Source organism: Aphelocoma coerulescens, assembly GCF_041296385.1.
Source record: "Aphelocoma coerulescens isolate FSJ_1873_10779 chromosome W unlocalized genomic scaffold, UR_Acoe_1.0 ChrW_unloc_scaf_1, whole genome shotgun sequence".
In the NCBI taxonomy this organism is placed as follows: Eukaryota; Metazoa; Chordata; class Aves; order Passeriformes; family Corvidae; genus Aphelocoma; species Aphelocoma coerulescens.
This window is the reverse complement of record NW_027184080.1, coordinates 975507-1047142: the sequence shown is the minus strand read 5'-3', so window position 1 is coordinate 1047142 and position 71636 is coordinate 975507. Positions and strand designations below refer to the sequence as shown.

At 48.4% G+C, this 71636-nt stretch overlaps 1 protein-coding gene across 1 annotated transcript; it reads left to right on the top strand.

Annotated features, from left to right (window-relative positions):
- The first annotated feature begins 49671 nt into the window (after positions 1–49671).
- On the top strand, positions 49672–57416 carry LOC138102782 (uncharacterized). The gene is made up of 3 exons (XM_069000530.1): positions 49672–49874; positions 52091–52145; positions 55488–57416. Exon 3 carries the CDS (start codon positions 55515–55517, stop codon positions 56943–56945), a length of 1431 nt encoding a protein of 476 aa, XP_068856631.1. The 5' UTR covers positions 49672–49874; positions 52091–52145; positions 55488–55514; the 3' UTR covers positions 56946–57416.
- Positions 57417–71636: the final 14220 nt, after the last annotated feature.

Here is a 71636-nt window from a genome sequence, read left to right as displayed (position 1 = left end):
TGCCTCAGGCCATCAGGGCAGAGATGCCACCTATAAGTGGGCACGAGATCAAGGGGTGGATCTGACCATGGACAGTATCTCCCAGGTCATCCATGACTGTGAGACATGCGCTGCGATCAAGCAGGCCAAGCGGGTGAAGCCCCGGTGGTATGGTGGGCGGTGGTCCAAATACAAGTATGGGGAGGCCTGGCAGATTGATTACATCACACTGCCTCAAACACGCCAAGGCAAGCGCTATGCGCTCACAATGGTAGAAGCCACCACAGGATGGCTGGAGACCTACCCTGTGCCTCACGCTACTGCCCGGAACACCATCCTGGGCCTCGAAAAGCAAGTCCTTTGGAGGCACGGTACCCCTGAGATAATTGAATCTGACAATGGGACTCATTTTAAGAACAGCCTTATTAACACCTGGGCTAGAGAACATGGCATTGAGTGGGTGTACCACATCCCTTACCATGCACCAGCTGCAGGCAAAGTGGAACGGTGCAATGGATTGTTGAAAACCACTTTGAAGGCACTAGGTGGGGGAACTTTCAAAAATTGGGAACAGCATCTAGCAAAGGCCACCTGGTTAGTTAACACCCGAGGTTCCACCAATAGAGCTGGTCCAGCCCAATCTGAATCCCTCCATACAACAGATGGAGATAAGGTCCCAGTAGTGCATGTCAGAGGTCTGTTAGGAAAGACTGTGTGGATAAATTCTGCCTGAGTGCAGACAAACCCACCCGTGGGGTTGTCTTTGCTCAGGGACCTGGTTGCACATGGTGGGTAATGCAGAAAGACGGAACAACACGTTGTGTACCACAGGGAGATCTGATTGTGGTGTGAAATGCTTGTATACCCCTGCTTGCTGATTGTCACTGTAACTGTTCGTATATAGCTGTGTATATATATATATGTATTAATGTGTGTGTAGAATTAGAATATCTTAGTTTGGGCATTGAGCCAACAATATGGGATAAGGGGTGGAATGTCTTGGGGTGACGTTATGATGTGTATCCCATATCGCTGCCTATGCCCAAAATTAATTTTTGTGCCTTTCTGTGCCTCTAAACTGAGCCTGAGAGGGGGAAGGAAAAAACTGAGCAAAACTTTTTCAGGGCAGTTTGCAGCTTGTTCAAGGTCACACAGAGATAGCAGGTTTTTTTTTCCCAGCTGCAGGAGGAGAGCGAGGAAGCACCCGGCTTGCTGCTTTCCAGTCAGCTTTTGGCCAGTTGTTTCAGCTTCTTGTTCTCCGGAGAGAGAGACTGAGAGTTGGACTTTGTTTTTCCTTCTCTGGAATTCCGGATTTTCTCCCTTTTATACTGGATTGTTTTTTTCAACCTCAGAGCACATCGGGAGGACTTTCCACCGGGCACAGAGGGCCTGGCCCTGGCCCAAGCCCCAGCGCCGAGGAGACCAAAGGGAGGACTCTTAACACTTTCCCAGGTTTTTTTCCTCCACAGTGAAACATTTTATTATTTAGTCTTATTTTCCTTTTCCCGTGTGTTTGGTAAATAAATAGTTTTATTTCTTCACTTTCCTTCGAGGAAAATTTATTTTTTCCCGAACCTGGGGGGGGAAGGGGTAGTTGTGCCTTCTCTCAGAGGATATATTTCTAAATTTGGCCAAACCGGAACACCTTTTTAATAAATACAGAAGGGGGAGTTGTGGGATATGCCCAGCCCTTGCCCTGGAGGGATCTCTGCTGAGACAAGAGATTTTCCAATTGCCCAGCAGGACTCCCTGAAAAGGCAGCCACTTCTTGGGTCATGGCGAGGAAAAGTGGACCCACAATCCTTTGAGAGGCACTATGCAGATCTTTCTGTAACCCATTGGTCTGTCCCAGACCCTCTGTAACCCATTGGTCCCCTACTGATTCCCTGTATCCCTATAAAAGGAAGCCCCCTGGCTCTGTGGGGAGAGAGAGCTCGTCCCTGGCTTTCCACTTCGCCGGAGGGGACCAACAATAAAGCTACCTCTGTGCGGAACCAGCTACACGGGCCTTCTCGTCTCTCTCTGGTCTGGCTTGGCCTGGAGGCTGTCCTGCAGAGCTGAGGTGGAATCACGAGCTGACAATCACTAAAGAGCTGACAGCCTCTGCAGGGGCTCCTCTGCCAGCAGCTAAGGGAAGACACTGGGCCTCGGGAAGGCGATCCCTTTCGGGACCATCTCTCCGGACCAGTCACCTCTTCCTGGGTCAGAGCCACCGACCCCACCACCAGCTGTAATATATAACTACTTAATTGAGAAAATTATCGCCAGAAACTTATACAAAACTGTTATGCATGTAACTCGACAGTGCAACCTTTGCCTCCAGACTAATCCCAAAAATACCCCCAAACCAAAAATGGGCCAGATTGGGAGAGGCCATGGGCCAGGACAGCAGTGGCAAATTGATTTCACAGAACTTCCAAGAAAAGGGGGGTATCGATATTTATTAGTGCTAACAGATACTTTTTCAGGATGGCCAGAAGCCTTTCCTACTAGGACTGCTAAGGCTCGAGAAGTAACCAAGGTGTTACTACAAGAAATAATACCGCGCTTCAGAGTTCCAGCCACAATATCCTCAGATAGGGGACCACATTTTACTTCAAGGGTGGTACAACAAACTAGCCGACATTTAGGCATAGACTGGGAACTCCACACTCCATACCATCCCCAGTCGAGTGGCCAAGTAGAGAAAATGAACCATTTGATTAAACAGCAAACTGTGACATTAGGGCAAGAAGCTAACCTCCCCTGGCCCCAATCTCTTCCACTTGCATTGTTACGAATTCGGACCAAGCCCAGAATTAAGGAAAAGTTAAGTCCCTTTGAAATACTTTCTGGGAGACCATATGGGGTACAGAAAGGAATATCTACCCAAATAGGGGAAGAGACACTAACAACCTACATGATTGCTTTAGATAAACAGCTTAGAGAAATTGAAAAACATGTGGCTGGAACTCGAAGTCGCAGCTTGGACGGTCCTGTACATGGCATTCAGCCTGGAGATAATGTATATGTTAAGTCTCTTACAGAAAAGACTCTGGAACCACAGTGGGAAGGACCATTCCAGGTGCTCCTCACCACTTACACCGCGATTAAGATCAGAGAACAGAGGGCCTGGATTCACCATACCTGAGTAGAGAAGGCTTCAGAGACCCCTTGGAAAGTGACCCCTGGGGATGATGAACTGAAATTGAAGTTTACCCGAACACAATGAAAATATAAAGGGTGGCACGCAAGTATAACCCAGAAAATTGTTTTTCTCACAGTTATAATTGTAACCTTCAGCTGGGAAGTTATTCATAGGAGAAAAGACATATGGTCCCAAGCCTTTATGCGGGTTACCGGACTCATGGGGAAATATTCTGATTTAAAAAATTTAAACCAGTTGACTGTAGTCGTGCACAGAAACCAAGTGTATACAAAGCAAGAATGGGAAAAACAAAGAACTTGGCAGCTCCAGGGGACTGTAGGAGAAAAAATCAAGATTGGATGCCGAATGATTAACGGGACTACTCACAGAAAAGCAACCCAAATCAGTGTCTCAACTACTCCTACAGACAAACACCGTGAAATCTGTAGTTATTCAAGTGAAGCAGATTGTTGGTATAATTTTACATTAGTACAGACTGTTGAAGTGGTTTGTCTTTGGGGCCAAGGCAATAATGGACTCTCATTCACATTCCAGATAAATGCCATGGCTAGGCCTACTACGACCTACTCTGGCAATCAGATCCAAACCCAGGTCACACCACTTAAATCTGAGCCAAAGGTTTATGAGATTGGCCCTGATGTAGTAAGGGACACAGGCCAACAATTACTGCTGTTTAACCCAGAATGGTCTCTTAAGTGTGTAGAACTACTAATGCAAATTAACATTTCTGAAATCCAACCAGCCTGCTCCCCTTTAATTCAAACATCCCTTGAAGGGTGGACAGCCTGGCTGCAGAAGCAAACACCCCTCAAAGGCAGAATGCGGAGAGACCTGACTGGCATGCTAGGAACAAGACTGGGAGTTATAAATGAGATTGATTCAGAGATACTGATGAATAAATTGGCCACAGCGACCAGTGACCTGACCAAATTAAAACAACCCCTACAATCTTCCCTATTAGCATTAGGAAACAGCCAGTGGCAAGTCTCAAAAATACTCCCAGACCTCGCGAAAATCAGCAACCTAGACCACGAACTGATATTAAACACACTTGGCACAGCTCAGGACAATGTCTCATTAGCCCTTAGCTGCATACAAGCTCAATTATAGATGCAGTCCACAGCTTCCTTAATCATAAGAGAAGGTAATGAAGGTGTATTTCCTATTGAAATCTGAGAGGCTGTTTGGAACAATGCTACTAAATTAGAAAGAAAGCTCCAATCCTGGTGGACCTTGGTAAATTTCACCTATGACCCAATGACTAACATAGCTACTGCCTTTGTCCTTACGATAAGGAATGCCACAGTTTATGTAATTCATCCTATTGTCGCATTGGGATTAAACCATAAAGGGACAGTTTTCTACCCCTCTGAACATAGAGTATGGGCTCGGTTGGTAGGAGAAAAATGGCAAACGGTGAATCTAGAATCTTGCATTACACGGGAACAACAAGGATTTATCTGTGAAAGTAATACACTTGATGCCAGAGACATATGTCTTGATACAGAACAAAGCATATGTCACTTTGAGATCCACCCAGACACTTCACCAAAAACTGTACTTGTATATATTGGTCAAGGCTGTGTGTGCTTAAGAACTACCTGCACTTCTATGATGATAGATAACAATGTTATAAATGTAACTGCCAGGAATCACTCTAATTTTTGTATTTGTAATTTTGCCAGGATTGTTGGGTGTGACTTTTCGTATTTAGCACCAGTCATATCTCATCAATTAATAAGGTCTAACTATACCATTTACCATAAATTGCTCCCCCCACCTATTGGGATGGACCTAACATTAGTAAAGCAATTAGTGAAACATCAGGACCTCATGGAGATTTTGAGAGAAATCCAAAGAAACGGGGAAAAGACCTTAGTCACCGTCCATTATGACACACAAGAAATCAGCAGAATCTTGCAAAGAGTAAAACAAGACGCAAGCCATAACTGGTGGGACTCACTTTTCGGGTGGTCACGTACCACAACTGGTATCCTAAATACGTTATGTCACCCCATCATTGTCTTATTAACCTTGGTTAGTACCTGCCTCGCGCTGTCTATCACGTTACTTATTTGGAACTATAGAGTACTAAAAAGGCTATCAGTTCTAACTACTTTGTCAAACGCAAACGGAAAAACATTAAGAGATGCCTACCAAAAAATTCATTAGGAAAAGATTTTAAGTATTAGTAAAAGAACTTACTAACTCTTTAGAAAAGGGGGGACTGAATCAGGGGGATGGGGAGCAAAAGAATTCGTTTGTCAGGAACAATGCATCTAGCTTGGTCAGCATACCAGAGCAGGAAGAAAAGATAAGAGACCACTGATAAAACCAGCGGGAGTCTCAGACAGACATCCTGCCTCATCCCAAAACTAGCTCAAACCAGTGCCAAAGCTTAAACCCAGGCCAAAGGTATAAAAGAGCATGCGCAGGAAAGAAAGGTGAAAAGTTCAGGACGAGGAAGACTCCCCAGACTTAATCAAAAGACCCTCGGAAGACCCCTACCACAACCACCAAACAACACTGCGCAAGCGCTACGCGGATGTAAATGACTTTTGAGTTCATTATAATACGAAGAGAGGCTGGGTGGGGCTAGGTGATGAATATGTATAAGTTTGCTAGGAAACTTAATGAATATGGAACTTGTAACCCGATAAATACCGAGCTGATTGCAACTGTCCGCTGAAACATCTTGCAAGAATCCGTCCATATATATTTCTTTTCCACGGGACTCCTGGTTTGATATATGCGTGTTGCAGTATCCCCGCTGTAACATATGGTGGAAGATTGCGAGCAGAACGATCCCTGCGACTGATTTGTGTGAGTAAACCCTGGAAACTTTGGATTCCTCTTCTTGGTTTTGTTTTGCTATTGCATATCTGGACTATGGAAGATTCGTGGGAAATGGGGCTCTCTGAGCCACAGAAAAAAATGTATCTAGAAGTAAAAGGAATCCTTGAACAACAAAACAAAAAAGTATTTGAACCGGGAGATCTTGAACACTTCTTTATGTGGCTTTTCAAAGAGTTCCCCTATATTTCCTGAGACTTACTTTTTGATATCAAACCTTCTGGATATCATCAGGAGTGTTTCTGGAACGAGATCTGCGATAAGCTAAGGGATGGACGAGCGATAGAAGCTGTCCGTGGATCCTTTATAATCACTGACGCTCTTGAGGAGCATTTGTATGGTCCCATTACCCCTAAAGCAGAAGATCATACCTCTCCCGTGGCCGAGACCGCGCGGCCGCCATCCTGGGAGCGTATGACTGCAGCTGTGCCGATGGAGGTGCCTGTGCTGGATGTGCCCGGCCCCCTCGGGAGCGCGCGCCTTACCGCGGACCCCATCCCTGTCTCGGGGTCCCCGGCCACCCAGCCGCGAGTGAGGGAGCGACGCCGCAGGCCCCATGGGTGCCGTGGGCCACGAGCAGCCAGGAAGCGGAGGTCAGCGTGGAAGCCCGCTCTGTGCATACGGCTCAGAGAGCCCTATGCAGGGAGAAGCGGCGGTTTCCACAGCGACACGAGAAGCCGCGCAGCCCAGCGCCGAGCCGGAACGGGGCCGCTCTCAAAGCAGCGTGGAGTTTGCGGAGCGGAACCACTCACAGGCCACGGAGCCAGCGGCGATGGCAGCGCGGGGCCGTGCAGAGCCCAGACACGCACCGGAGCAGTGTCGTGCAGAGAGCGCAGAGCGGCCCCGGCGCGGGGGCCTGACCGAGACCTCGGAGTCAGCGAGGCGGCCACGCGGGACCGGCACCCACGACAGACACGCAAGCACGTGATAGGAGACGTTCTAGCAACGAAAGTCACAGGAACTGTGAAATGGTACAATGTAAAAAACAACTATGGATTTATAACACGAGATGATACAGGGGAAGATTTATTCATCCATAGAACTGCCATTAAAAGGAATAACCCTAAAAATTACCTGCAAAGTGTAGGAGATGGGGAAGTTGTTCAATTTGATATAGTGCAAGGAAAGAAGGGTTTACAAGCAGCGAATGTTACTGGGCCTGGAGGTATTCCCGTCAAAGGCAGCCGTTATGCACAAAATTATAAACAATATCCATTCCAGCAATTTCCCTACCCACAGCCTAATTTCCCCTTTTACCCTATACCCAATATGAACCCTTTCCTAAGTTTACCCTATCCCCAGTTTATTCCCAATCCGTTTTTTCATCCATGGTTTCCCTCACAAAACCCTGCCTTTGCCAATTGTTTCCCCTACAATTCCTCTCCGATGCCGATGGGGGGATGAAAAAGGGGAGGGAAGAGATTGAACCCTCTCCTGCCTCAGTTTCCCCACAGGCATGTCCAGAGAGTTCTGTCTCCCTTCTGTCAGCCCTAAGATGTTCCGCAGAATCTGTTTGGACATTTAAAGACTCAGGAGGGTGGCTTGTTTTGTTTTGAAACTGTTCTTGTTATGTTTATCCAGTTGTCTTCATTCTCCTTTTATTAAAATAAAACGGGTGAGATGTTGGGGTCCCTCCCCCGCGCCCTGTAGCCCTGAGAGAGGGGCCCTGGGGGGGAGGCACAGGGTTTCCCTGCCCCTGCTCAGCCTCGTTCCCCATTGGTTGGTTTGTGTTCCCCTGCGCGGGCAAAGCAGCTCGGGTCCGGTGACTGTAGCAGAGTCCCTCAGCAGAGCCCGGCCATGCGGCTGGGGAAATAAACATCTCTGCTGGGGTGGGACGCGGTGGGGTGGGGGGGGTCAGAGGGTGGTGTCGTGCGGGAAGGGTTGCGACATACCAGGGGCACAGGGAGATGGGGCTGGGGGGGGCTCAGAGCCATCCATCCCGGGGAGGGGGGATGGGTCTGGGGTAGGTCCCGCGTGCGCTGCCTGGGGGGGCGAGCGGGGGGGTTTGGGTATGGGAGGACTGCCGGAAATAGGGGATCAGGGTAGGGAAGTGGGGTGGCCAGCGCCCCAGCCGGGCCAGGGCCAGGGTGGCAGGCGGGGTCCCCGCTCTGGCTGGCCATTGCCAGAGGCGGAGAGGGGGAGTGGGAGTAGGGGAGGGCAGAGAACAGGTTTGTCTGGGGGGGGGGGGTTGTCGCATGACACATTTTAACCAATAAATGAAATAAAGGAATGAATTTGGAAACAGAGAGGTTTCCCGTGGCTTGAGAGGAATAGAGTGTCTTCCCCACTCTGTCACAGAACGGATCAGAAAGAACAGAGTCTGTGGTAGCGTCAGGAAAATTTCGAGATATCCAATTAGTGAAAGATTTGAGAGTTTTCTTAGAAAGAGCACCTTTAGAGAATTTAAAGTCAGATTTTAAGAGAAGGGTTAGGAGAAAGGGGTATAGGTCTCTCTCAGATGGGGAAAGGCTGGGTTTAGCTTGCCTATGTCCCATCTTAGTTCCTCCCTCAGCAGAAAAAGAGAGAAAAACCCCAAAAATTACTTAAGTTGCGCACAAGAAAGAGGAGGAGAGCCCCAAGTTTAAACTTACAAATCCTGATTTCTGGTGAGGCTGGCTCCTAGAAAGGTCTGCTGGGGGGATGGTCTGGCAGTTCAATCGTCAGGGACTTCAGTCCTAGGTGGGAGGCGAGGGTCTCGAACTGTCCCCATCCAAAAGGCCTGCTAAAACATAGGTCTATCTTCAGAGGATCAGCACACGAACGGCTGGTTCTGTCTTGGCGAGGTCAAGACGCAGCTCAGGCCAGGTCTGGGGTCCAAGGCTGTTCGGGCACGAGTTATTACAGCTGGTGATGAGGTCAGTAGCTCTGACCCAGGAAGAGGTGACCGGTCCGGAGAGGTGGTCCCGAAAGGAATCACCTTCCTGAGGCCCGGTGTCTTCCCTCAGCTGCTGGCCAGGAGGCCCCGTGCAGAGACTGTCCGCTCTTTAGTGATTATCAGCTCGTGATTTCAACTCAGCTCTGCAGGGCAGCCTCCAGGCCAGACCAGACCAGAGAGAGACACGAGAGGCTTGTGTGGCTGGTTCCGCACAGAAGGTAGCTTTATTGTCAGTCCGTACTCCGGCAAAGGGGAAAGCCAGGGACAAGAGCTCTGTCTCACACAGGCAGAGGCCTTAGCTTTTATAGGGATACAGGGGATGGGTGAAGGCCAAGGGGTTACAAGGGATCTGCATAGGGTCTCCTAAAGGATTGTGGGTCTGTCTTTTCTCTCCGTGACCAAAGAAGTGGTTGCCTTTCCAGGGAGTCCTGCTGGGCGATTACGAAATCTCTGATCTCAGCAGAGATCCCTCCAGGGCAGGGGCTGGGCATACCCCACAGGTGCTCTCTTTAACATCCAGGGACGACTGAACACTCTCAAAAGATAACCTATCAAATTTAAAGGGAAGGGAAACCCCGTCTCCTCCTCCTCTAACAATGTGGGTGCAGCTCCTAATAAATTCCCAAAACAGGCTACCGAAGCTAGGACTGGAGTTAGGACCGAGAAATCATTTATCATACACACTTCGAACAGCTGCCTGTACCTCTGTCAACTTCTTATAAATCATTATCACTGAGCACAGCAAGATAGAAATCCTGATTCGTCTCCCTTCTCTGTAAAATTTACATATCAGGGACAAGATTGGAGCAAGTTGTGGATAGGCAAACAACCCTAGAGACCAAAAAAGCACTAGTACCTCAATGAAGCCTAAGGACCAAAAAGACATGAGTACATCAAGCCAGAGAGACATTATGAACTCAACCACCATGGTGACTTTACTCCAACACAGAATAAGTAAATTCAAACCAAAATGTAATTAGCACAGGTTTTTTCACTTTCCTTTCTGCCACGCAGTTGGGCGCCACTAAATTTGTTCCTGTTTGGCCAAATTTAGAAATATATCCTCTGAGAGAAGGCACAACCACCCCTTCCCCCACCAGCTTCGGGGAAAAAATAAATTTTCCTCGAAGGAAAGTGAAGGAGATAAAACTATTTATTTACCAAACACACGGGAAAAGGAAAATAATGCTAAATGATAAAATCTCTTGCTGTGGAGAAAAAACCTGGGAAAAAGTGCTAAGAGTCCTCCCTTTGGTCTCCTCGGAGCTGGGGCTTGGCCCAAGGCCAGGTCCTCTGCTCCCGGTGGAAAGTCTTCCTGATGTGCTCTGTGGTTGAAAGCAGTCCAGTAGAAAAGGAAGAAAATCCGAAATTCCAGGCAAGGAAAAGCAAAGTTCAACTCTCAGTCTCTCTCCGGAGAAAAGGAAACTGAAAAAACTGGCCAAAAGCTGACTGAAAAGCAGCAAGCTGGGCGTTTCCTCGCTCGCCTGCAGCAGCTGGAAAAAACTGCTATCTCTGTGTGACCTTGAACAAGCTGCAAACTGCTTTGAAAAAGTTTTGTTCAGTTTTTTCTTCCCCCTCTCAGGCTTAGTTTAGAGGCATAGAAAGGCACAAAGTTAATTTCTGGGCATAGGCAGCGACATGGGATACACATCATAAAGTCACCCCAGGACAAACAGCACTTAATGCTCTTGCTGTAAGCAATCCTCGAGCAATGCCACAAGTTCATACAGCTAAGGGACCTCACCAACCTGGACTTCCTTCCCTCTCTATGATCCCAAGAGATTGGTCATTAGTTATCATTGTTTTAAAGGACTGTTTTTCAACATTCCACTTCAACCAGAAGATGCGATTAAGTAAAGCCTTATATGTTTATAACTTTTTGAATAGCTCTTCTGCAGAGCCTGATCCTCCAATATTTAGGCATTTCTCTAATAGCACACATGCAAGATTAAAGAAAATCCTTTGGTTCTGATTAGAAATCTAGAAACAGGAGAAATAGAAGGTCCCTTCCTGATGCCTTTTCCTGGTCTTAAAATCAAGAGTCATACACAGTTAGAAGGGGAAAAGGGATTTTATGTTGGTATTTATTTTAAGGATCCTTAGGTGTACACATCCAGGTCATATGCATCTAGATGCACCCCACCATGTGTCTCTGTGTCCCCCCTCCCCCCCCAACATTGGGTATAACATTATAGGTTTTACTAATTAGCATATCTATCAAAGATTCCCCAGTGAGAGGCTCAAGTGAGCCCCCCCTCCCCAAGGAACCTTCTCCTGGATGGTTCTATCTTGGTTTACAGAATGTGTTCTGGAGAGAACCTTGGAGTCTGGGGCACACTGATCCCTAGCTACGAAGCTTCTAAAATGTTTAGTCTCTTAGCTTGACAAACAAGTCCAAGAATGCAGGCAAAAAGCACTAAGAATACAGAAGTTGTAAAAAGGTATAACAGGGGTATAAAAGAAAAGGCAAAAATCTTCATGGCATCATTCCCACTAATAACCTGGGGCAAAGGGTTTGCTTGTGTCTCTACAGGTACGGGACCTAGGTGGCTTCCTGCACGCAGAAAGAAGCTGACAACTCCACAAGTAGAGAAGAGAGTACGCAGACGTGAACTTCACCAAGACGACAACCCATACCTGCAATCTTATTTTTACTGTTGAAATTGTGAACTTTGGGTTTTATGTCAATATAAAAACTGTGAGAAGAAAAATATTGTAAAGCTCTTTTGGCAAATAATCCTTATTTCTCTATTTAAAGAAGGCACAAAGTATCTTTGGGCCTCATTAAGTGAAAGTAAAACAAAATTGGAAAAATACAAAAAATATTCTTAAAAATTCATTTAGAGATTGAAATTTGAGAAGGGAGTCTTTTGCCAAGAGAACTTTCAAGAAACATGAAATTTAATTAAATATTAAGTTTGTTTTTTGCTTTGTTTTGTTTGTTTTTAATAGTGTATCTTTGCCAGTTGATCAACCTAAGACCAATGTTTGGGTGACTTTAGCTAATGCTTTAGGGTTGGATACTTTATGTTTATCTACCACAACTCCAGAAAATCCATTTTCAACTTGTTTAGTCAATGTTCCAATAGAGAATTGGCCAATACCAGAAAAAATTGACAGAGCCCTACCTTTGCAGGATCAAAAGTTTGGGAATACTATACCCCAGTAAACACATGGGAATGGTGGACTAGCTATCTTCCTAAAATCTCTGATGTACCCCAATTAGAAATCCTTGGTTCTGTAAAAGTAAAATTGTGTTGAGTTCCATTCTACAAACACTAATTAATCAATGATGAGAGATGTTTCTCCACATCACCCTGTATATAAAAACCACTCCTTTTGGTGCAATAGTACTTATATAGTTTCATCTGCATCTAGCTCTATTCCTCTGCAATTACCAAGAGGAATGTTTTTTGTATGTGGAGACAGAGCATGGCCAGCTATCCCTTCAAACATTAAAGGAGGTCCGTTTACTTTGGGAGAGCTTACACTACTTACTCCTAATATGAAGACAATTGCCAACATGAGATACAGACAAAAAAGATCCACTCTGCATCAATATGGACCAGAATGCAAAGATGATTTTACCCCATGTGGCTATGGAAAAAGGCTTGTAACATCTCTTCTTATGCCACCAGTTGCCTCAGTAGTTGCGTTAAAGCAGTTGGATTGGTTGGGATGTTGGCTGAGTAAACAATCTAATGCCACATCCCTCACATTAAGTGGCCTTTTAGCAGATGTCAAAGATGTGAGGCATGCAACTTTACAAAATAGAGCAGCCATTGATTTTCTTCTGTTGGACCATGGACATGGATGCAAAGACTTTGAAGAGATGTGCTGTATTAATCTGTCTGACCATTCGGAGTCTATTCATAAGAGCATGCAACAACTTAAAGAGGGTGTGTCAAAAATAAGAATCAATGATGGAACTTGGCTGGACAATTTGTTTAGTGGATGGGGCTTAGCACCGTGGATAAAGTGTCTTACAACAGGCCTATACATTTTGGCAGTCATAGTAATAGATCTCATAATGGAATCCTTGTTTGTTCCAATGTGTACAACGGATGATTGATAAGTCTATTAATGGAATTTATTTTGTGCAGAAAGGAGGGGGAGATGTAGGGAACAGAGGAGTAGAAACTCCTGCAATTAAGGGAGGATTTGATTTAAAACCCTGGAAGAGATTAGGTCTGGCATAATTGACAGAGATTTATAGACCTTAAGTAAGAAAACTACAAACCTGTGTTTCTATAGTTTATAAGTAAAAATATGCACTGGGTGTTTTGGTGAAGGGTTTTAAATATAATAATGTGATTTTATATAGTTTAAGTTGAAAATTTAGATGGTATAATAGAAGCATTTGTGTGTACGTGACATGAGAAATTATTGGTCAAGACACGGCTGCATTGCAGTGACAGAGTATTCAAATGTGATAGATCATAAAGTCAAAACAAAGTTTCATTTTAAGTGCCTATTGGATTAGAAAGTTATAAATTGCTGTGTAGCCCTTTGTCTTGTGACTATTTCTTGTTATGGCAACTTATTACTAAATCTCACGCCTCTGGGACTGATGCTTGTTTGTTATTTTAAGTCATAAATCATGTATAACTGTGATAGTCCCATCTCTTTAATAAGAACTCTGACGATGATGAAGTGGCACCAAATTAGGCACTAATACCTGCTCTCAATCTCTGCCCACCGTATGGATGGTGTTTTGTGGCACCGTGGGAACTCTTGGGGGAGAAGATTGGCCTATGCAATAGGTGTCCCTTTGTTCAAGAACCATAGTGGGTTGTTACAGGAAACGGTGACAGTAACTGTACCGTTTATGTTCACAGTCTGAACCTCAGTAAGGATAAAAAGTTCACGTGGTCCACGCACAGGATCTCCCCTGATCAGAATGTCTGTAGTCCTGTCCAAAAATCCAATCTGTCCCACAGTTATTGTGTGCGGTGTATTGCCCTCAAAGTGAAAAGAAAGCTCACTCATCAAGAGATTATGAGTCTCTGCTCGCTTACAGTTCTGAGGTCCATCCTTCAGGCTGGAAGCATGGTGGAGTGAAACAGCTTGATGCTTGGTGTCCTTGCGTGGGACCGTTCTGCGCTCTAATGCCCGTTTCCCAAATGTTTCTGGTGATGGTGTTTGCATGTGGGACAGTCTGGGGGGACAGACCTGGAATCCTTGTTATTATCCTTTGGTTCAGGGCAATTTTTAACTAGGTGTTTAAAGCTTCCACAATTGAAGCATCTTGGCTTCTCTCTCTGTATCTTATTTGAAACTGCCAGTGCTTCCACCACCCCTTTTGAAACTGCTTGGGTGATAGTCGCCTCAGGGTAGATGAATTTGGTGCAGGCCATGATCATTTGGTCAGTGGTAGGAGCTGGATCCAAAGGAAAACCCCAGGGGATTTTTTTACAACTCTCATTTGCATTTGCAATGGCCGATACACACATCAATTCTTACTGGGCTTCCAAATTCTCAACTTGCTTTTCGACTGACTCGTTAAGTCTGTCAATGAATTTTATAAAAGATTCATCGACCGCCTGCTTTATGGTGGAAAAATTATGAGAGGGGGTGGAGTCACTAGGCATCAGAAACAAAGCTCTTTCAGCTAGCCATTTAACATCTCCCAGGACTCCTCCAGTAAGCTGCTGTGCCTGATCCTGGGGCCGTTCCAGAATCCCCTCACCTCAAAGCAGGTCGAATGCCAAATTCGGTCTGTTGGGATCCCTCTAATAGCTTTGGAGGAGGTCCTGTAAAAGCTTTTTCCAAGTCCTCTCCCATAGCATGTATTCTGCAGGGGTGAGAAGGCACGACAAAATGTTTTTTATGTCATGTGGGACCAGGATGTTTGCAGCAAAGGTAGCCTGGATCAAATTTTTAAAATAAGGGAAATCCCGCCCAAAACCTTTTCCCGCTTTACACAACTGTCATAGGTTAGCAAGCATAGTCCCGGAAGGGATATCCTTGCTAAGGGGTGCTTACAGCTTCCTCTGGGACCTGATAGAACCTATCAGCTGGCCAGTTTGAATATGGACAATTCTTTAAGCCACTTAAAGTTGTGACCGCCTCTGTGATACACACTTAAGAATAGACAAACTCCCCCCCCAAGCTCTCTCTCGTTTCCGGCGCTGGGACAGGTGGCTGCAGGCCCCGCATGGGGGCCAGCAGGCCCGGCCAGGCCCTGCTTGGGCCAGGCCGGGCTGGGCCACGGCCAGCCTGGAGCCATGGGCCTGTTCCAGCCATGGAACCCCCCCCCCACTGCCTTGCCGTGGGCGGCCAGAGAGGCTCGGAACCCCCCCTCTCCACTGCGGCCGAGATTCAGCAAAGCGGCACCGCTGTCCGGCAGAGGTCAGGTGACCAACAGCGATAAGCCACATTCCAGCTGCAAGGCCGAGGTGAGATTAACCCTTTTATTGCTGTGAAGAGCTGAAAACCTGAGGGAAGAGAGAGAGGAGAGGCTTAAAGCTGAAAGTCTGTTGTGAAGCTATGATATATCAGAGTATCCCCTTGTAATTTCATGAAGATATGGGGGGTGGAGTGTTCAACTCGTAAGCAATAGGCAGATGCTGCCGCAGCTGTAATTTCATGAGAAGTTTGGACAGAGAGAGATGAACCAGATGAACCAGATGAGGACTTTTGCTCCAAAGAGGAAAGGAGAAAAACCTCAATTCCTAGAGATGCTCCCAGAGATAGTCTTAAAGATGAAGATGACCCTTTGCTCCCAGGGAAGGAGAAGGGCCTCTGTTTTTTTTGTTTCTGAACAGCTCAACCTTAAAATTGTACCCCAGAAAACTTTCAAGAGTGGACCCTCGAAAGCAGTTGCGGGAAAAGCTGCAAGTCGGGGGAAGGGACTCACATCGCAAGCAGAGAGACTCCTCTTCCTAAATGGACTGAACAATATTTGGAAGTGGGTGGCTGTCTCGGTGTGATACTGTTTTCATAGCACGAGCAAAAAGAGACTTCTCTTTCTAAATGGACTGAACAAGGTTATTATGGATGTGGTAAACAGACTGAACATCTTAAGGGTTGTCTTTACATTGTCAGTGGGGGGAAGGGAGGAAGGTGGGGGGAGGAGGAGAGTTCTGAAGGTGGTATAATTTTTTTTTCTTTTCTTCTTTTAGGTCTGTTAATAAACTTCTTTATATTCATTCAAGTTGGTGCCTGCTTTGCATTTCTCCTAATTCTTATCTCACAGAAGATAAACAGTAATGAGTATTTTAGCCCAAACCACTACACTAAATTGGTGTTTCCGCCCGGTTACAAACCCAACCGGCGACAACAACTCTTTTAACTGCTCATAGAGAAGTGCCTCCCATCTCAGGTTCCCCCCTCCTCTGTTGTGGCTGATCATCATCATCATCATCTTCTTCTTCTTCTTCTTCCTCTTCTTCTTCTTCTTCTTCTCAAATCGGGACAAAGGTGTGAAAAACAAGGTTCACTCTTTGTAAAATTAAAAAAAACATTTAATAAAAGGGACAATTAGGAGATAGTAGCAAAAAGGGTATTATGGCCAGGTGCTTTGGCAGAGAGCCAAAGGCACACCTCTACGTCCAAAAGATTGTATTTAAAAGTACATCTCTTATTGCATATTCATCACAATCATACATGATTCATAAATTCTTTGGAGTTTCTATGTATCATCCCATCAGCCTTATCTTCCTCCTTGGCTCCATTATGTCTCTGCTCCCTCCATAAATTCTCCTCTCTGGTTTTGGGTTTTCTTCTTTCTCTGATAAGATACTCCAGGAATGTGAAGACTTTCTCTGCCTATCTTTTCTAAATTGACTACATAAACAATAGACATTCTATATCATGTATTACATTACAGAACCTTGGTAAAGTTTTTCTAACATTATGTAACATGTGAAAAGCCAACATCACAATATATTCATAACAATACCTCCCTTTTCCTTTTTTAACAGATCATTTGGCTTGAGCAGTATCCCTTGTTTTCTAGCCTTTATTATTTGTTCATTTTTTTCACAAATCAATCTTTCTTCTTCAAAGGGGTCTTTGATATCATTTTGCTTCTTCAACACCATGATCTTTTGTGTCGTTCCAGATGTAGCCAATTTTGGTTCCACAGGCATTGGTGCTATTTGCATGCCTTGGACCACAGTAGACATTAATCGAATAAAACAGGGGATAAGGCAAGGGAGAAATATCAAGCCTACAGTGGCACATAAAAGGAAGAAACCTAGCTTCTTCCACCATTCTATTCCCAATACATTATCCCGCCAGCTAAGTTTTAGTGCGGATTCCCACTTTTGGACTGGTACATGGGCTATTTTTCTGATATTTTTGGCTATATCTAGGACGGCATCCCCATGGTCATCTATCCTCAAACAACAATCTGATGTATTAAATTTTCCACAAACACCTCCTTCTTCAGCCAATAGATAGTCTAAAGCCAACCTCTTCTGATACACCGTAGCTCTTGTTTGGCTTTGTTGGCTAGCTAGTAATTCCAATGCCTGACCACTTTGGTTCATTATTATTTCTAAAACTGCTTGGAGTCTTATAATTTGATTCATCATGTAAATTGGGGTTTGATATCCCCAACTCCCATCTTGTGCCCAGGTGGCTGGCCCATACGTTTCAATTATGAGCTCAGCGGGCTGTTCCTCATCTCCCCATTTTTGAGATGCTTCAATCAATTCTCTTTTATTTCTTTTTAGATCCTCATACACTGGTATTCCTAGTTGATCCCCATCCAGCTCTGGTAAAAGAAAGAATCCTGGGTGTATGATTCCCAGGGTACAACTCCCTTTCCACTGAGAGGGGAGCTTTGCATATGCCCTTTTTCCACATATCCAAAATAGGCCATCTGGTGCCTTCCAGTAATCAAATTTTTGTTGATTTATATTTTCCCAAAATTCTGAAATGTCTGGGATCCCAAAATAAGGATTTTTGTTTGTATCATTGCATTGAAAGAGTTCGATCTTATTATTGTACTTACAATTCTCTTCCTTTGTTTTTTCCTGAGTCCAATACAGAGCTGGCTTCTTGGGAACCCACTATGTAAAAGTTCTATTACTGACCTTATATCTCTTACAGGGAGTATTTCCTACTTTGTTAAGGAAATTGTTCCAGGTACACCAGAGACACTCCTCTCCTATCACTGTTGATCTTAGTACCCACCCTTCTGGTCTGTTTTCTCCCCTTATCTTTGTCCGATTCCACTTAAGGAGTTCTATTGGGCTTAAGCTACTGCCTTTCCATGGCCATTCCTCTGTCGTCAGAGGCCCTCCACAGACCCAGCAGTTGGTTACATTAAGCTCCTTACGTATCCTTTTCCCTAATTCCGCAAACAGGTTTTTTCTAAATTTTGAGATTTCCTTTTCATTTTCTAATTGTTGTTTGAGTTTCACATACATGTCTTGAATTGGGGTCGATATAGAGTTAGATTGCTGTGCTAGCTTAGCCTTCTTCTTTACTAGTTGTTCTTTTACTAAGCCTGAGACTTTACTCCCAACAATATATGTGAAACAAACCCATCTTTCCCCTTTTGGACATTTACTTCCCTACCTGCTACCACTTGTTCCTAAATTTTCTACAATCCAGTATTTTTTCCCATTCTGTATACAGTTTCCTAATTTGGATGGGTTATAACAGTGACTGTTGACATGGGTATGCGCAATGAAAAAGGAACCTCGGTGTTTTTCCATATACAGCTTTGGGTAATGCTTATGGCATGGCTTTGTCAGTATCCCCAGAGGGAAGAGACAAAAAAGGAGTGACAGATAAAGGAATAACAGAGGTCCGATATGGCTTATACCTCCACCTCCCATGCCTATGGGGTTGCTACCCACAGCAGGGGTATATGATCTTCTTGGTGGCAAGTACAGTGGTCAATTCAGTCTTGCCCTCTATTTCCTCGTCACTTCCTTTTCGCTAATTTCCAGGCAAATTGCTTTTGACATTTCTTAATTGTAGCTTCCCACCGTTCCTCAGGTAGCTCCCATTCAACAGGCACTAGTAATTCCCATCCACAAAGCAAGGTTACTATTTCAGCTGTTCTTTGCTCTACCTGGATGGGGAATAGATTTGGCATTTGACGCTTCATGCAATGAGTGTCGTTTTAGTGAACTACAATACCAATATTTTTTACAGTCTAGACGTTTACATTTAACCCAGCTAGCATGTCTAGTATTGGAATGAATCAGACAGGGTATATGGTATGGCACTGTTGGAAGTGACAATGCCTCCTCCTTTGTAAATAAGTCACAGGCTAAGGCCAGAATATGAGAACTCTCTGATTGAAATTATCCTGATCCTCCTGTTTGGAGTGGAAGTACTCCTCCCCAAGGAGGGTATCGGAGGTGTCTCAGGACTTGTCCAGGCAACACTTGAAACCACTGATATAAGCTTGGCTTTATTTCCCAATCAGGTGTGATTCTTGGTGCATCCCTTGGATCATTTGGGTCTCCACAGTGCATTACAACCCAGTTCCCGCTTAAGAGTCAACTTGGTATCACCAGACTTAGATGTTGTAGTCCACTCATTAGGTTCTTCCACGGGTCCTTTAATTCTGCTGGCGTGGATCCACCCTCGCTCCTTGGTCCGGATCGCTGCCTCGGTTGTCAGTAGCACCTGAAAAGGACCTTCCCCTTGTGGAGTTAAAGATTGCTCTTTCCATGTTTTTATTAGTACCCACTCCCCTGGATGGATATTGTGGATTTTAAAGTCTAAAGGTGTGGTTTGAGGGATTATCCCTTTCAACCGCAAATCTTCAAGGGTCCTTGCAATTGTGGTGACATATCCTTTAACACTCATTTCCCCTAATTCATAGGTAGCAGTTTCATGTTGGGTGGCCAGAAAGGGTAACCCAAACATCATTTCGTAAGGTGACACTCCCAGGTCTGACCTGGGTTGTGTCCGAAACCTCAATAAAGCCAGAGGTAAGCATTTTACCCACAATATTTGAGTTTCCATTATTAATTTAGTTAAGGTTCTCTTTAAAGTTTGGTTCATCCTTTCTACCCATCCTGAACTCGGTGGGTGCCTGTAGTGGTTTGGTCTAAAATACTCATTACTGTTTATCTTCTGTGAGATAAGAATTAGGAGAAATGCAAAGCAGCCACCAAACTTGAAAGAATATAAAGAAGTTTATTAACAGACCTAAAAGAAGGAAAAAAGAAAAAAAATTATACCACCTTTAGAACTCTCCTCCTCCCCCCACCTTCCTCCCTTCTCCCACTGACAATGTAAAAAGACAACCCTTAAGATATTCAGTCTGTTTACCACTTCCATAATAACCTTGTTCAGTTCATTTAGAAAGAGAAGTCTCTTCTTGTTCGTGCTATGAAAACAGTATCACACCAAGACAGCCACCCACTTCCAAATATTGTTCAGTCCATTTAGGAAGAGGAGTCTCTCTGCTTGCGATGTGAGTCCCTTCCCCCGACTTGCAGCTTTTCCCGCAACTGCTTTCGAGGGTCCACTCTTGAAGTTTTGTGGGGTACAATTTTAAGGTTGAGCCGTTCAGAAACAAAAAAAAAAACAGAGGCCCTTCTCCTTCCCTGGGAGCAAAGGGTCTTCCTCATCTTCATCTTTAAGACTATCTCTAGGAGCATCTCTAGGAACTGAGGTTTTCTCCTTTCCTCTTTGGAGCAAAAGTCCTCATCTGGTTCATCTCTCTCTGTCCAAACTTCTCATGAAATTACAGCTGCGGCAGCATCTGCCTATTGCTTATGAGTTGAACACTCCACCCCCCATATCTTCATGAAATTACAATGGGATACTCTGATATATCATAGCTTCACAACAGAATTCCAGCTTTAAGCATCTCCTCTCTCTCTCTTCCCTCAGGTTTTCAGCTCTTCACAGCAATAAAAGGGTTAATCTCACCTCGGCCTTGCAGCTTTACAGCTGGAATGTTGAATTTTTCTTATCGCAGTGGAGAGGGGGGAGAGCCGAGCCGCTCCGGCTGCCCACGGCAAGGCAGTGGGGTGGGTTCCACGACTGGAACAGGCCCATGGCTTCAGGATGGCCGTGGCCTGGCCCAGCCTGGCCCGAGCAGGGCCTGGCCGGGCCTTCGGGCCCCCGCACGGTGCCTGCAGCAACCTGTCCCAGCGCCAGAAATGAGAGAGAGCTTGGGGGGGAGTTTGTCTATTCTTAAGTGTGTATCACAGAGGCGGTCAGAGCTTTAAGTGGCTTGAAGAATTGTCCATATTCAAACTGGCCAGCTGATAGGTTCTATCAGGTCCCAGAGGAAACTGTAAGCACTCCTTAGCAAGGACATCCGTTCCGGGACTATGCTTGCTAACCTATGACATGGTCGGAGAGCTAACTCGCGACCTCTTGAAGTTGTTTTTCTCATCACCTTTTTATTTACTTTTTGGTAAACTATACATCTTTCAGTTATTTGTTTAGCCAACCCATAAATTCCAACGCACACATAACTCCTCAGAAAGTGATCACACAAAGCCTTGGTACCCCAATGAGTTTTTATGATGCATGTAAATTCTGTCCTCGAGGTGCTGCCGCTTTTATTCTTTTGATTGATAATCGTTCATATTCCTTTGCCCAGCCTCTTCATTGTGATTCCAAGCAGGGGGTGTTAACGGCATCTTCTGGTCTCCTGGTGGTCCCTGCTGGCTCTCTCTTTCCCAAATTCTCATACCCACAACTTTAATCATTTCTTGTTCCTCTTGAGAAAATAATATTTTCATTATTGCTTGCATCGCTTCCCAAATGAAAATGTTTGGGCCTAAAAATTGATCTAATTGTTCAGCTGTACCTATAGGATCGTCCAATAGTCCTTTGATCTCTCTCTTTTTTTTTTAAGTTCTAACTTCTGAAGAAGTGAGGGGAATGTTTACGAATCCTGTTCCCTCAGCTCCCATTGGAACTTCTCTTAAAGGGAACAAACAGACCTCCCCATCCCAATTCTTGTGTCTTTTTTCTCTTATGATACTTCTTTCCTGTCTTGGGGGGGATGTGAGGAGAGGGCTGTTCTGTAACTGAGCTCCCCATACTTTGGTGTGTTGCTTCCTCCCTAGGAGGAACAGCAGAAGCGGTCATTGCCATGGGAATGGTGACGCCGACGAGAGGGTGGGGGTAGGGGATAGGAGTCCTCAGAAGCTGATTCCTCCAGGAGGGGGGGAGGCATAGGCGGGGACTGCCGCCGGAACCGCCAAGGGGACAAGTTCTTCCGGCGGATACCAGATTTTAGTGTGGACTTTCTGCATGCGGTCCACAGCAGTCATGGCGGCAGGACTCTGTGCTGCTGGCGGACCCAGTGCAGCCCGTGGGGCCGAAGCCGGGTTCAATGGAGCCGTGGCAGACAATGCAGTGGGGGCAGGGGCTGATGCCGGGACTGGGGCCACCACCAGGGCCGGGGCAGAGGCAGGGGTGGGGGGAATCCCAAAAGCGGTGGGCTGGGCTGCAGCGGAACAGATACCTGGACTAGGGACGGGCAGGACACCAAAAGCGGTGGGCTGGGCTGCCGCTGGACCCACGGAAGCTGGAGGGGCAGGCGGGAATGCCGGGGCTGCCAGCTGAGTCATGGCAGACAACGCAGCGGGGGCAGGGGCTGATGGAACAGCTGCGGGCATCGGAACTGGGACCGGAGCCGGGACCGGGGCTGGAGCCAGGGTAGGGGCGGGGGGAACCCCGAAAGCAGCAGGCTGGGCTGCCACAGGACCCACGGGGGCTGAAGGGGGTGGTGGAAACGCCGGGGCTACCGGCGGAGCCGCTGACGCTGGGACGAGTGGTGGAGTCCTGGGTGGTGCCATAAGACCCAGGATGGGCAGGACCTTGGGCCCCAAGACCAGCAGTGCAGCTGCGAGTGGCACAACAGGATCCTGTGTAGGGTATGCCCAGCCACTGCCATGGAGGGATGTCTGCTGAGATAACGAGATGGAGCAATCTCCCAGCAGGACTCCCCCTGGGCAGGCGGCCATTCTTCAGTTACGGCGAGAAGAAGATCGGCCCAGAATCCTCTGGGAGACCCTATGCAGATCCTTTGTAACCCATTGTCCTTTACGCTCTGACACCCACCCCCTGTATCCCTATAAAAGCTAGCCCTCTGCCCCTGCAAGGGAGAGAGCCCTCGTCCCTGGCTTTCCCCTTTGCCAGAGGGGACCAACCATAAAGCTACCTTTCGTGTGGAACCAGCCACACGAGCCTCTTGTCTCTCTCTGGTCTGGCCTGGAGGCTACCCTGCAGAGCTGAGCTGAAATCACGAGCTGATAATCACTAAAGAGCTGACAGTCTCTACACGGGCCCTCCTGGCCAGCAGCTGAGGGAAGACACCGAGCCTCGGGAAGGCGATTCCTTTCGGGACCATCTCTCCGGACCGGTCACCTCTTCCTGGGTCAGAGCTACTGACCCCTCACCAGCTGTAATAAGCCTGGGCTTGGGGGGGGGGGGGGGGGGGGGGGTAAGCGGGAATGGAGGGGGCAATGCTTCCAGGGGGTCCCAGCCCTTCTCTTTCTTGTTTGCCCTTTGCTTCTTTTCTTGGGTCTCTGACAACTTAAAATTTCTTATCCCCTTAGGCTCTATGTTTCCCACCCAGTATGAAGCATACTTGCCTTCTTCTGTGTTAAAGGGTTCTTTTGAATTTTCAAATACTTGTAAAGCCTGACAGATCCAAACTTCAAAAGAGCCATATCTGGGCCAGAAAACATGGTCGGATCTTATTTCCTTCTCGGCCCAATCAAACATACACAACTGTATCATTTTGACTTTTCTCTTTTTTCCTTGTACTTGGGTTAGTATTCAGGTTAGCTAACATAACTCCCAGAGGGCTTTCCTGGGGTATCTCTGCTGGCATGCCTCTATTCCTTTTTTTATTTCCTGATTCTTGCTTACTGGTCTTATGTCCCATTTTCTCAGAATCTTATCTACCCTTCCCAGGCTTTTGTTTCCCCCCCCTTTTTTTTTTTTAAAACAATCCAGACCCCACCTTCTCTTTCCCATTTCCTCTCTTAGAATGCAGAAGCTCCCTCCTCTTAATGCAATATGCCTCCCTCCAGAAAATAAAGTTATATTTCAGGGTTTAACATTTCTATCACATACATTTTCATTCATTCTCACTCACTCCTTTTTATTGTTCCAATATCTCTTTCTCAAGCACTATCAGTCACAACCACACAAGATTAAGGTACCTTTTAATTTCAAATTGTTGGCTAATATTCACCCATAGGCCCAATGTTCCAGGTTTCTTGGATTCAATCCTCAACTTGGCAGAATTATGCCCGAATTTCTTGGATTCAATCCTCAACCTGGCAAGTCTTTAGGGGCTCTCTTACTTGTCTCATTTCCTTGTGGTTTATACTAGGAAACTCTTGGCTCCCTTTCTTCAAGGGATCCAATCCCTCCCCTGAAACCCAGTCCCAGTTAAACAGGGGGTTCTTTCACTCCTTTTCTCTTTTCCTACGCCTCTTTACTGACTGCTTCCCGCGCAGGAGAGCAGAAATGCAGCCACAGAAGCTCCTCACTCGCTTCGCAGGTCTGGGGGTAACCAGCCCACGTCTCATACACACACTTTCATCCCCTGTATCTGCTCCCCCCCCAAGAAAAAGAGGAAAGAAAAAAATACTCACCTTTCTCTGCGTCTTTGTGCACAAGGGTTTTTTTTACATGCTTAACTACCGTGGTATCGTAGGGAACCTTTTCTTTCCTTTCTTTTTGCTTCATTGTCTCCTCTCTTGTCCTCTGGGTGTTTGACCTGAAAACCCCCAGACTCACGTCAGGAAACACAAAGTGAGGCCGCCAAAAGCAGGTGGGGGCACCCCCCTGCTCTGGGTTCCCCAGGAGATCTCAGAGGTGAGGTCTTTTTCCCCGTATGGACCAACAATTGTGAAAAACAAAGTTCACTCTTTGTAAAATTTTAAAAAAGTTTAATAAAAGGGACATTTAGGAGATAGTAGCAAAAAGGGTATTATGGCTGGGTGCTTTGGCAGAGAACCAAAAGAACACCTCTACATCCAAAAGATCGTCTTTAAAAGTACATCTCTTATTGCATATTCATCACAATCATACATGATTCATAAATTCTTTGGAGTTTCTATGTATCATCCCATCAGCATTATCTTCCTTCTTGGCTCCATTATGTCTCTGCTCCCTCCATAAATTCTGGTTTTGGGTTTTCTTCTTCTCTGATAAGATACTCCAGGAATGTGAAGACTTTCTCTGCCTATCTTTTCTAAATTGACTACATAAACAATAGACATTCTATATCATGTATTACATTACAGAACCTAGGTAAAGTTTTTCTAACATTATGTAACATGTGAAAAGCCAACATCACAATATATTCATAACAAAGGGAAAAAATCATTAACTGACTCTTGAAGAGTATCAGCTGCTATCTGTGCCTCCATTGCAGACCGAACTGCCCTCCTTACCACGTCTTCCTCAGTTCTATCAAGAAGAGTGTCCATGATGGCCTCTAAATCGTTCCAATCTGGATTTTGCAACTTAATGGCTCTTTCTACAAAATTAGCTACTTTTTCTGGATTGTCTCGATACTCCCCAACTGAGGCTTTCCACTGCTGCAGCTCAACAAGAGAAAAGGGAACCCTTATTAAGACAGGACCCTGAGTACCAATAGCTTGTCTCAAGGGGGCTTGTATAACCACGTCTTTCTTTTTGGACCTGGTATGTCCAGCAACAGGGCTAGAGGCCTCTATGGCCTCCTGTGCTCTCTTTCCCCTTCTCTTCTGTTGGGGTTTTAAGAGGTCTAGTTTTTTTTTCTGTTAAAGGAATTTTCCCCCATTCTGTTACTAAGACGACAAATCGTTGGGTGCTTCAGGAAAGACAAAAGAGCTGCCCACTGGAGGTGGGGTTGGCCTGGCTACCCCTTTGTTTCACCTGGGTGTGGGGTCAGTTCACTCTCCGTGTTCAGACAGAGAAGCTGCAGAGAGAGGAGCTGCTGGTTCTTTTCGGCCGTCCTTCCTTTTTCTGCGGAGAAAGATTCCAGGATGCCCGGCCCACCTTCCCTGCCCCGCTGGAGGCCGGGCTGTGGCCGCCCTGCCCTGCTGCTGATTTGAGCCCTCGCTGCGTTGTAGCCGTGCCCGCCCTGCCTGCCTAGACCTCCGGGGGGTTCCCTGCCCCGCTGGAGGCCGGGCTGTGGCCGCCCTGCCCCGCCGCTGATTTGAGCCCTCGCTGCGTTGTAGCCGTGCTCGCCCTGCCTGCCTAGACCTCTGGGGGGTTCCCTGCTTGGATACATCACGTCTGCCGCCTGGGATTTGTGCTCATCCTTGCTGCTCCAGCCTGCTGCTCCAGCCTGCCGCTCCAGCCTGCCGTTCCAGCAGGCCATTCCAGCCTGCTGTTCCCGAAAGTCCAGCCGGACACCGGGGCCAGCTGCCCAGAGCTTTGTGAAACCTCTGTTCCATCCCTCCCAGGATCCCAGGCCACCAGTGCTGCGTGCTCCCCGAGCTCGCTCCAGAGCCCCCCTGCAGCTGCGGGGGAACCATCGCACCTGCCCTGTTCACCGGGAGCTGCTAGCACCCCTGCTGGCTGCGAGCAGAACTACACCTGAGGGGAAAAAAGGGCCCAACAGCCGAGAAGGCTGGGACTGGGTTTGTGATTGTTTGCTGTTACTGCCATAGTTATTGTTGTTTGTTTGACTGGTTATATATGTATAGTAGTAAAGAACTGTTATTCCTATTTCCCACATCTTTGCCTAAAAGCCCCCTTGATTTCAAAATTATAATAACTCGGAGGGAAAGGGGTTACATCTGTCACTTCAAGGGAGGCTTCTGCCTTCCTTAGCAGACACCTGTCTTTCAAACCAAGACAGATCTTGGCGCCCCGCCGTGGGGCTCGAGGGCATTGAGAGAAAGAGGTGAAAAAGGAATAACAGTTCCTGGATAACTTAATTTTGTGTGCTGGATATAGGAACCTTTCTAGGCAGCACTATGTGGTCTACTTTACCCTGGTTAGGGTGGCAGGTGGTCGTGGCTATATTCTTCCCCTTTGCAGATCCTTACTTGAACATGGGTCCTCTGACTAAGGCTACCATTGCTGTTATCCAGCTTGCGCTATGGGTCGATAAGGTGAGGAATTCATGGGTTTTTAACTTCCTCCGGAATATGGGTACATGGATAAAGGGCTATTACACACTAAGTGCATGTTTTTGGGGTTATGTTAAAAATGGTACCTTCTGTGAGGAAATGACACCAGGGGAAGTTTTCTCCCAACCCCTCAACCAGTTCTTTGGGCCCACCCCACCAATTTTCGAAGGGTTTAGTTTCCCTCTGAGTACTAACCAACTGGTGCTGGTAGGCCTACTCTATTTAGCACTAAGGGATAAGCTGAGATTGGCTTGGATAACTACCCAGTCACCGGCTCCAGAGACGAGAGATCCTACCCCAGAGCCTGATCCCACCCCAGAACCTGACACAGCCCCAGATACTAGAGACCCTTCCCCACAGCCTGATATCGCCCAACAGCCCACCTCAGAAATGGACTACCCGAACTGGGTGGGGGTACTGGTGAAGGGGATGCAGGGGATGCACCAGGAGATATGCCAGGAGATGGATCAGGTGCACCCGGGGATATGCCAGGAGATGGGCCAGGTGCACCAGGGGATATGCCAATTGCTAAGGGAATACACCTCCTCAGCTAGTGAAAAACCCTCTCCCTGCCCCAAAGAGGGTGAGTCCGATGGTGCAGCGGTGGAACCCACGGATGTTACAACTGTCCAGGTTTCAGCTGAACCACAAGGACAACCACAGCCAGCAGCAGTCGCCCCTGTGCAAAGGAGGAAGTATAAGACCAAATCAGTACAACCAGTTAATGATGATGGGGAACCAGGGCCCTCACAACCAGCAGGAGAGCCAGAGCCAGAAATCATCACTGAGTCCCTGTCATAGGACAGTCTCCGTGGTATGCGAAAAGACATTGTGCAAAGGGGGCGTGAGCCTTATACCACCTGGCTGCTTCGGGTTTCGGACCTTATGGGCACAGGTGTGCAATTGGATAGTGGGGAGGCAAGGTATCTGGGATTTTTGACCCAGGACCCAGGTGTGGACCAAATATTTGTGAGGGAGCCAGGGCCCCTTTCTCTCTGGGAGCGGCTCTTAATGAGTGTGAGAGAAAGGTTCATTCACAAAGAAAGAATGCAGAAGTACCATTATAGAATGCAGTGGAAGACACTCGAGGAAGGGATCCAGCAGCTAAGAGAGGTGGCAGTATTAGAGGTACTCTTTGGGAAGGATGGACAGAATGATAATCACCCCGATAAGGCCAGGTGCACAGGACAGATGATGTGGAACCTGGCAAAGCTAGGGCCATCGCAGTATACCACCTTCATTGCAATGACTGATGCTGACAATAACCAAGAAACAGTGGGCTCTGTTGCCAACAAGCTCAGGAATTATGACAGTATGGTCAATGGCCTGCTGAAAGCTCATGTCTCTGCTGTGGTCCAGGACCTCAAAGAGGAGATGAAGGAGATGAGGGAGGAGATGAGGGAGGAGATGAGGGAGGAGATGAGGAAGGTCAGTGTGGCACCAGTGCGAGTCACAGGCCCCCAAGTCAGAGCCTGTCGTCCCCCAGCTAGAGAGAGAGGGTACACCCCACGAGCTGAGCTGTGGTTTTTCCTGTGTGAGCATGGGGAAGACATGAGAAGGTGGGATGGGAAACCCACCTCTGTCCTGGCAGCGTGGGTGCTTGAACGCAAGGAGGGAGGCACTAACCGAGGGGGTTCCACTAAGGTGAAAGTAGCCTCAGCCTCCCGTGACTGAGCTGCCAGGTATTACAGACAGGAGGATGATATGTCAGATCCCCTTGAAGGTACCTCGAGCATGTACGCCCAGGGAAAGAATGATAACCAGGGCTAGAGGGGCCCTGCCTCTAGCCAGGGAGAGGCACGGGAAAACCGCATTTTCTGGACGGTGTCGATTCGATGACCTGGCACATCAGAGCCACAAAAATATGATGCATTGGTTGATACTGGGGCACAGTGTACTTTAATGCCATCGGGACATGTGGGGGCAGAACCTGTATCCATTGCTGGGGTGACTGGGGGATCACAGCAGTTGACCCTTTTGGAACCTGAGGTGAGCCTGACTGGGAAGGAGTGGCAAAAGCATCCGATTGTGACTGGCCCAGAAGCCCCGTGAATTCTGGGCATAGATTTCCTCTGGAATGGCTATTACAATGACCCAAAAGGACTCAGGTGGGCATTTGGGATTACTGCTGTGGAGGCAGAGGGCATTAGGCAATTGAGCACCCTGCCTGGACTATCAGAAAATCCTTCTGCAGTTGGGCTCCTGAAAGTGGAAGAGCAACGAATGCCAATTGCCACCTCGACAGTGCACCGCCGGCAGTACCAGACAAATCGAGATGCTGTGATCCCCATCGACAAGATGATCCGCGAGCTAGAGAGCCAAGGGGTGGTCAGCAAGACCCACTCACCTTTCAACAGCCCCATCTGGCCTGTGCGCAAGTCTGACAGGGAATGGAGATTGACTGTGGACTATCGTGCCTTGAATGAAGTGACTCCACCACTGAGCGCTGCCGTGCCGGACATGTTGGAGCTCCAGTACGAGCTGGAGTCCAAAGCAGCAAAATGGTACGCCACCATTGACATTGCTAATGCATTCTTCTCCATTCCTCTGGCAGCTGAATGCAGGCCTCAGTTTGCTTTCACCTGGAGGGGCGTGCAGTACACCTGGAATCGACAGCCCCAGGGGTGGAAGCACAGTCCCACCATCTGCGATGGACTGATCAAGGCTGCACTGGAAAAGGGTGAGGCCCCAGAACACCTGCAGTACATTGATGACATCATTGTGATGGGGAACACCGCAACAGAAGTGTTGGAGAAAGGAGAGAGAATAATTCAAATTCTCCTGGAAGCTGGTTTCGCCATCAAGAAGAGCAAAGTCAAGGGACCTGCCCGAGAGATCCAGTTCCTGGGAGTAAAGTGGCAAGATGGACAGCGTCAGATTCCCACTGAGGTCATCAATAAGATCACAGCAATATCTCCACCAACCAACAAGAAGTAGACACAAGCTTTCCTAGGTGCCATAGGCTTTTGGAGGATGCACATTCCCAAGTACAGCCAGATTGTGAGTCCTCTCTACATGGTTACACGCAAGAAGAATGATTTCCACTGGGGCCCTGAAGAGCAGCAAGCCTTCGCCCAGATCAAGCAGGAAATCGCTCATGCTGTAGCCCTTGGCCCAGTCAGGAAGGGACCAGAGGTGAAGAACGTGCTCTACTCTGCAGCCGGGAACAATGGCCTGTCCTGGAGCCTCTGGCAGAAGGTGCCTGGTGAGATCGGGGCCGACCACTGGGATTCTGGAGCTGAAGCTACAGAGGGTCTGAAGCCAACTACACTCCCACAGAGAAAGAAATCTTGGCAGCTTATGAAGGAGTCCAAGCTGCCTCAGAAGTTATCGGCACAGAGGCACAACTCCTCCTGGCACCCTGACTACCGATGCTGGGGTGGATGTTCAAAGGAAAGGTTCCTTCCACGCATCATGCCACCGACGCTACTTGGAGCAAATGGATCGCCCTCATCACGCAGCGTGCCCGAATCGGAAACCCAAGTCGCCATGGGATTTTGGAAATAATTACAAACTGGCCAGAAGGTGAGACTTTTGGGTTATCTTCAGAAGAAGAAGAGGAGCAAGTGACGCGTTCCAAAGAAGCCCCACCATATAACGAGCTACCAGAGAGTGAAAGAGAATATGCCCTCTTCACTGATGGTTCCTGCCGAATTGTAGGCGGTAGCCGGAAATGGAAAGCTGCTGTATGGAGCCCCACACGACAAGTTGCACAGGCTACGGAAGGAGAAGGTGGATCGAGCCAATTTGCTGAACTCAAAGCTGTTCAATTAGCTCTGGACATAGCTGAAAGAGAGAAGTGGCCAAAGCTCTACCTCTACACTGATTCATGGATGGTAGCCAATGCTCTGTGGGGTTGGCTGGAAAGGTGGAAGAAGGCAAACTGGCAGAGCAGAGGAAAACCAATCTGGGCTGCTGAGGAGTGTAAAGACATTGCCACTCGAGTAGAGTAGCTATCTGTGAAGGTCCGTCATGAAGATGCTCACGTCCCCAAGAGCCGGGCTAACGAAGAACATTGTAATAACAAGCAGGTAGATCAGGCTGCAAAAATAGAGGTGTCCCAGATAGACTTGGATTGGCAACATAAAGGAGAGTTGTTCCTAGCTCCATGGGCCCATGATGCCTCAGGCCATCAGGGCAGAGATGCCACCTATAGGTGGGCACGAGATCGAGGGGTGGATCTAACCATGGACAGTACCTCCCAGGTGATCCATGATTGGGAGACATGCACTGCAATCAAGCAGGCCAAGCAGGTGAAGGCCCTGTGGTATGGTGGGCGATGGTCCAAATACAAGTATGGAGAGGCCTGGCAGATTGATTACATCACACTGCCTCAAACCCGCCAAGGCAAGCGCTATATGCTCACGATGGTAGAAGCCACCACAGGATGGCTGGAGACCTACCCAGTGCCTCACGCTACTGCCCGGAAGACCATCTTGGGCCTTGAAAAGCAAGTCCTTTGGAGGCATGGGTCCCCTGAGACAATCGAGTCTGACAATGGGACTCATTTCAAGAACAGCCTTATAAACACCTCGGCTAGGGAACATGGCATTGAGTGGGTGTACCATCCCTTACCATGCACCAGCAGCTGGGAAGGTTGAGCGGTGTAATGGACTGCTTAAAACCACCTTGAAGGCACTGGGTGGGGGGACTTTCAAAAACTGGGAGGTGCATTTAGCAAGAGCCACCTGGTTAGTTAACACCCGAGGCTCCACCAGCCGAGCAGGCCCTGCCCAATCCGAACCCCTACAAACAACAGACAGGGATAAGGTTCCAGTGGTGCACATGAGCGGCATGCTTGGAAAAACTGTTTGGGTCAAGTCTGCCTTGAGCAAAGACAAACCCATCAGCGGGGTTGTTTTTGCTCAGGGACCAGGTTGCACCTGGTGGGTAATGCAAAGGGATGGAGAGACCTGATGCATACCTCAAGGGGACCTTGTTTCAGGGTGAACTACCCATGGCTCTGTACTTGTATCAGTATCAGCATGTATATATGAATATAATTCGGGTGATACATGTATTTATATGGCTGTCGGGGTCTCCTCCCCTGCCATGTAGCCCTGGGAGCCCTGAGGGAGGCACGGGGTTTCCCTGCCCCTGGTCAGCCTCGTTCCCCATTGGTTGGTTTGTGTTTCCTGCGCGGGCAAGGACCCTCGGGTCCTGACTGTAACAGTTCCTCGGCAGAGCCCAGCCATGCAGCTGGGGAAATAAACATCTCTGAAACATCTAGCAAGAATCCGTCCATATATATTTCTTTTCCACGGGACTCCTGGTTTGATATAGGTGTTACAGCATCACCACTGCAACATATGGCTAAAAGGGTTAAAGTTTCATGCAACATGTTCGTATGGGAAAAAATTCGGGGTGGATGATGTTGGGGTTTTAAGAGGTCTAGTTTTTTTTTCTGTTAAAGGAATTTTCCCCCATTCTGTTACTAAGACGTCAAATCGCTGGGTGCTTAAGGAAAGACAAAAGAGCTGCCCACTGGAGGTGGGGTTGGCCTGGCTACTCCCTTGTTTCACCTGGGTGTGGGGTCAGTTTGCTCTCCGCGCTTGGAAAGAGAAGCTGCAGAGAGAGAAGCTGCTGGTTCTTTTCGGCCGTTCTTCCTTTTTCTGCAGAGAAAGATTCCAGGATCCCCGGCCCACCTTCCCTGCCCTGCTGGAGGCCGGGCTGTGGCCGCCCTGCCCCGCCGCTGATTCAAGTTTCTGCTGCGTTGTAGCCGTGCTCGCCCTGCCTGTCTAGACCTCCGGGGGGTTCCCCGCTTGGATACATCGCGTCTGCCACCTGGGATTTGTGCTCATCCCTGCCACTCCAGCCTGCTGCTCCAGCTGGCCGTTCCAGCCGGCTGTTCCCGAAGGTCCAGCCGGACACCGGGGCCAGCTGCCCAGGGCTTTGTGAAGCCTTTTTTCCATCCCTCCCGGGATCCCAGGCCACCAGTGCCGCTTGCTCCCCGAGCTCGCTCCGGAGGGCCCCCTGCAGCCACGGGGAAACCATCACACCTCCCCTGTTCACCGGGAGCCGCCAGTGCCCCTGCTGGCTGCGAGCAGAACTGCACCTGAGGGGAAAAAAGGGCTGGACCACCCCCGCCATCACGGGCGGCAGCAGGGCCGGAGGGGCCGCCCCCAACAGCACGAGCTGTGCGGGGGCTCCAACCCCATCCCCATCCGCAATAGCAGGGCCCGTGCCAGCCCCCCTGGTAGCACCGGCAGGTCCCACATTCCCAACTCCTACCGGTGGGGCATGGAGGTGGGTCGGGCCATGGCCGTGTTCGTGCAGCTGGGCAGCTCCACCAGGCAAAGGCTGCAAAAGAACTGCCTGCGACTGGGAAGGAGCGGGTCTCCGCCATGATAGCGGTGGCGGTGGAGGCAATGGCTGCAAAGGGACGGGTTGCTGCGTCCGCGGCAGCAATGGGGGCACGCTGGGAGCTGCTCCCATGGGTCCCCGACTCCCCAGTTCCTGCAGAGCTATCAGTGAATCTAAATCTAATATATCTGGTTCTCTGACCCAGATTCCGCTATCTGAGGGTTCTTTACACTGTTTCTCTTGCTCTTTCCTTTCAAGACCATAACCGGCTGCTGCTCCACTGGAGTTTCATTTGATTCATAACCCTTTTGCAAGTCTGGGCGGTTTATAAGGAGTAGAAATAACTGCATAAAAAACCTCTTGCCATCTTTGCTCCTGGCGGATGTCAGGAAAATTAATCCACAAGCACCAGATGTTTATGTCCAAAAAGGAGACAGAGGAGTCCTGTTACTTTATTCGAATAAAGGGAGAGGCCGTGGGCATTTCCCATGGGGTCTCTCAAATTTTTTGAGGATGCAGCCTCCTTTTTATCCTAATTTCCCAGCCGCATTTCCCTCTCTCTTTCCTCATTGGCTGAGGTACTTGAGAGGTACAGACTTCCTGAATCACTTAATACAGACGCCCCCTCTAATGTATAACCCCTCCCTCCCTTTCTCTTTTCCTATGGAATTTATGGTTCTTTCCATTGCTTCTTTCACCTCTCAGTATCTATCTTTACCTATCAGCAAACCCACAGTTTGTTTGTAAAGACACCTCCTTCTCATTCCTTTCAATTCCTCCTCTTCTTATTTTATCAATAATTGTCTTTACAAACCTTAGCTATCATTGATGTAACTTTCTGTTCCTGGGTCTTTTTTGGTTTTGCAATTATTTGCAGTGACATCATTTTCTGTCCTTTTGTAGCCTTTTCTGGGTCTGTAGGCATGGCTACTACTTGCATCCCTTTGATCACATGTTGAATAAGTTGCATTAAGCAAGGGATCATGCATGGTAAAAAGATTAGAGTTGCTACAGCACATAAGAGGGAAAAAAAGCATTCGTTTAACTCATAGTCCACCATGTAACCATGAAAACATGTCCCATTCCCATCCTTTCCACGTGTGAACTGGTACATGGGCTAACTTTCTGTCGCGGGTTGGGTTTGTAACCGGGCAGAAACACCAATTTAGTGTAGTGGTTTGGTCTAAAATACTCATTACTGTTTATTTTCTGTGAGATAAGAATTAGGAGAAATGCAAAGCAGGCACCAACTTGAATGAATATAATGAAGTTTATTAACAGACCTAAAAGAAGAAAAGAAAAAAAAATTATACCACCTTTAGAACTCTCCTCCTCCCCCCACCTTCCTCCCTTCTCCCACTGACAATGTAAAGACAACCCTTTAAGATGTTCAGTCTGTGTACCACTTCCATAATAACCTTGTTCAGTCCATTTAGAAAGAGAAGTCTCTTTTTGCTCGTGCTATGAAAACAGTATCACACCGAGACAGCCACCCACTTCCAAATATTGTTCAGTCCATTTAGGAAGAGGAATCTCTCTGCTTACGATGTGAGTCCCTTCCCCCGACTTGCAGCTTTTCCCGCAACTGCTTTCGAGGGTCCACTCTTGAAAGTTTTCTGGGGTACAATTTTAAGGTTGAGCTGTTCAGAAACAAAAAAAACAGAGGCCCTTCTCCTTCCTTGGGAGCAAAGGGTCATCTTCATCTTTAAGACTATCTCTGGAAGCATCTCTAGGAATTGAGGTTTTTCTCCTTTCCTCTTTGGAGCAAAAATCCTCATCTGGTTCATCTGGTTCATCTCTCTCTGTCCAGACTTCTCATGAAATTACAGCTGCGTCAGCATCTGCCTATCTCAGCGCAGGTGCTTCTGCTTATGAGTTGAACACTCCACCCCCCATATCTTCATGAAATTACAACGGGATACTCTGATATATCATAGCTTCACAACAGACTTTCAGCTTTAAGCATCTCCTCTCTCTCTTCCCTCAGGTTTTCAGCTCTTCACAGCAATAAAAGGGTTAATCTCACCTCGGCCTTACAGCTGGAATGTGGCTTATCGCTGTTGGTCACCTGGCCTCTGCCGGACAGAGGTGCCGCTTTGCTGAATCTTGGCCGCAGTGGAGAGGGGGGGCGGTTCCGAGCCGCTCCGGCTGCCCACGGCAAGGCAGTGGGGGGGGTTCCATGGCTGGAACAGGCCCATGGCTCCAGGCTGGCCGTGGCCCGGCCCGGCCTGGCCCAAGCAGGGCCTGGCCGGGCCCGCTGGCCCCTGCACGGGGCCTGCAGCCACCTGTCCCAGCGCCGGAAACGAGAGAGAGCTGAGGTGGGAGTTTGTCTATTCTTAAGTGTGTATCACAGAGGCGGTCACAACTTTAAGTGGCTTAAAGAATTGTCCATATTCAAACTGGCCAGCTGATAGGTTCTGTCAGGTCCCAGAGGAAGCTGTAAGCACCCCTTAGCAAGGATATCCCTTCCGGGACTATGCTTGCTAACCTATGACACTTTCTTATCCCTTTTGTTATTTGTTTCACCACTTTTCCATTGTCATCTATTTGCAAACAGCAGTTTGAGTAATTTAATTTTCCACACACTCCCCCTTCTTCTGCTAATAGATAATCTAATACCATCCAATATTGAAATATTGCATTCCTCATCTGAGTGGATTGGTCAGCAAGAAGGTCAAGAGCTGTAGCTGTCTGATTGGTTATTATTTCAAAGACAGCTTATAACCTAATTATGCGATTTAAATTATACATTACTAATTTTCTCCATTTCCGAACTCTTGAGTCCTCACATGCGGGCACCAGTTATTAATTTTCTCTTTTTATTGTTTCTTTTCTTCTTTGCCTCTGTTTCATGAGTTCTTTTATTCAGAGTTCAAATTAAAATGCAGGAGACCAGGAGTTTAACTTGAGACTTAGATGTTTATTATATCTTATCTATAATACAGCTGCACAGAGTGTGCCTCTAAGTTAACAAGGTGGAAAATGGCCATGAGTTCTAACATCCAAGGCCTTTTAAGGTCCAAATCACCCAATTATTGAATGCCAAATAATTTGTTTTTACTTATAATCCAATAACTAACTATTCATGATCTGCACTGCGCATTTTTTGACCCAATACCAGAACACCCAGATTTGTGAAGAAGAGAGCAGAAAGAAAGAAGAACAAATCCACATCCCATATCCTCCATATTGTTACATATATCCCATAAACTTAATTTTTCTAAACCCACGGTTCCAACAATAAATAGCTTCTCTGGTACCTGATATTAATTCATTACGATTCCAAGTGGCTGGTCCATAGTGTTGTATTATTTGCTCAGGTGGCCATCTTTTATTCCACTTTTGGGTGCTCCCTCCAGCCAGGGATGCATCAGTTGACCACTTTTCTCTGATTAGATCATCATATACCTTGATTCCTAACTGATTTCCCTGAACTTGTGGTAGCAAAAAGAACAATGGTTTAATATACTCTACATAACATACCCTGACCAGTTTGGAGGTAACCTGTGATAAGCATGTTGGCCACAAATCCAATAATGCCCTTTTAAAGCCCAAGTCCCGTTGGCAAAGGGGCCTTCCCAATTTTCATCATCAATTGGTGGGTCAAAATACAGCTTGCTTTCTGGGCTTAATGGTCCTCCAACAATAGTTGCCCCACCATAAGTATCACAATATTTGCATTTCCAAGCTCCCACATGAGGTTTCCACCTGCAGTTACATCCCAGATCTGTTTTGTTGGATCTGGACCAGAACTTATTAAAAAGGGTTAGAGTCCCGTTCCGGTGTTGCCACTTCCACTGATAGTGATGGACAACATGTATACTACTTGTGGAATTATCTCGGGGGCAGCTTAAAAATAAGTGGTCAAAAAATCTGTCCTTCCCCACTGCTTTACAGCTTTCAAAATCCTTTCAGTAATTATGGTAGGAACACCTTACCCAGCTACCATTAGTGAGTTTAACATGCATTTGATTCCATCTGCCTTGATATTTGGAACAATTGTAAGGATGACAGTTGGGAGTCCAACAATCTAAACTCAAAGATAAAGTCCAGTCACAAACACTTTTTCCCACTAATACGCCTCCTGTTCTATTTAGACAATAAATGCCTCTTTCAGAAGAATGAAGCCACCATGGGCTTCCTTCCTCATCTCAAAATCCCATCCCATTATGGACCTCACTCAGGGTGCTGACCCACATTTTAGGTTTGACTGGGCTAGCCACCCATGGCCAGTTTTCAGATCCTCCTGGTTCTCCGCAGAACCAACAATTGCTAAGGTGTCTTGGAGTGACTTTATGATGTGTATCCCATGTCTATGCCCACAAATTAACTTTGTGCCTTTCTATGCCTCTAAACTGAGCCTGAGAGGGGGAAGGAAAAAAACAGAGCAAAACTTTCTCAAAGCAGTTTGCTGTAGGTACAAAAATGCTGCTAGCAAGGATTTTCTTGCTATTTTCTAAGTCCGTGAGAGACTTTTCTCTCTCACAGAAGAGGTAGCAGGGAATGTAAACAACCCAGACACCTGCAACCTTGAAAAGTCTTGTTTATGGTATAGTAGAAAAATATTTTGACAATGGATGTTTTAGGGTTTTAGCCAATCACCCCCAAGGGGTGGCTGGCCCTTTGTCCAATTAGACTATGAAGAAAAAAGTCTATAAAAGAGTTTGTAAAATAATTAAATAAATGAATCTTGCTGCACAATTCCTGCCTGCTGGATCTTCTCTCCTCCTCCTCCCTATGGCTGCAGGACACGGTGATATACACTAGGGCACAGGCCTGCGGTAATATTTGGTGCTGCCCAACATGATCTGCACTCTCTGACGTGTCCTGCTGAAAAGCGGAAAGGACTCCACTACTAGAATAAGTAGTAAAGTAGGTATGCTTTATTCCAGCGCTGGGACGCACGGGGGATCGCTCCTCCAAAATCATGCGTGCCGACAGCTGCATTCACCTCGGTATTTATCGGGTTACAAGTTCCATATTCATTAAGTTTCCTAACAAACTCATACATATTCATCACCTAGCCCCGCCCAGCCTCGCTTCGTATTATAATGAACTCAAAAGTCATTTACATCCGCATAGCGCTTGCGCAGTGTTGTTTGGTGGTTGTGGTAGGGGTCTCCCGGGGGGTCTTGTGATGAAGTCAGGGGAGTCTTCCTCGTCTGAACTTTTCACCTTTCTCTCCTGTGCATGCTCTTTTATACCTTTGGCCTGGGTTTAAGCTTTGGGACTGGTTTGAGCTAGTTTTGGGATGGGGCAGGATGTCTGTCTGAGACTCCCGCTGGTCTTATCAGCAGTCTCTTATCTTTTTCTTCCTGCTCTGGTATGCTGACCAAGATAGATGCATTGTTCCTGACAAACGAATTCTTCTGCTCCCCATCCCCCTGATTCACTGCTGCTGCGAGCCAAGCCTAATTCCTCTAGAGGTACGCTGTTCCCCTTCCCCCCTGGGACCAGGAGGTCCGACAGAACTGAGAAATGGCGAACAGCGGCTCACAAACCAACGCGGTGGTACTGGTCTGGAAAGGTGTGTTTAGCAAATTGCACACCTCCATTTCTGAGAACTCAGTTCGGGAATTATTAGACTGGGCTACCTTAAAAGGGATTTCCATGGACAGAGATACTGCCCTGGACTTTGCCTTATGGCAGGAACTCGGCTGTGCTGTCCGACACGAGCTCCCGACTGGGGACCCAGCAGCGTTAGAATTATACAAAACCTGGCGTTCATTATTTATTCTGCTGACAGACCTTGACTGTGACAGCAGGGCTGGCTTGCCTATCCCGGTGATGAGTGACGGAGGAATGTCCGAGGGGGGCCCTGTTGACTGGGCTTCCAGGGCAAATGATGGTGGATTTGGAAAAACCCCCCCGGCTCCAAAGGCAGAGCCTGCGTTGGCTCACCCTGCACAATCGCAGGACTCGGCAGCCCCCAGGGACCCCGCGCCAGCAGAGGCGGGGGTGTAGGGGAAGCGAGAGGGCGCACTGCCTGCCTTGCCGTTAGGCTGGGCAGCGACCACGGCTTATCCAGTGTCGAAAGTGATCGGGATGAAGGTGTGGGTTCGGTCGTGCCCGGTTGGAGATGGACGGATGGAGACGAGAGATCTCTATAGGCAGGTCTTTGGAGCATGCAGTTTATTGCAAAGGGCGTGGGTACAGGGGCACTGCTTAGAGCTGCCAGCTGCAGCCCCAAGCAGGCCCAAGGTGTAGGAGAGAGAGAGATGAATCAAGAGTGCTAGAGCAAGAGGCTAAGAGCTAAGAGAGTAAAGAGCAAGAGAGATGAATTAAGAGGAGAGCTGAATTAAGAAGAGCGAGGTCCTTGTTACAATACAATAAATCATCTTCTGTAGTGAATATTCTAATTCTCACTAGCCAATCTAATACAAGGTACAAATCCTATAGCATTTACATACAGCCTATAAGAGTTCTTACATTACCATAGAGTGTTACATTTTAACTTCTAAAAACTACTCCTTGGACCCCTTCTGCTGAGCTAGTAGGGTCTGCTCTGACCCTTGGACCTGTCTGCAAGCAGAGGGTATTGTTCAATCAAGAGGGGATTACCTTCAGCCGGCTATACCATTGTTTTCTAGTTGTTCAGTAACTAAGACTCTATATCTCAAAGATGGCCTTCATTTCGATGTCGCTTACAGTTTTCATATTCCCAGAATCTTTTGTTAGGCAATCATATTTATAAGGCTTTCCTGTTTCATCTTCCCCAACATCTCCCCCGTTCTGATGAACAACTAAGATATTAGATACAGTCCTACTTGTTATTTTTTGCACACACTGAAGTATACAAGGTACTGCTACTAAAACTATAATTATTACTACTAGAATAATCAAACCTATTTTACAGAGTTCCCTTAGCCAAGGTGCAAAGCTCCAACCATCAAACAAACTGTCTAGCCAAGACGGATCATCTGTTGTGATTTGGTTAGCTAGATCCCTTAGGTTTTGTAGCTGTTTGTGAATGGAAACAGAATGATCGGATAAGTTCATACAGCATAATCCTTCAAAATCTTCACAGCCATGCCCATGTGCTAATAAAAGATAATCAACGGCAGCTCTATTTTGTAAAGTGGCATGTCTGACTGCCTCTTCATCGGTTAACAAATCACTGATCATAGTAGAGGTGGCATTTACGTCCTTGCTGAGCCAACATCCCAACTTGTTTAGCTGTTTTAATGCAATTGAGGAACTTAACTGAGGTAGAAAAATGCTTGCAACAATTGATTTTCCAGAGTTCCAAGGGTGGAAGTCACTATCACAGTCACTATCATACTGATGTCCCCAGGAAGATCTGATCTTGCTGCTTTTCTTTTTGATTACCTCTTTGACACTGGGAGCAATAATTGTAAGTTGTCCCAGAGCACAAGGGCCACCATCTATTTTTGAAGGTATACCTTGCCAGGCCCTGTCTCCACAGATGAGCCAAATTCCTCTGGGGAATCGAATAGGAAGTTTGCTAAAACGATCTGCATGAGGTTCGTCATATATAAGAAGCTTAACTTGATTACACCAAGAAGTTACATTGCTATAAGCTGGGTGATATGGGGTAACATTTAAATGGGAACCGTTTTCTCCTTGAAAGTGAAAGAAATAGCAGGTATCCATAGTTAACGAACCTAGGATTTCTAGCTCTTGAAGGTCAGATTTATCAATTTTAGAATTATCAATATAAGTTTGGTGTCTATGGCTGGGAGTTGGAGATACATGATGATCGTCATATGGCCAATACTTATCAAGAGTAATATTATCAAAACCTTCTGGAAGAGGTATTCCAACTAAACAGGTTGAAAAAGGTTTGTCAGGGCTTGTATCAGATAGACAGATGGTATCGGAGCCTGCAGATTTGGCTAAAGCAACCCAGACATTTGTCTTTGGTTGATTCACAGGTAAAGCTTCACTACAAAAACTAAAACAAAAGAATAAAAGCAACATGCACGCGCGCAAATGAGAAAACTCCATTCTTTTCTTGAGCTGTTTTTGGCAGATCACTTTCTTCTGGTGATTCTGCGCAGTTCAGGTCTGGGTGCTTGCTTCCTGGCTTCCACTTGCAGGGTCACTGGCTGGTGTGGTGGCATCAGCAGGCTTTGATGCGAGGTATGGCTTCACGTTTTTTGCTGGAACCCACTTGATTCCTTCACCTGTGGAAACACATGCAAACCCCTTCCCCCACATTATAAGATTGTATGGTCCTTCTATTTTTCCTGAATCTAGATTTTTAATCAAAACTGGGGGGCGCTCTTTCAGTTTTGCTTTTTTGTTGTTCAAAAAATGTCTATAAATGGGGGGATCAGGCTCTTCTGCAGAGCTATTCAAAAAATTGTAGACATACAAAGCCTTGTTCAACCTCCTTTGAGGTGTGTCCTGGGCTTCTCCCCCTTTCTGTTGATCTAAAATGCGTTTTAGGGTTTGATGTGTTCTTTTTAGGGTACTTTTTTGCAGTTGTTTAAGATACGGTGAGCAAATACCACTATCTCTTACAGCCCTTCTTAGTTCTTTAATTTCGTGAGTGGGGATGGGAACCCACGTTTTAGGACTGTCAGGCTGTTGGCTAGCTGTCACAGGCTTAGCTAATAGACTAAGACTTTCATCTTTACAGATTTGGCGTCTTATTTCATGCCAATCTGTTAATTGAGAATAATCTGAGCACTTTGGAGGATTTTTTGATTCAGAAAGTAGCGCTAACAAACTCTCAGAACTCGTTTTCTCCTTATGGGTTGCAAGATCCCAGCCGCTCGCTGGCGGGACTCTGGGGCTCATTGCAAACAAATCTGGCTGCTTTTCAGGGTTTCCTGGTGTTAGATTTAAAGCATCAGCTCCGGTAGAGCGGCTCTCCGTCTCCCCTGCCATTGGAGCTGCACCATTGCCCTCCGTTCCCCCCCTGTTTGCGGCTTGTGAGGCGAGGCTGAGCTGCACGGAGGGATGTTGCTGGGCGGCGGTAGCCGAGGGATACAGCTGCACGGTGCCGGAGGGCCCCGGCGGGGGCGGCGATGGCACTGCCGATCTCCGCGGTGGCGGGCGAGGAGGCGGCGGGGCCGCGGGGGCCTGGCACCGTGACTCCGGCACGGCCGATCTCCGTGGCAGCGGGCGAGGAGGAGGCGGCGGGGCCGCGAGGGCCTGGCACTGTGACTCCGGCACGGCCGATCTCCGTGGCAGCGGGCGAGGGGGTGCGAGTGGCTGTATCGAAGGCGAGGTGAAAGCCGTGGGGGGCGGTGGCGGAGCTAGTTCCGTGAGCAGTGCTGTGGTTGGAGGAGTGTGAGCGTGCGTGGGTTGCGTCATCAGGTCAACGTGGCGGACTGTGATGGCCGCTGTCTGTGTGTCGGGGAGAGCGGGAGGTGGCAGGGCTGCCCCGTCGGCAGGAGATGATCCCGGGGCTGCGGGAGGCGGGAGGGCCGGCGTGGAGGCGGCGGGAGTATGTTGCGGTGGGGCCATGGCGAACGGTGGGCCAGTCGGCGGCTGGACCGCGGCGTGCTGCCGCTGGGAGTTTGCAGGCTGGGCTGGTGTGGCTGCCGGCGCGGCGGTGCCGGGAGACGGGGCTGGAGCAGCGGCAGGCACGGGAGAGGCAGCAGCCATCTGTGTAGGCGCTGCAGCGCTGGCACCAGGTGGCTCGGGGGGGTGGGGCGCTCCGTGTCCCACGGACGCGGACGGGACGTTGGCCACCACCGGCGCCGTGTCGGTGGCGGCGAGGGGGACCTGGGGGGGCTGGAAGAAGGGTCGCCGCCTGGCTTTGCGGGGGGCCGGCTATGATGGCGGCTACAGCCATAACAGGCGCGGCTGGGGGAGCGGTAGGACCCGTAGGTGGCAGGGGAGCAGCCGCTGGCCCCGCGGGGCTATCGGCGGGGGGCGGGGCCGCGAAGTCGCTGGAGCCGAGGGCGGGGACCGCGGGAGCCGGGACAGCAGGGACTAACGGGACCGTGGGGGTGGGGATGACGGGGGCGGTGGGGGGGGCGGTGGGGTCCGGTGGGGCAGGGGTGACCGGTGCAGGGACCGCGGTGGGGTGGGGCGGGGCGGCACGAGACAGCCGGTCCGCGGGTACCGGAGCCGTGAGGTCCGGCGGCGGGGCGGGGGCCGTGCCCGGTTGCAGGCTCGCGGCGGCAAGGGGGAGGCTCGCAGCAGGAGCGGGACCCGGCGGGGTGGCTGCTGCGGGCGGCGCCTTCGCAGCAAACAGCTCCACGAGCGCTCTGCAAGCCGGGACCAGCTCCGCGGCAGCCATATCCCGGCGGGAGATATTATTAAAGAGTTTAACCCCAACTGTGTCCCAGAAGTCTCTTGTAAAGACGGCTTGAACGGTCAGCATTTGGGAAATTAATCAGAGTCCATTCTAAGAGGTTTTTTAGCTCCTGTTTAGGTAATTGACTTGGACCGGAGCTTAGTAAATACTTAAGTTGCTTATAGAGATGTCTGTCATGGGCAGAGTGAGTTTGTCCCATTATTGACCAGTATGATACTCACCTAGATGTCGCAGGGGCAGGGTCCTTAATCAGAGGTCCGTCGTGGGGGGTGGTCAGGCTCTCCACACGGCGCTCAGGACGCTGCTGTTGGGTCCCTCCTCAGAGCTCCGGTTTCAGGCGTCGCTTGGCAACGGCTTTCCGTGCTCGGGACCTCGCAGGTGGGTCTGCACTCAAGAGCTCCAGTGCGGGCGGTGCTGAGCAATACCCGCCTGTGCTCGGGCGCGCGGCTGGGTCCCTCCGTAGAGCTCCGGTCTGCACTGCTTAGCAGCGTGGCCGTGCTCGAGGGGTGCCGCGGCAAACTTCCTCAAAGAGCTCCAGGTAGCCGCTGCGCAGCAGTGGCCGTCTGTGCTCGAGGACTGCCAGGCAATTTCCTCCCTCCGAGAGCTCCAGGTGATCGCTACGTAGTAACGGCTCCCCGTGCTCGAGGGCTGCCTCGGCAGAATTATAGAGCTCCGGCTTTTACGCTGCGCAGCAACGGTATGCCGTGCTCACAACACGTTCCAGGTGGCTATAACTGGTCATTTAGTTACCGTCCATGGAGAAGTCTCCCACAGGTGGAAAAAGCTGAATCGGGCCTTCAGTCACGTTTGGGCGCCAGTCTGTCGAAAGTGATCGGGATGAAGGTGTGGGTTCGGTCGTGCCCGGTTGGAGATGGACGGATGGAGACGAGAGATCTCTATAGGCAGGTCTTTGGAGCATGCAGTTTATTGCAAAGGGCGTGGGTACAGGGGCACTGCTTAGAGCTGCCAGCTGCAGCCCCAAGCAGGCCCAAGGTGTAGGAGAGAGAGAGATGAATCAAGAGTGCTAGAGCAAGAGGCTAAGAGAGTAAAGAGCAAGAGAGATGAATTAAGAGGAGAGCTGAATTAAGAAGAGCGAGGTCCTTGTTACAATACAATAAATCATCTTCTGTAGTGAATATTCTAATTCTCACTAGCCAATCTAATACAAGGTACAAATCCTATAGCATTTACATACAGCCTATAAGAGTTCTTACATTACCATAGAGTGTTACATTTTAACTTCTAAAAACTACTCCTTGGACCCCTTCTGCTGAGCTAGTAGGGTCTGCTCTGACCCTTGGACCTGTCTGCAAGCAGAGGGTATTGTTCAATCAAGAGGGGATTACCTTCAGCCGGCTATACCATTGTTTTCTAGTTGTTCAGTAACTAAGACTCTATATCTCAAAGATGGCCTTCATTTCGATGTCGCTTACAGTTTTCATATTCCCAGAATCTTTTGTTAGGCAATCATATTTATAAGGCTTTCCTGTTTCATCTTCCCCAACAATCCAGGGCTGCAAATCAGCGGCTTAGCAACTTGGACCCCCAGAGCGGCTCCTAGCTCGGTTGTGTATGCATCTGGATTTAACTTCTTAGCCGGCGTAGCGCCGGGCGTGCCTGCCCTGAGACTGCCTGGGTGTGATCCGCTGCCCTCCTTGGCGCTGGACTGTTCTGCGCAGTCGCAGAACCGAGCCATCGACCTTTTAATACAGCATCTGCCCTTCCTGACAGAGCTACTGAACCTATCCCGAAGGATGGAGGATCTGCTCAGCCTGCTAGAGCAGCGGATGCCCGAGGCACCCTGCCGTGCGGGGCGCGCTGCGCCCGCGCCGCCCGAGCCCCCCCCCGCCAGCCGTAGGAGACACGGCTCTGAGCCAAGAAACGGCGCGGCCGGCGGCGAAACCGGAAGCAGCGCTTGCGAGGGAAAACCCGGAAGCGGCGGCGGCCGCGGAGCGGCGGGCAGGGGCAGGCGGCGCCGGGCACGGCTGCAGAGAACGGGCCAGCAGCGGCAGCGTCCGCAGAGCGTGGGCCAGAGACGGCGGCACCGGACACGGCTGGGGAGCGTGAAACAGCAGCGGCGCAGAGCGCGGCCGGGGAGAGCAAAACAGCAGCGGAAGCGGCGACCGCGCCGAACGCGGCTGCTGTGCAAGAGGCAAGCGCGGCGCCGAACGCGGCCGTAGCCCCAGAGACAGTGGCAGCAGCCTCAGTACCGGCTCGGTCGGGACCAGCCAAGACAGCAACCCGTAAGGAAACTGCTGTTCAAACTGCAGAGCAGGCAACTGCAGTCTGTACTGTCTGTTCTGGCTCTAGCAAACTTAGCCAGAGTACCCCTCTCCGTCCATTTCTGCTCACTCCCAGCGTCTCTGAGTTGCCTTTGCCTGATGATTCCTCGTCAGGCAGTGAGGCAGATGAGGTTCTGGCCCCAGGTCGTCAGGTGGCTGTAGCCGCGCGGTGAAGGAAAAGGCTGCGCCGGTCTCGCCCCTAGACCTTTCAGGACTGCATGGTAATGAAAAGCGGAAAGAACTCTACTACTAGCATAAGTATGTAGTGGTTTGGTCTAAAATACTCATTACTGTTTATGCTTGCTAACCTATGACAAGTAGTAAAGTAGGTATGCTTTATTCCAGCGCTGGGACGCACGGGGGATCGCTCCTCCAAAATCATGCGTGCCGACAGCTGCATTCAGCTCGGTATTTATCCGGTTACAAGTTCCATATTCATTAAGTTTCCTAACAAACTTATACATATTCATCACCTAGCCCCGCCCAGCCTCGCTTCGTATTATAATGAACTCAAAAGTCATTTACATCCGCGTAGCGCTTTGCGCAGTGTTGTTTGGTGGTTGTGGTAGGGGTCTCCCGGGGGTCTTGTGATGAAGTCAGGGAGAGTCTTCTTCGTCTGAACTTTTCACCTTTCTCTCCTGCGCATGCTCTTTTATACCTTTGGCCTGGGTTTAAGCTTTGGCACTGGTTTGAGCTGGTTTTGGAATGAGGCAGGATGTCTGTCTGAGACTCCCGCTGGTCTTATCAGCAGTCTCTTATCTTTTTCTTCCTGCTCTGGTATGCTGACCAAGATAGATGCATTGTTCCTGACAAACGAATTCTTCTGCTCCCCATCTCCCTGATTCAGTCCCCCCTTTTCTAAAGAGTTAGTAAATTCTTTTACTAATACTTAAATTCTTTTCCTAATGAATTTTTTGGTAGGCATCTCTTAATGTTTTTCCGTTTGCGTTTGACAAAGTAGTTAGAACTGATAGCCTTTTTAGTACTCTATAGTTCCAAATAAGTAACGTGATAGACAGCGCGAGGCAGGTACTAACCAAGGTTAATAAGACAATGATGGGGTGACATAACGTATTTAGGATACCAGTTGTGGTACGTGACCACCCGAAAAGTGAGTCCCACCAGTTATGGCTTGCGTCTTGTTTTACTCTTTGCAAGATTCTGCTGATTTCTTGTGTGTCATAATGGACGGTGACTAAGGTCTTTTCCCCGTTTCTTTGGATTTCTCTCAAAATCTCCATGAGGTCCTGATGTTTCACTAATTGCTTTACTAATGTTAGGTCCATCCCAATAGGTGTGGGTAGCAATTTATGGTAAATGGTATAGACCTTATTAATTGATGAGATACGACTGGTGCTAAATACGAAAAGTCACACCCAACAATCCTGGCAAAATTACAAATACAAAAATTAGAGTGATTCCTGGCAGTTACATTTATAACATTGTTATCTATCATCATAGAAGTGCAGGTAGTTCTTAAGCACACACAGCCTTGACCAATATATACAAGTACAGTTTTTGGTGAAGTGTCTGGGTGGATCTCAAAGTGACATATGCCTTGTTCTGTATCAAGACATATGTCTCTGGCATCAAGTGTATTACTTTCACAGATAAATCCTTGTTGTTCCCGTGTAATGCAAGATTCTAGATTCACCGTTTGCCATTTTTCTCCTACCAACCGAGCCCATACTCTATGTTCAGAGGGGTAGAAAACTGTCCCTTTATGGTTTAATCCCAATGCGACAATAGGATGAATTACATAAACTGTGGCATTCCTTATCGTAAGGACAAAGGCAGTAGCTATGTTAGTCATTGGGTCATAGGTGAAATTTACCAAGGTCCACCAGGATTGGAGCTTTCTTTCTAATTTAGTAGCATTGTTCCAAACAGCCTCTCAGATTTCAATAGGAAATACACCTTCATTACCTTCTCTTATGATTAAGGAAGCTGTGGACTGCATCTATAATTGAGCTTGTATGCAGCTAAGGGCTAATGAGACATTGTCCTGAGCTGTGCCAAGTGTGTTTAATATCAGTTCGTGGTCTAGGTTGCTGATTTTCGCGAGGTCTGGGAGTATTTTTGAGACTTGCCACCGGCTGTTTCCTAATGCTAATAGGGAAGATTGTAGGGGTTGTTTTAATTTGGTCAGGTCACTGGTCGCTGTGGCCAATTTATTCATCAGTATCTCTGAATCAATCCCATTTATAACTCCCAGTCTTGTTCCTAGCATGCCAGTCAGGTCTCTCCGCATTCTGCCTTTGAGGGGTGTTTGCTTCTGCAGCCAGGCTGTCCACCCTTCAAGGGATGTTTGAATTAAAGGGGAGCAGGCTGGTTGGATTTCAGAAATGTTAATTTGCATTAGTAGTTCTACACACTTAAGAGACCATTCTGGGTTAAACAGCAGTAATTGTTGGCCTGTGTCCCTTACTACATCAGGGCCAATCTCATAAACCTTTGGCTCAGATTTAAGTGGTGTGACCTGGGTTTGGATCTGATTGCCAGAGTAGGTCGTAGTAGGCCTAGCCATGGCATTTATCTGGAATGTGAATGAGAGTCCATTACTGCCTTGGCCCCAAAGACAAACCACTTCAACAGTCTGTACTAATGTAAAATTATACCAACAATCTGCTTCACTTGAATAACTACAGATTTCACGGTGTTTGTCTGTAGGAGTAGTTGAGACACTGATTTGGGTTGCTTTTCTGTGAGTAGTCCCGTTAATCATTCGGCATCCAATCTTGATTTTTTCTCCTACAGTCCCCTGGAGCTGCCAAGTTCTTTGTTTTTCCCATTCTTGCTTTATATACACTTGGTTTCCGTGTATGACTTCAGTCAACAGGTTTAAATTTTTTAGATCAGAATATTTCCCCATGAGTCCAGTAACCCGCATAAAGGCTTGGGACCATATGTCTTTTCTCCTATGAATAACTTCCCAGCTGAAGGTTACAATTATAACTGTAAGAAAAACAATTTTCTGGGTTATACTTGGGTGCCAGCCTAACATTTTCATTGTGTTCGGGTAAACTTCAATTTCAGTTCATCATCCCCAGGGGTCACTTTCCAAGGGGTCTCTGGAGCCTTCTTTACCCGGGTATGGTGAATCCAGGCGCTCTGTTCTCTGATCTTAATCGCGGTGTAAGTGGTGAGGAGCACCTGGAATGGTCCTTCCCACTGTGGTTCCAGAGTCTTTTCTGTAAGAGACTTAACATATACATTATCTCCAGGCTGAATGCCATGTACAGGACCGTCCAAGCTGCGACTTCGAGTTCCAGCCACATGTTTTTCAATTTCTCTAAGCTGTTTATCTAGAGCAATCATGTAGGTGGTTAGCGTTTCTTCCCCTGTGGGAGTGTGTTTGTTTTGGTTCAGTCCGGGTCTCCCCTCTAAGTTCTTTAAGTTTGGTGTACCCCAGTTGGCGCCCCCCCTGTTTTATTAAAATCACCCTATGTGTCAGTTTTGTCTCCTCCCAGGGCCCTGTCTGCCACTCTGGCACCCCTCCCGAGTTTCTGGAAAGTTCTAGCCAGGGGGCCAGGTGATTGGTCCGGGGAAAGGAGTCCCTCCCTTCCCCTGTTACAGTTGCTTCCCTTACGTGTCCCTCGTTCTGTTTGCCACACCCTTCCCTTCCCTGGTTGGTTAATCTGTAATCCCTCCCTTGTTTCCCCCCCCCCAATAAAATCCCTTGCACGAGGTCTGCAGGTGCGCAGAATTGGGCACCCCCTGGTGGTTGAGGTCCCCCCGTTCGGAGGGCCAATAAACTTTCTGGATTTAACCCAACTCTGAGCCTGCCTCCTTTCCTCCGCTGTCTGCCTTCATCGCCGCGGTCCCTTGGAAGGACCCACGAGCCAGACCTCTGATCACTCCAATATCAGAGGCTGGCCCCCATAGCCTGCTGTGTCCTGAGCTGACCGGGCTGAGTGGGAACTGTTCCTAGAGGACACAAAGGCAGCTTGGCGCCCAAGCGTGGGGCCCCCCGCTTCCATCGGACCCCACGGAAGGGACTGATTGCTTCGGCAAGCGCGTCCTTGGGACGTCAAGCTACCCCAGTTGCAGCACGCTCCGTTCTAGTGAGCTGCGCTCCTGGGGGTGAGGACGGTAGCTTCGCCTACGCCAGTGGAGTCGTCCTCGGTGGAGGAACCGGTCACCTGGAGCTTGCCTGGACGCCAGTCAGGTAAGTATTTTTCCCGGGGGGGGGGGGGGGGGGGGGGAACTTACCTTGAAGCCAGGAAAGGCTTTCGGAGGGATCGGCACGGTCCCTGGCTCTCGAAGAGCCGAACGTAGGCTGCGCAGCCCCGGGACAAGTGCAGTTAGCTTGTCTCCGGTTGGTTTCTGGGAAACCGGCGTTCTAGGCTTGAAGTTTTTAGCTCCAGACGCTGTGCTGTCGGTGCTATGGGCGCTAAACTCTCCACAGCACAGAAGGGGGTATTTTTCCAAGTTGTGGGACTCCTTGAGGGTGGGGGGATAAGTTTTTCAAAGGCACGTTTAAAAAGGTTTATTTGGTGGTTGTTTCTGCACTTCCCTCAGTGCTCCCAGAATTCGGTTTTGAGCATTCCCTTTTGGAACGCCGTGGGAGCAAAATTGGCGCAATCAAATTCTGTCAAAGAGAAAGATTTGGAAAAATTTTCCTTTCTGTACTTGCAAATTAGATTGGCTTTAAATAAAATAAGGGAGAGGGAAGGACAAACAACCCCGAATTCCCCAGTTGTTACCCCTAAGCCGTCTCCCAAACCTGTGTCCCCTAAATTGGGCATCCTGAAGAGAGCAAACCGCGATGCGCAGGGCTGCTACCGACTCCCTGGCTCTCCTCGGGATTCCCGAAGCCCCCGCCCGGACAGTCCTGGCCAGACTGCCCGAGGCTCATCCCATTCCCCGACTTCCCCCGTTGTTAGACCCCGAGTTCGGTTTAGTTATTCAGAGAGTTTAGAAAATGACCTCCCTGCCCAAGGAGGACAAGATGGCGGGTGCCACATGGCAGAGACCCCCTCTTGCCCTCCCCCCCGTTCTTCACCCCGAAATCCCTTTCTCCCAAGTTCCAACCCCTTTCGCCTTGACCCCTCCTACTCCCAAGTTGGGTCCACCCCTCTTGCCCCTCCCACGTGTCACCAGTGCGCGCCCCCGTGCCCCGCCCCCAGAAATCGCGGTTCCATGTCCGGTTGCCACCCACTTCCTGCTTCCGGTTCCCACGCCTGTCCTTCCGGTTCCCACGGTGTCTGGCCGGAAGGGGGAGGGCCTGAGGACCGGAACCCGGAACTGGATCCCATTCCCTCAGCCACTCCGGTTTTTTATCAGAGGTCCCGGAGAGGAGGAACAACCCATGTCAACTGGGAACCCCTCTCCCACCAAACAATAAAGGAACTCTGCAAGGCGCAGAAGGAGTTTGGGAGAGAAAGCGAATATTTTTGCGGCCTTTTAAAGGCAAATCTCTCTGGAGCAGTAATGACGCCCTTCGATCTGCGTCAGCTTTTCTCATGCCTGTTTTCCTCAGCAGAGTTTCTGCTCTGGAAGGCGGCGTGGGAAAGGGAGCTCCGCAAACTCCTTCCAGCGCTCTTGCAAAGTTCTGATACGGCCGTTGATGCCGACAATCAGGAACTTATATTGGACCATCTAAGCGGCGAAGGAGATTGGGCTCTGGCGCCAAAGCAGGCTCATGGCCTGCCTTTGGAGGTCTTGCAACAGATCAAGGAAGCGGCCAGTAAGGCATTCCTTGGTCTGAGACCTGATGCGCCCGTGGAATCGTACTCGCGGGTCCGGCAGCAACCCACTGAGTTGTTCCTCAAATTTGTGGAAAGACTAACCCGGGCTGTAGAGTTGCAGGTCAAGCAGCCGGCGGCCAGGGAAGAGGTCATCGCAGAGATGGCTATGGTGAATGCCAATCCTCAATGCAAGGCAGCCATCCTGAGCCTCCCCCTGGACCCCCCGCCAACCATACAGGCTATGTTGGAAGTTTGCGCTGCAAAGGTGCCACACCTGCAACCTACCAGCTCAGAGAGACAGTGGCCCAGAGGAACGGCCTCAGTGGGAACAGCAACGCATCGCCCTGCAGCGGATCAGAGGAAGACCACAGGCTCGAACACTAAACCACCTCCGACCACGAACAGCCAAAAGCGGACCCCGCAGGCCAGAAACACCTGCTTCCTATGTGACCTGCCTGGACATTGGACAAGGGACTGCCCGCTCAAGCGGCAGTTCCAGCAATTTCAAAAGGAACATGGACCTGGGGACAGGAGGGCCAACAGCAACAAAAAAACTGAATGGGGAGTGCGCGCCCGCCCCACGTGAAGACAAAAAAGGGACGGGACGCGAGGGGGAGGGGAAACTCAAAGAGGCAAAACTACCAGACACGATTTTACAACCGGATTTGACTTCCTTTTCTGATGGTTCTTTCAGGTTGCAGCTGTTGACACCGCTCCACCTAAAGACCAAAGAGTGGCATACCGCACCGGTAAGCACTGGTGGTGAGCTGTGGGCAGGAGACCAAGGCCCTGACAGGTATGTCATAGTCGGAAGTGTTACCTGCACACCACAAGAGATCGAAGTCGCTCCGGGACTAATGACATCTAGTCCCGAAGGACCCGTTCTCTGGCTGCGCTGTGTCCACCCACCTCTGTTCCTGCCCAGAGGGCAGACAGTTGCCCAGGCTATCCCTGTAGAAAGGCCACCCCCAATGGTGTGTGCCACACATGTTATAGGGACAGAGAAGCCTCGGGTAGGCTGCAAGGTCAACAGAGGGGAGGACGTCCTGCACCTCAGAGGGCTTTTAGACACAGGGGCAGATGTGATGATCATTCCCACACGGGAATGGCCAGCACATTGGGAATTGCAGAACGTGGCTGGACACGTGCAAGGTGTTGGGGGCATTCAATTGGCCAAACAATCAAAGAGCATCGTGCAAATCAAGGGACCGAGCGGACAATTGGCAAACATACGTCCGTTCGTATTAGACTACAAGGAACCCCTCTTGGGGAGAGACCTCATGCAGCAGTGGGGAGTCACAATTGACCTACCTGACCCCCCGAAAAATTTTTGGGTTGCGGCCACTGAAGAGCGCCCTACTCAAAAACTGAATTGGAAAACTGATCAGCCCGTTTGGGTAGAACAGTGGTCGCTCTATGGTGAGAAGTTGAAGGAGCTCGAGAAGCTCGTGGAGGAGCAACTTGAAAAGGGGAATATCGTGGAATCCAACAGCCCGTGGAATTCCCCTGTCTTTGTTATCAAAAAGCCTAACAAAGACAAATGGCGGCTCCTCCAGGACCTTCGTCAAATTAACAATGTTATTGAGGACATGGGCTCTCTCCAACCAGGGATGCCATCCCCAACGATGCTCCCTCAAAATTGGAATCTGGCAGTAATTGACATCAAAGACTGCTTTTTCCAAATTCCCCTGCACCCTGACCATGCCCCGCGTTTTGCCTTCTCGATTCCTGTTATCAATCGAGAAGCCCCAAGGAAAAGATACCATTGGAAGGTGTTGCCACAGGGTATGAAGAACAGCCCGACCATCTGCCAATGGTATGTCTCTTCCTTGCTTGCCCCAGTTTGCGCAGCAGCAAAAGAGGCCATCATCTTCCATTATATGGATGATGTCCTCGTGTGTGCCCCCGACAATGACATGCTTGCCAGTGTGCTCGACCTGACAATCAGTGCATTGGTTGCTGCAGGGTTCGAGCTCCAAGAGGGAAAGATTCAACGGATGCCACCTTGGAAGTACCTGGGCCTAGAAATTACGAAGCGGACCATTGTGCCGCAAAAATTGGCTATCAATACCAACATCAAGACTCTGGCAGATGTCCACCAGCTGTGTGGGTCTTTAAATTGGGTGAGGCCATGGCTAGGTCTGTCCACCGAAGACCTAGCCCCCCTTTTTGATTTACTAAAAGGGGGAGAGGAGCTTAGTTCTCCCCGGACACTCACCCCAGAGGCGCAAACAGCTCTGGAGAGGGTGCAACATCTAATGTCCACCAGGCAGGCAAGCAGGTATAGGCCTGACTTGCCATTCAAGTTCATCATCGTGGGTAATCTGCCACACTTGCACGGGGTTGTCTTCCAATGGGAAGACAAGAAGAGCAAAGAGGACCAGGACCGGAGGGATCCCCTCTTAATCATAGAGTGGGTATTTCTCAGTCACCATCGGTCCAAGAGGATGACACAGCCACAAGAGCTGATGGCTGAACTGATCCGGAAGGCTAGGATCCGGATCAGAGAGTTATCAGGATGTGACTTCAACTGCATCCACGTGCCAATTAGGACAAAAACGGGCCAAATTACTAAGGCGATGTTGGAGAGTCTGCTTCAAGATTGTGAAGCATTGCAGTTTGCTCTGGAGGGCTACACAGGCCAAATTTCCTTGCATAGGCCAGCCCACAAAATTTTCAATTCGGAAATTCAATTCGAGTTAAATATAATAAGTGTTCGGAGCAATGAACCTCTAAAGGCCTTGACAGTTTTTACCGACGCGTCCGGGGCGTCCCATAAGTCCGTGGTGACTTGGAAAAACGCCCAAACTCAGCGGTGGGAGACTGACATCAAAGAGGTGAAAGGATCGCCTCAGGTTGCTGAGTTGGACGCAGTCGTCAGGGCTTTCGAAAGGTTCCCCGAACCCCTAAATTTGGTAACAGACTCTGCATATGTTGCAGGGGTAGTCTCCAGAGCCGAGCACGCCATTTTGCATGAAGTCTCCAACATGGCCTTGTATGAGTTGCTCTCAAAGTTAATAAATCTGGTCTCCCACCGAGAGCAACCATTTTACGTGATGCACGTCAGGTCACACACGGACCTGCCCGGGTTCATCGCAGAAGGCAACAGGAGGGCAGATGCCCTCGCTGCGCCAGCTGCGATGGCCCCGACTCCAAACGTGTTTGAGCAGGCCAAAATCAGCCATCAGCTGTTCCATCAGAATGCTCCTGCCCTAGTTCGTCAATTCGATCTAAAGCACGACCAGGCCAGGGCGATTGTGGCTGCCTGTCCAGAATGCCACCAGCTAGCTCTTCCTGCCATTGGTACTGGCGCAAACCCCCGTGGACTTAACAGCTGCGAAGTGTGGCAGATGGACGTGACACATGTTGCTTCGTTCGGCAGAATGAAGTACGTACATGTGTCAATTGATACCTTCTTGGGAGCAGTTTTTGCCTCTGCCCACACAGGGGAAAAGGCTAGCAATGTCCAAAAGCACCTAGTGCAGGCATTCGCTACCCTGGGCATCCCCAAAGTCATCAAAACGGACAATGGCCCAGCGTATACATCCAAGGAGTTCAGGAGCTTCCTGCAGCAATGGGGAATAGAACACAAGACTGGCATCCCTTATTCCCCGACAGGTCAAGCCATTGTAGAGAGGGCCCACCAAAACATCAAAAGAATGCTCCAGGGCCAGTGCTCCTCCAAAAAGCTAGAGTCACCTGCTGTCAGGCTTTCAAAGGCATTGTTCACCCTAAATTTCCTCAACTGTGCCTTTGAGAACCTAAACCCACCAATCGTGCGGCACTTTGGGCGGTCTCAGCGGTTGCAAATGAAAGAAAGGTCTCCGGTGTTGGTTAAGGACCCAGAGACTAGGGAGATACAAGGGCCTTATGAACTAGTTACCTGGGGGAAAAGGTACGCATGTGTATCCACCCCCGAGGGCCCTAGGTGGATCCCATCAAAGTGGGTGAAACCGTGTATCTCCCAGACCGTCAGGAAGGGAAATCAAATACCCCCAAAGACCGGGGTAGACTAGTCGTGTGCCTCTCTGAACCTCAGGCCCCAAGTTTATCCCAATTACTATCCTCAGTTTCAACCTTATTTTTCTAAGTTTTGTTTTAGTTTGGAGACATCAGAGATGGGTCCTGTGCCGTCAATCCGAGCCGTCGCCGAGGTTCTGCAGATCGTCATCACCCCGCAGATGCTCCCATGGCTTGTGTCTTCGTGGATAGTTCCTCAACCAGCAGCCAATGTATGGTCAGTTCTAGCGCGTACCATGGGTCAGGACCACATATGCCTATCCACCACTGCGGCCCAAAACCCCATGGCTACGTGTCTAGTGGGGATCCCTCTCGAGCAAGAATTTACTTCTCTTCCCGAAAAGCTCGAGCCCATGCAAGCTTCGATGACGCCTTCCCAGACCACCAAATCATCAAATACGGGTAGGGCCTCTGTTGCCAAGCCGCCTGTCAACTTGCACCGTCCCCGGGTACCTTATCGGAGACGGCCCCCGTTCAGCTGGCACCGCAGGGGAAAGCGTGACACCAACAACCCCCTTGAAAAATGGCTGCCCCGGCTCCCAAGGGCCAGTAGCGAGCCCCAGGAATTAGACCTCCTGGGGTCATACCCGGCTCGCTACTGCGTCCAGTTTCAGTTCGGGCTGTCCCCAGATCTGGAGGCTTTTAAGATCATTGCCCCAAATCACCGGGAGTACAAAGCAGCCAAATGGTGCCTGGCCGTCAGTAAAGTGACCACTGAAAATCCTCACCGGTCACGCCTGAAAAGGTTACCCCGGGGACTGTTCCTCATTTGCGGCGACAGGGCGTGGGCAGGCATCCCCTCTCGCCTATTAGGAGGCCCATGCACAATAGGCCGTTTGACGCTGCTGACACCCAACCAAACAGTAGTCAGTAATTGGGAGAAGAAAACATACCAAACCTCCAAATTGGCAATCAAAAAATGTGAATTGGCCGAACTGGACCAGAATTGTGATTCAGAAATAATCCATTGGTCCAGACCAAAAGGGGTTGCAATCACCGTGCTCTTGCCATGGGTGGCTGCAGCCAAAGCTTTAGGGGAATTAGGCCACTTAGAATGTTGGGTCGCCAAGCAAGCGAACCTTACTTCAAGCGCCCTAAGTGACCTCTTAAAAGATGAGGAACTGACCAGACAAACCACCCTACAAAATAGGGCGGCCATTGACTTCCTACTCCTCCTCCATGATCACCGGTGTGAGGAGTTCGAAGGACTATGCTGCCTCAATCTATCATCGAGGGCTGAGAACGTCCACAAGACCATCGATAAGATGCAGGCCATGGTGAAGCAGATTCAAAGGGAAACTGGTGACTGGCTCGGCAGCATCTTCAGCGGATGGGGGTTATCTGGGTGGACTAGATTCATTCTCCGAACCGGACTGATCTTGTTTTTTATTCTCTTAGTTGTCATAATTATGTTCGGGCTGCTGAAAAGACTGCTAACCAACATGATTATGAGTTATCCTCCCCTGCAGAAATCAACCAAGCAGAGCTCCCCAAAGACTTTGAACTCAAGCCTATGGCCCCGGAGATGACGTGGTTCGGGGACCTGTACCCAGACTCAGAGTACTGTCCCCAACCCGAATTCATGTCATCTTGAAAAAACAAAAAAGGAGGACATGTGGGAGTGTGTTTGTTTTGGTTCAGTCTGGGTCTCCCCTCTAAGTTCTTTGTTTGGTGTACCCCAGTTGGCGCCCCCCCTGTTTTATTAAAATCACCCTATGTGTCAGTTTTGTCTCCTCCCAGGGCCCTGTCTGTCACTCTGGCACCCCTCCCGCGTTTCTGGAAAGTTCTAGCCAGGGGGCCAGGTGACTGGTCCGGGGAAAGGAGTCCCTCCCTTCCCCTGTTACAGTTGCTTCCCTTACGTGTCCCTCGTTCTGTTTGCCACACCCTTCCCTTCCCTGGTTGGTTAATCTGTAATCCCTCCCTTGTCTCCCCCCCCCCCAATAAAATCCCTTGTATGAGGTCTGCAGGTGCTCAGAATTGGGCACCCCCTGGTGGTTGAGGTCCCCCCATTCGGAGGGCCAATAAACTTTCTGGATTTAACCCAACTCTGAGCCTGCCTCCTTTCCTCCACTGTCTGCCTTCATCGCCACGGTCCCTTGGAAGGACCCACGAGCCAGACCTCTGATCACTCCAATATCAGAGGCTGGCCCCCATAGCCTGCTGTGTCCCGAGCTGACCGGGCTGAGTGGGAACTGTTCCTAGAGGACACAAAGGCATTCCCCTATTTGGGTAGATATTCCTTTCTGTACCCCATATGGTCTCCCATAAAGTATTTCAAAGGGACTTAACTTCTCCTTAATTCTGGGCTTGGTCCGAATTCGTAACAATGCAAGTGGAAGAGATTGGGGCCAGGGGAGGTTAGCTTTTTGCCCTAATCTCACAATTTGCTGTTTAATCATATGGTTCATTTTCTCTACTTGGCCACTCGACTGGGGATGGTATGGAGTGTGGAGTTCCCAGTCTATGCCTAAATGTCGGCTAGTTTGTTGTACCACCCTTGAAGTAAAATGTGGTCCCCTATCTGAGGACATTGTGGCTGGAACTCTGAAGTGCGGTATTATTTCTTGTAGTAACACCTTGGTTACTTCTCGAGCCTTAGCGGTCCTAGTAGGAAAAGCTTCTGTCCATCCTGAAAAAGTATCTGTTAGCACTAATAAATATCGATACCCCCCTTTTCTTGGAAGTTCTGTGAAATCAATTTGCCACTGCTGTCCTGGCCCATGGCCTCTCCCAATCTGGCCCATTTTTGGTTTGGGGGTATTTTTGGGATTAGTCTGGAGGCAAAGGTTGCATTGTCGAGTTACTTGCATAACAGTTTTGTATAAGTTTCTGGCGATAATTTTCTCAATTAAGTAGTTTTATAAGGCATTTGTTCCCCAGTGTGTTTTCTGGTGTTCCTCTCTAACTATGGCCTATAGCAAATGAGAGGGAATAACTACTTTTCTTCCTGCAGTGATAGCCCATCCCTCTTGGTTAAATGTTCTCTTTTCATCTTTAATCAATTTCTTGTCTTTTTTATTATATGTTGGCTTACTCTCTAGGGAAAGTTGTCCATCTGGGATCAAGGCTCCAGTTGTTGTTATTTCACCTTTTGCTGCTTCTTTTGCCTCTCTGTCCACCAGTTCATTCCCTTCTTCCAATTCTGAGCTCACCTTTTGATGTGCCCTTATGTGCATGATTGCTACCTTCTCAGGTAGCTGGACTGCTTCCAGCAGCCGCATTATTTCTTGTGCATGTTTGATGTTCTTTCCATGCGAATTTAACAGTCCTCTTTCTTTCCAAATGGCCCCGTGTGCGTGCACAACTCCAAACGCATACCTTGAGTCTGTATAGATGTTTATTTTCTTTCCTTTTGCCATCTCTAAGGCACGGGTTAGGGCGATTATTTCAGCCTTCTGCGCAGAGGTGTTTGTTGGCAGGGGTCCGGATTCTATCACCTCCCGGCAGGTGGTAACTGCATACCCAGCATGTCGCTTTCCACTGATGATGTAGCTGCTCCCATCAGTAAACCAGGTCTCTGTGTTGTCTAAAGGGGTATCCTTTAGATCCGGGCGGCTGGAGTAGGTGGCCTCGATAGTCTCCAGGCAATCATGGCGTACCGGTTCCCCTTGATTTCCACTGAGAAAGGAAGCTGGGTTGACAATGTTAGTTACCACTATTTCTACATCATCTTGTTCCACCATGATGGCTTGATATTTCAGGAACCTTTGTGGGGAGAGCCAGTGCCCACCTTTCACTTCCAGCACCGCAGACACCGTGTGGGATACCAGTACAGTCATTCTCTGACCCAAGGTGAACTTGCATGCTTCCTGGATGTTTAGCACGACTGCTGCAACAGCTCTGAGGCACCCAGGCCATCCTTTGGCTGCTGCATCTAGCTGCTTAGAGAAATAAGCAACTGCCCATCGGTATGGGCCCAGGTCCTGTGCTAGTATTCCCAGGGCGATCCCTTGCTTCTCATGGGAAAATAGAAAGAATGGCTTACTCACGTCTGGGAGTCCTAGAGCTGGAGCTGACATGAGGGCATTCTTTAGCTGGCTGAAGGCCCACGTGGCCTCCTTTGTCCACTGGAGATCTCTGCTTTCCTTTGTAATGAGTTCATATAGTGGTTTCACGAGCAGCCCATAATTGTAAATCCACAGTCTGCACCACCCTGTCATCCCCAGAAAAGTCCATAACTCTTTCACTGTCTGGGGTTTTGGGGTTTGGCATATGGCTTCTTTGCGATCTTGCCCCAAAGTTTGTTGTCCAGCACTGACTTCATAGCCCAGATAGATCACTTTCTGTTTCACCACCTGAGCCTTTTTCTTAGATACCCTGTACCCTTGGAGTCCCAGGAAGTTTAAGAGGCTTACCATCCAGGCTATGCAAGATTCCTCTGTTTGGGTAGCTATTAGGAGATCATCCACGTACTGCAATAGCTTCCCTTCTCCTGGTGGGGCTTCCCAGGACTCTATGTCTTTTGCGAGCTGTTCTCCAAACAAGGTGGGACTGTTCTTAAATCCCTGAGGCAACACCGTCCCTGTAAGCTGGGTTTTGTGCCCACTCTTAGGGCTTTCCCATTCAAATGCAAAAATTTTCTGGCTGGCTTCATGGAGAGGGAGGCAAAAGAAGGCATCTTTTAGATCTAAAACGGTAAACCAAGTTAGCTGTGGTGTTAAACATGTTAACAGAGTGTAAGGGTTTGCCACCACAGGATAGAGGTCCTCAGTTATCTTGTTAACAGCCCGTAAATCCTGTACCACCCGGTAAGACCCATCAGGTTTACGGACAGGCAGGATAGGAGTATTAAAATCAGATTGGCACTCTTTTAACAATCCTAACTGTAAGAATTTTTCAATTATTGGGCCAATTCCTTCCCTGTCTTCCCTTTTAAGGGGATACTGGTCATTTACCTCCAGAATAACTTCCCCATTCCTAAAAATAATGGTTGCTTGTAATTGTTCTAATAAATCTCTTCCCAAGAGTGCTTTTGGAGAATTGGGTAAATATAGAAACTTGTGAATACCCCATTGTTTCCCGATTTTATCTTTCAATGGCTTACAAAAATAAGCTTTTTCGGATTGGCCAGTTGCTCCATGTACCACAATATAGTTATCCTCCACAGGCATTAAAGCTTTATTTAAAACTGAATATGCTGCCCCTGTATCCCCCAAAAATTCTATTTCTTTTTCCTTGTCCCCTAGCTTCATTATAACCAGTGGATCTGCTAGGGTGGAATCTCCCAGTCCTCTTCAATCTTCTTTCACATGTGCAACCACCCTCCCCCTTCCTCGGTTTCCTCTGTTCTGGCGGTCTTCTTGTCTTCTTTCTGGGCACTCATTTTTCCAATGGCCGGACCTTCCACAAATCGCACATTGGTCTCTACCTAGCCGGGGTGGGCCTTGTCTGGGAGGTCCTCGTCTGGGGGGTCCTTGTCTAAGTTTTCCTCTATTCCCTTCTTCTACTACTGCTACTAATGTCCTCATCCCTTGCTTGTAACTTTCTTCTCGATTACTGAATACCCTCCAAGCTGCATCTAATAGAGTTTCCAGGTTCCTCCCTTCTGGCCCCTGAAGTTTCTGCAATTTACGTCTGATATCTCCTGTGGATTGCCCTAGAAACAAAGATACCAGCTGTTGTACCCCTACCTCGGTCCCAGGATCCAGCAATGTGTTACGGCGCATTGCATCCCTCAGACGATCCAGGAATTCGGATGGTGACTCGGAAGGACCCTGTCTTATTGCGTACAAAGCTGACCAGTTTAGGGTGTTGGGAATAGCCTTTTCCACCCCTTTTGCTATCCATTCTTGATAACCTTATAATTTCTTTAATTCAGCTGTTCTATTCGGATTCCAGTGTGGTTCCTGGAGTGGGAAGTAATCTTTTACATCTAATTGTTGCGTTTTGTAATAATCCTCTGCCAAGTCTCGAGCTGTTTTCAAAACTAACTGTCTTTCTGTCTCTGTTAGTCCACCCAATAATAATTGTATATCAGACCAATCTGGATTATGCTGTTTAATTATAAGTCGCAAGCGCTCAGCAGTACCCGCTGGATCATTTCGGTAATTTTTGGCAATATTATACCATGCATCTAGGTCAGCAGTAGAGAAAGGTACTCTAATCAACATTGTATCCCCATCAGGTGCCACCGCCTCTCTCAGGGGTGCCATCAGTACCTGTTTCCTGGTTCGGGACGAGACAGGGCTGCCCAGGGGAGAGGGGGTTGGCGCTGGTGTTCCTTCCGAGTCCGCATCCTCTTCCTGTCTCCTAAGGGGAGGCTTAAGCAAATCGGTTAATTCATCATCATCTTGTCCCTGAGCTGCTGCTTGATAGACTTTGTCTGACCTTGTGCATCTGTGGCCTATGCTGCACGACGAACAGCAGCGCTTAATTCTTCTTTGGCCCTTTTTATTCTCTTTTTCCAGAGCTAACACCATAGGATCACTGGGGGGTTTGATTCCACAATCTCTCTGCCATTCAGGGTGTTTTCGGAGAGAGAAAAATGCATCAGCGTAGGAAACTTCTTCCCATTTACCTTCCCGCCTCAGAAACAGCATTAGCTGAAGCAAAGTATTATAATCTAAAGTTCCATTAGATGGCCATTTGGCTTCATTTTCTAATTTATACAGTGGCCACCACGGGGTACAATATTTTATAAGGGTTCTTTTATTTTCTGTGCCTCCAGCTCCTACTATCTCCTTCCAATGGGCTAGAATACAGCCGAGCGGGCTTGCTCTGGGGATTACTTTGTCTGGTTCCCATCCTATTTGAGCTTACTCAAATACTGTGCCACCCCCTTCGGGTCACCTGTATCCTATGCCTTTTGCCAAGCCGGTTTTGCTGCTTGAAATCTTCTTCTTTTTTTTTTTTTTTTGCCTTTCCGACTTCCACAAAATCTGCACTGAGCTTACACCTGCACACAAAGCAGGGAGTCCCTTCTATCACTCGAGCAGATAGGACACATGAAGGAGAGAGTTTTTTCCCCTAGTGTTATCTTGTTTCCACCCAAATCTTTCTTCACACTCTCTCACAGTTTTTTCCCAATTTTCTTCACGAACCTCCCAAACCTTAGGCATCAAATGTGACTTCCCACACACAATCTTTAAAATCTCAGGCTCAAAATACAAACTTTACACTGCATTAATACCCATGCAACCTGCCACCCTCCCGTTGAATAAAAGGTTCTGATACATCCACAAGAACAAGCTATTCCACGTACTCTTTCAGACTCTAAATTCTCTGCTGCTGGTTGTTCTCAATCAAAAGCCACTAATCTTCCTGCAGAGGTTCTCCCTGTCAAGATTCCAAATTCAACAAGCAAGCACCCTCCCAAACAAATGTCTCAATATCACACTCTCAAACAACACATGGCAACACGCACGCTTCCCGTTTTACAAACGAATAGGCGACCTAATACACATCCACACCCATAAAAGCAGTCCGACAACAACCAATGTCTGCACAGACATATAAGCAACACAACAACATTCAAACCAGCTACTAGTAGCAAAAATGTTCGCAACACTCGCTTGTAATAGTTTCAGGGTCCCGCTTATATTTTCCCAACACAGTAACAAGTTCCAGCGGGACTCCACCTGGAATCACCCGATCCGCCCTCAGGATCGCTAGCGGCCGCCCTATCGGTCGGCGATTCCCCCTTGCCGGCTCCGTAGCTGGTTGCTTGCAAGCCCCACCTTTACCCTCACAGGGACTGTGCTGTGCGTGGGACGTCTCCTCACGGCTTACCAGCAACCCTGGCCACGCGTACGACTTACAGGCACCCTAAATGCAAAACATACCATTTGTCCGCAGCTTTAGCAGGTTGTTGTCTGTCTGCTGCAGTGAGTGAGCTGAGGGGAGGAGATCCTCCAGGAAAGCCCTGGGGCGCGCCTAGGATGTCCGCTCCTCAGCCGATCCTGCAGCCGGACAGAGTTTCTCCTGGCTGGCTCGCCAAATGAAAAGCGAAAAGAATTCCACTACTAGAATAAGTAGTAAAGTAGGTATGCTTTATTCCAGCGCTGGGACACACGGGGGATCGCTTCTCCAAAGTCATGCGTGCCGACAGCTGCATTCAGCTTGGTATTTATCAGGTTACAAGTTCCATATTCATTAAGTTTCCTAACAAACTCATACATATTCATCACCTAGCCCCGCCCAGCCTCGCTTCATATTATAATGAACTCAAAAGTCATTTACATCCGCATAGCGCTGGCTCAGTGTTATTTGGTGGTTGTGGTAGGGGTCTCTCGGGTGTCTTGTGATGAAGTCAGGGAGAGTCTTCTTCGTCTGAACTTTTCACCTTTCTCTCCTGCGCATGCTCTTTTATACCTTTGGCCTGGGTTTAAGCTTTGGCACTGGTTTGAGCTGGTTTTGGGATGAGGCAGGATGTCTGTCTGAGACTCCCGCTGGTCTTATCAGCAGTCTCTTATCTTTTTCTTCCTGCTCTGGTATGCTGACCAAGCTAGATGCATTGTTCCTGACAAACGAATTCTTCTGCTCCCCATCCCCCTGATTCAGTAACAGTGCGTCTGACCCACTACAGTTGCTATTTAGAGTCAGTTAAGATGCGAGCTTTGGAGGAGGGTGACTGGAGGTCATTAGAAACCCTTGGAATGCCAAATAGATTTGAGGATTCTGGGGGTAACGGGGGAGCTGTTACACTCCATCCGCAAGCTGTGCCAGAAGTTCAGGATGGTAATGCTTCCCCAAAAGGGGAGATCCAAGCTTTCCCGGTGTATAAAGCTCTCCCAGATTCAGGGGAGCATGACAAGCATGAGGTAATTGCTTGGAAAGTTGCCCAGGACCTCCAATCCAAGGTGGCACAATATGGGCAAGGTTCTGCTGAGGTTATGCAGATAATAAGGGTGATAAATACAGATTTGCTTTCTCCATTTGATATCAGACACTTAGCTCAAATTCTATTTCAACCTGCACAGTTTACAGTTTTTGAGAAAACCTGGAGAAAGCTGGGCAGCAAGGCTGCATTAGCAAATATGCAGCTCCCTGCTGCCGATCCTAGACGGACAGCAGGAATGGATGCTTTGATGGGGACTGGTCCCTTCTCTGATCCCAGTCTACAGGGTAACTTGTCCTCTAGCGTCCTGCAGCAAGCTCAACAGGTCGGCATGGCTGCCCTGTTGAAAACCATAGAGTTATCTGCGCCCAGAAAGCGATATACTGAAATAGTTCAAGGGAAATCCGAGTCATTCCTCTCCTTTGTAGAGAAAGTCGCTGCTTCTCTCGAGAAGCAGGTTGAGGATGACAGGTTAAGACAGATGTTGTTAAGGCAGTTAGTGAGAAATAACGCAAACAAGGAGTGCAGAAAAATCATAGATGCCTTACCAGGGGACCCTGAGGTAACAGACATGGTTGAGGCCTGTACTAAGGTGGGATCTGTGAACCAGTAAAGGTCTGCTTTGGCTGTGTTCCTGCAGCCTGTTCACGCATCTTCTGGTCGTGAACCAAAGCCACCAAAACAGGCGAAAAAATGGAAGTGGCCTAAGCCGAGACAAAAAGAGAACACACCGATCCCCCAGTGCAAGAGGTGTGGCAGGCCAGGGCATTGCTCGGACTACTGTAGATCCCAGACTCATGCCAATGGTCGGCCGTTGTCGGGAAACTTCTGCTGGGGTGCAAGGAGGGGGAATTGCTCTCTGATGCAGTCACTCCCCCAGAGAGTGGCACAGGTACAGGCCCAGGCCTACCCAGCCACCCTGGAGACGGCACCCAGGGATCAGATGGGTTTGACGTTCACACTGCAGCCACAGTCGTCTTCGACTCTAGCGGTATTTATAAGGTTCCCTTGGATGCATATGGACCCTTAGCCCAGGGATCCAGTGCAATGCTGGTGGGAAAATCTGATGTTGCCCATCAAGGAATCTTAGTGCACTCAGGAGTTATTGACGCTGACTTTAAAGGTCAGATTTGCACTATGGTCTCCACGCAAAAACCCCCTGTAACTATTCCTGAAAAGACCTGCCTTGCTAAATTAGTGCCTTTTGAGTCTTGTGTCCCCAGGATAGAACAAACTCACGAAGATAACGGCAGTGGATCTACGGGACTTCCGCAGGCCTTCTGGGCTGCAGACATCTCTGATCAAAGGCCACAGATGACATGTACCCTGATCCTGCTGAACACCCGTCTACCCCAGATTCAGCTTCGAGGTTTGATTGATACAGGTGCTGATGTAACTATCATCTCCTTCTCTGCATGGCCTCCCTCATGGCCTTTAGCCCCTGTGGGATTGGCCATCGCAGGATTAGGAGGAACCACACAGAGCTATTTAAGCAAACGGCCTGTGATGGTGAGGGACTCAGAGGGGCACACAGCTACATTTAGGCCTTATGTTTCTACCAGTCCCTTAACCTTTGGGGACCAGATGTGTTGGCAGCTTGGGGCGTACAGATTGGGACAAATTTTTTGCAGGGGTCACTGTGCGTAAGGGCGCACAGCATCCTACACTGCCTTTGCAGTGGCTGACTAACACACCAATCTTTGAGCCGCAGTGGCCCCTACCAAAAGAGAAGTTAGACACCCTTCATCAGCTGGTTCAGGAACAGTTACAACAGGGGCACCTTGAACCTTCTACTGGCCCCTGGAACACTCCTGTTTTCATAATTAAGAAGAAATCAGGGAAATGGAGATTATTGCAGGACCTCCGGAAAGTTAATGCAGTAATGGAAGGTATGGGGGCATTGCAGCCTGGCATGCCCTCTCCCACCATGATTCCTTCGGGGTGGGACATCCTGATAATTGATTTGAAGGATTGTTTTTTCACAATTCCTTTGCATCCTGATGACAAACCAAAATTTGCCTTTACTGTGCCTGCCATTAACAATGCTGAACCTGCTAAGAGATACCAATGGAAGGTCCTCCCTCAAGGGATGAGGAACAGCCCAATTATCTGTCAGTGGTATGTCGCCCAAGCTTTAGCCGGAGTTAGCAAGCAGTTTCCTGATGCATGCTGCTACCATTACATGGATGATATCCTGGTGGCAGCGTCCACTCGGGACGAGCTGCTGAGAATACAGCCTCAGCTGCTCGCTGCTCTGCATGCCTATGGATTAGAGGTAGCTCTGGAGAAAGTTCAATAGCATCCTCCTTGGAAATATTTAGGAGTGAAAATTTTGGACCAAACTATCCAACGCCAAGAGGTGCAATTCCCGGATTCGATTAAAACCTTGAATGATGCTCAGAAGCTGTTGGGTGTCATCAATTGGTTACGACCTTATTTAGGCCTAACTGCAAAGCAACTTTCCCCACTTTTTAATACATTAAAAGGGGATCCTGGTCTGAATTCACCTCGGGAGTTGACTCCGGAGGCGCGACAGGCGCTGCAGGAGGTCCAACGGGCTGTTTTGCGCTCGTCAGGTTTATCGAGTGGATCCCTCCATTGCTATCACTGTTTTCATTACTATTCCAGACCTCCATCCTACAGGTATCATTGGCCAGTGGAATGCACAATGGCATGATCCTTTGCATATCCTAGAATGGGTCTTTTTGCCTCACCAGCCGAAAAGGACTGTGACCACAGTGTTTGAATTGGTCACTTCTCTGATAATCAAATGCCATCAACGGTGTTTGCAACTGATGGCTGCGGATCCTGCAGTAATTGTCATTCCGATCTCAAAGGAATACTTTGAGTGGAGCCTCATCCATAGTGCTCCTTTGCAAAGCGAGCTGCAAAACTTTTCAGGGCAGATCACTTACCATCTGCCCAGCCATAAATTACTGCAGTTGGCAAAATAGACGGTGCTTTCCTTGAAGCCGAGAAATAGCCGAGTACTGGTGCAAGGACCCACCATCTTTACGGATGGTTGAGGGAAATCTGGGAAAGTCATTGTTACCTGGAAGGAGGGATCGGAATGGCAGGTGCTGAAGGAACACGAGTCAGTCTCTGCTCAGTTAGTTGAATTAAGGGCTGTTACCATGGCTTTTCAGCGATTCTCACAGGAACCTTTGAATTTGGTTACTGACTCTGCTTATGTAGCAGATATCACCCAACACTTAGATTGTTCACTTCTGAAGGAGGTGAACAATGTGGCTCTGTTTTCGCTGTTGCAAACCTTGTGGTCTGCAATTCAGGCTCGAGTGCATTTGTATTACGTTCTGCACATTCGAAGCCACACCAATTTACCAGGGTTTCTAACAGAAGGCAATGCCAGGGCTGACATGCTGGCCAACCCTGTGTGGGTAGGGTCTCAGCCTGACAAAATTGCACAAGCCAAGGCATCGCACGGTTTCTTCCATCAAAGTGCACATACCCTGCAGAAGCAGTTTCATTTAACGCCAACCGAGACGCACGGCATTGTCAGCGCTTGTGCTGACTGTCATGGACTCGCTGCGCCTTTGCCAGCGGGGGGAAACCCCAGAGGGCTAAAAGCCTTGCAGATTTGGCAAACGGATGTAACTCACATCCCAGAATTTGTTCGGCTGAAATATGTGCATGTGTCTATTGACACTTTCTCCTCGGCTATGTGGGCTACTGGTCACACTGGAGAGAAGGGCCATGCTGTCATTGCCCATTGGAAATTGGCTTTCTCAGTCCTGGGTGTGCCAGCTTCTGTGAAAACCGATAATGGTCCTGCCTACACCTCGGAGAAGACGTGGAAGTTTTTACACCTATGGGGTGTAGACCATGCCTTTGGTATCCCAAATTCTCCTACTGGCCAAGCCATTGTTGAACGCGCTCATGGTACCTTGAAGCGTGTTTTGGGCAAGCAGAAAAGGGGAATGCATGGAGAAACCCCACAGAGCCGACTAGCAAAAGCTTTGTATACAATTAATCACCTTACAGTACCACAAAATTCAAATAATCCTGTTATTCTGAATCATTTTCTCTCATTGCAGTCTGCAGGTGAGAGACAGCTGCCCCGGGCAAAAGTCTGGGTGCAGAATTTACTCACTAACCAGTGGGAAGGCCCACATGAGCTTATCGTTTGGGGTCATGGGTATGCTTGCGTTTCCACAGATACTGGGGTACAGTGGCTACCTTCAAAATGCGTTCGCCCTGCCCTACGGCACCAGAGGCAGAACAGGCAACCTCTGAATGATGACCAGAACGCCAATCATCCAAATGGCAACCAGAATGTAGATCATCAGCCTAATGACTCTTCTGATGATGACCAGGATGTCAACCATCAGGCAGATGGTCCTTCTACAAGCAGAGACTGGGATGGTCCTTCCACAAGCAGAGACTGAACTTTAAATTTCTTGTTATGGAGTCAGATAGTTAAAGCCCTAAGGACATATTTAGAATTAATAACTGATGTAGATTTCTATTTAGGATTAATAGTAGAGTTGTTATCTTATAAAACAAAAAGGGGGAATTGTAGGTACAAAAATGCTGCTAGCGAGGATTTTCTTGTTATTTTCTAAGTCCGTGAGAGACTTTTCTCTCTCACAGAAGAGGTAGCAGGGAATGGAAACAACCAAGCCACCTGCAACTTTGAAAAGTCTTGTTTATGGTATAGTAGAAAATATTTTGACAATGCATGTTTTAGGATTTTAGCCAATCACCCCCAAGGGGTGGCTGGTCCTTTGTCCAATTAGACTATGAAGAAAAAAGTATAAAACTTGCTGCACAATTCCTGCCTGCTGGATCTTCTCTCCTCCTCCTCCCTATGGCTGCGGGACACGGTGACATACCGTAGGAACCAGGCCTGCGGTAATATTTTGCAGCTTGTTCAAGGTCACACAGAGATAGCTTTTTTTTTGCAGCTGCAGCGGGGGGGGAAGAGGCACCCGGCTTGCTGCCTTTCCAGTCAGCTTTTGGCCAGTGGTTCTGCTTCTTTTTCTCCAGAGAGAGACTGAGAGTTGAATTTTTTTTTTTCCTTCCCTGGAATTTCGGATTTTCTCCCTTTTCCACTGGACTGCTTCAATATTAGAACACATCAGGAGGACTTTTCATCTAGTGCAGAGGGCCTGGCCCTGGGCCAAGCCCCAGCTCCGAGGAGACCAAAGGGAGGACTCTAACACTTTCCCAGGTTTTTTCTCCACAGCAAGAGATTTTATTATTTAGCATTATTTTCCTTTTCCCATGTGTTTGTTAAATAATTAGTTTTATGTCTTTCATTTTCCTTCAAGGAAAATTTATTTTTCCCAAACCTGGTGGGGGAGGGGTGGTTGTGCCTTCCCTCAGAGGATATATTTTTAAATTTGGCCAAACAGGAACAAATTTAGTAGCGCCCAGCTGCATGGCTCGAAGGAAAGTGAAAAAACCTGTAGTAATTACATTCTTTGTTTGAACTTACTTATCCTGTGTTGGGGTAAAGTAGTCACCATGTTGGCTGAGTTCATAATGTGTCTCTGGCTTGATGTACTCATGTCTTTTTGGTCCTTAGGCTTCATTGAGGTACTAGTGCTTTTTTGGTCCCTAGGGTCTTTTGCCTGTCCACAACTTGCTCCAATCTTGTCCCTGATATGTAAATTTTACAGAGAAGGGAGATGAATCAGGATTTCTATCTTGCTGTGCTAGGTGATAATGATTTATAAGAAGATGACAGAGGTACAGGTAGCTGTTTGAAGTGTGTATGATAAGTGGTTTCTCCGTCCTAACCCCAGTCCGAGCTTCAGGAGCCTGCTTTGGGAATTTATTAGTAATTGTACCCAGATTTTGAGAAGAGGAGGAGACGGGGTTTCCCTACCCTTTAAATTTGATAGGTTATCTTTTGACAATGTTCAGGATCCCCTGGATATTAAAGAGATCACTCTCCTGGTATTTAATCTAGTAATCTTCCTCTATGTGGTTTGCAGCTTGTCTAGAATGAGAGCTCAGATTTCCAGGGTGACTGCTGAGACACCTGACCCAGAGGTGGAACATCCTGAGTGGTGTGGGGAATGGGAGGATATGGGCAAAATCCTGAAGAAATTCTCTGACCCAATGGTTTGCAATTTCCCCCCTGAACAAGTTCAGAAACCAGCTGAGGTGGCGAAATATCTGAAAGAGAAATACAATGACAATTCTAATGAGAACAAGCTCCTTGCAATATGTTGGGCTTTGGCATATGCCTATCACACACTGCAGCATGTAATGGTAGAGAGGCAGGAACATAAATCAGCAAAACCTGCAGACACCCCAGTCACTCAGGCTGCAGATAAACCAGACAGCAAGCCCAAACCAGATGGAGAGTCTAAGCCATTGAAAGTGGCTCCTGTCACGAGGAAAAAACACACAACCAAAACTGATCGCCCAGTGAAAGATGAGGAAGATGCCAGGGAAGGAACCTCAAAAGCCATCAACTGACTCAGGCACAGAAACCATTACTGAGTCCATGTCCATAAAGGACCTTCACAGCTTAAGAAAGGACTACACCCGACGGTCTGATGAATCCATAAGTTGGATGGTCCGTATTTGGGATGCTGCAGGTGATGATTTCATGCTGGACGGGTCTGAAGCGAGGCATTTGGGATCCCTGTCACATGATCCAGTGATCGACCAAGCGATGATAAGGGAGGCTGACTCTGCCAGTCTCTGGAGACGGGTTTTGACCGGCGTGATTGAAAGATATATGTGTGGAGATGATCTCTACATGCAGCAAACCCCGTGGAAGACCATAGAACAAGGGATCCAACGCCTGAGAGAAGTAGGGGTGGAAGAGGTTGTCTTCAAAAATGACCCAGGACTGAGGAGCCTAGACCGGGCCAGAGTTATTCCATACATGTGGCAAAAACTCATACAACTTGGGCCACCAGAATGCGCTTCTGCTTTAGCAATAATGAAACCGAATTACGGTGCAAATGAGACTGCGCGGGATATGGCAGTGAAGTGCCTAACATATGCAGATTTCATGCATAGCCCAACACATGCAAGAATTGCAGCTGTGGAAACACATATGCAGAAAATGGAAGATAAGATGGAGAAGAATCACCAGGAGATTAAAGAGTGCCTTCTCCGCGGACGTTCCCCAGAGAGAAGGAACATCCTATGAAGTGAGCTGTGGAAATTCCTGTGTGACAGTGGGGAAGACGTGAAGAGGTGGGGTGGACAACCCACCTCTGCTCTGGCAGCACGAGTGCGTGAATTGAAGGAGCGCAAGTCTCAGAAAGGAAGTTCTACCAAAAAGGAAGCAGATCCAGTTGCCTGTAGCCAAACTGCTGGAAATGATGGAAAAGACAATGGCATGTTCGATTCCCATGAAGGAACCTCTAAGATGCAGGCCCAGGGAAAGAGGGATAACCAGGCATAGAGGGGCCCTGCTTCTAGCCAGGTAGAGGTTAGGGAAAACCGTGTTTTTTGG

Bases quoted from the DNA above. Each gene is read 5' to 3' on its own strand.
- LOC138102782 (XM_069000530.1), top strand. From the start codon at position 55,515: ATGGGTCCTGTGCCGTCAATCCGAGCCGTCGCCGAGGTTCTGCAGATC.